Genomic DNA, 72,089 nt, shown 5'->3' on the forward strand with positions numbered 1-72,089 from the left:
TATTGCAAAAAGTAGCACCGAGTTTTAGGAGCTACTGCATATTTCAGCTTTTTTATTTCTGTTGGGCACGTAGAACAAAACAAACCCCCACAAACTGCTGTTGCAAACCCCAAAGGCAAAACAGGGAAACGTCACATCGCACGTAGTCTTGAGGTCCCTGTGCACCCGTCTGAATTTGAGGGGGTGAAGTTTTATTCAAAGATACCTCGGTGACAGCCAGCCGCCCGCACACTCTCCATATTCTACTGCTGTGACTCATTCACTTTCAACTGCCACCATTACAAAATGGCATCCTGCATAGTGTGCCTCTGCCCTGCTTCTCACTCACAAGTTTGTGAATCTTACAAACTTTTCTTAACTTGTTTTAAAGGCTATTAATCTCGCTCATAATGTGCTTTTTCCTCTCGCGTGAATTCTTAGTCAATATGAAAGCTTACCTCATTTTTACTTGCTTATTGCACATCTCTTGATCTTGTCGTGTCTCTTTTTATTATCAGCTTTCTAAAAGCAATAAAATACTTGACAGTTCACCCCGAACTGGAAACTGAACACGTAATTCCATCTTCTACAAAAGAGGTTGCACGTTTTGAAAAATGTTGGTAACAACAACATCCAATTGACTTCCGTTGTATGAACACAAAACCGCTGAAACATTTCTCAAAATATCTTCTTTTGGGTCTGAAGATTTAAGATTTTAAGCCACACAAATGATGACAGAATTTTTATTTTGGGGTGTACTATCCCTTTAAGGCTGATTATAATAGTTCAATTACTGTAACACAACTTTAACATATGGATATGTCATCTAGTTGCTGTAATTGTGTGTAACTTTAGAATTTGTCAGTATCCAGTGTCTGAGGTTTGTTGCATCACCCTTGAACATCATTTGGTACGAGTGTCACTGGTTTCGTGTCACATTCTGTACAGCCGTCCTCCGGGAGCAATCGTGTTTCAGATATATCATATCAAAAGTAATAAGCTATCTGCATACCCGAACTGGCACTTCATCTAACGCAGATAGAAATGAAGTGTCTCCTTACAGTCGAAGCTCTTCAGTACTAACTAAACAGACTAGTGGCATCTTTGGTTTACTTTTACATTCATTATCCTTAATAAAAGTGAATGGTTGTGTAGACAACCATTAGAAAACCAATGAAAGCCAGCAGACCTGCATTTTGTGACAAGCATGTCATTGGTATCATGGTCTGCAGTCTACAGTATAACTACACAATTCGCTACGGCTTTTATAGTACAGGTTTAATGAAACGATGGTCACAGCTGCAGCATAACATTATTCACAACAGACTGCATTTAGAAAATGTGTTATTTCCAAGTGAAACAGGATATTCGATGAGAAAAATGTAGGGAGGGACTTGATTTACATCCTTTGGGATGGTTGATAATACAAATTCTGTGACATCAGCCAAATAGGAAAGTTGCATCAGAGGAAAAGGAAATAATTGCATGTCGCTGAAACACCAACATTATTTTTTTGTCTTTGTAATGGCGTGCACACATATGTGTACAAATATTCTCTGAACATGTTGGTATACATTATGCTTTCACATACAGTAGTGGCCAAAATTGATGTGCAAAAGGCATATTTATGTGCAATATTTAATGTAATGCCCGCGCAGGTTTGATTAAACCATCAAAATGAGATGTACTGTATATGGTACAAAATTGAGTTTGGGAGAAAGTATATTTTTTTTAAATAGAGAAAATAGATGGTTTTAGTGGCAACAACATAAACAACAAACATTAGACCTCCGCAAAGAATCAAGTTGTAATTTAACTTAATACAATACAATAAAATATGATTTTAAATAAATATTAATACAAATTAAATATGATATAAATTGTGATTCCAGACCAAACACAGAGCAGTGTATGTCCAAAGAAACCGTCTAGGTTTTAGTTTAATAAATAAAAAAGCAAAGAAAAACAAAAGGCTTACAGGAGGTTTAAGCAAACATATACTACCATTTAATTAGTTATTAATATTTTCTTGATTCTCTCTTCTTTTGAGCGGTCACTCTTGGCTCTTGACTCGGTAAGCTTTGTTCAAGCTTTGTTCATCATTTTTGAGTTGAGCTTCAGTTTACACTCCAAGCACATCTACAAAACACACACACAACATCTCTAAGGCCTCTTTAATCGTACATTTGAAATATTTTCCAAAGTTGGAGATCAGTTTTGGCCACTACTGTAAAAAACTCCAAAACGTTGCTTTTACCCTGTGACATTTCATTATGTAACATGTTTTTCTCAGCAGGTCCTCTCATGTCCTGAGCGATGAGAAGTTCTTAACCTTTACTTATCACACAACACTGTGACTATCTGCTTGTTCTCCATACAGAAGAAAGTCTCTTCTCAGATACTGCTGGCTCTTCTACTCTGCAAGCAAAAGAAGGTTTTTAGTTATTAATAACTTGGAAGAAGTTGAGAGAAGGATTACATCTGCTAGTCACACAGTTAAAACAATGGGCCGCTTGTATGGGCACTGAAGGATTTGATTTCCTCTTTTTCATCTCACGTGGATTAACTTGTGCATTTGTTTGCTTCTTACCGTCACGTTTTTGCTTTAATTTATCATTACTGATCGAAAGATGAATTTATATAATGATAGAATAAAGAAAGTATCTTTAAACTGTTATCAGCATTAAAACATGTATTTTTCTGCATGTACTGTATGTCCATCAGCCCTGTGTTTCTGTAAGACTCTGATGGTCACGGCAGGGCGGTTTATGTAATGTGAATGTGTTATGCTGTAATGGGATTCAGAGATGGAGGGCGGGGGAAGCCTCGTCTCTCATCACCGCACCGGCTTGTGTGTTTACACTCTGCCATATGATGTTACATAATGTTGCCATGGCAACCACCAGACACCCACCCCTGCAAACTACGCTCCACCCAACACCACACGAAAGGGTCAACACACTCATATTAGAGGGATGTTCGTTCCATTACATGTTAAGATATTTTGACTTCTTATTTCATCTAATTTATATTTCACGGATGTATTTTTTAGTTATATTTCATTTCTACACATTAAGTGTTTATCTGGCATTGGTGAGCTTGTAGAAAATTACACTGTAAAACTTTAGTTTTTGCAGCAGGTTTGCCAGTAACTTACTGTAAATTTAATTACTACTCAATATACTTTCCAATTTGTACTGTTTTCAATGACTTTAATCAAAATTAAAACACTTTGACTTTTGAGATTCAAAGTGAGCAAGAAGAGACGGGCATTAGCACAGCAACACTGCAAAAAAAGACATTCTTCCTAAGCATTTTTCTCTTGTTTTCTGTAACAATATTGAAAACTTCTTAAATTACGATACATTTACATAACAAGAAAAGTGACCCAAGATATTTAGTCTTGTTTTATGAAAGAAAAATATATAAACTAGGTAAGTTTATGCTTAAAACAAAATTGTACAGTAAATCTACAGTAAGTTACTGGCAAACCTGCTGCGAAATTATAGCAAAGTTTTACAGTGTGCATAGTGTTTACAAGTACTGGGTTGTCGCACATTTGACAAATAAAACTCTCTTCGCTATTTACTATTATGGTGGTGTCTGAAAATAGGATTTTAAAATGGATCTTTTTTGGATAGTTCCAAAACGAATTCCCTCTGTTAAGATCTACTTACATTTCAGCAGGACAAGATATATATTCGTGCAAACATGCCTGTGAGATCAACAAATGATATTTCTGTATTTTGGAAAAGGTTCATAAGGAAAAGGATGACCACAGATAACCGAACATGGGCGGAGGCCTTTTTTTCTGGCACTCAAGTGCATGATATGCATGATATATGAGAAATCCTGTGAAATCCTTATCCCCGCCTCAAGGTCATTCACAAATCTTCTCTCATCACGTGTGTCTTAATGTCTCTGTGATCTGACCTGGCATCAGCAATAATTGCGTGCTTCTTGGATTCAATCAATTATGTTTTTTGCAGTCCCTTTTATTTTCTTGTTTCCCGAGGGCTTCACCTTTTCAGAAATGGCACGCGGTCATGTTTTTTCACGTCTTTTGAGTTTTATAGTGTTTTGCGCAGGTAGCTCACAGGTGATTCAGCCAATCACTCACGAGTCACTGAAGAGATGCTTGTGAGTTCAGGTCGGAACTGGTGCATTTCCTTATTTAAAATACCACTGGAATGTGCTTTTTCTTCCTCAGTTCTTTTATGAATTATCAACAGGGATGTAACAATATCAAAGTCTCACTGTACAATAATACAGTCCACTGTACAATGTTTATTGCTTGGAAACGTGCCATAAGCATCCTCGTTTCTTTGTCCTCTAATCATAACTGTTGCTTAGAGGTATATGAGATGGGGCAAATCCCTTTTATAAAATAAAAACATTGCACCAGATGGACCTTGACAAAGGTAACAGCTATTATTTTTTCTAACATTCTATATGTTAGGCCCGGAAGACCTATCGTTTCATACAGTCATGTGACCATGATAATATTGAGACAATTTTGCTTTTGCGATAACACGATGTCAATAAAATTGTTGCATCCCTAATTATTAACTCTCAAATGTTTCTCCTAAATTGCTTAATACAATGAAATGAAAAAAGAAACAAATGAGAGTGTAATTGTTGAAACACATGAAGAGTATGGAGGTGTGAAATGAATGTAGATTGTAGAGGTGAAATAATCTGGATTTGAGTCAATTTGATGAGAAATGTTTGAGTTGATATCGAGATCTTCACTAATATTGACTTTTGATGGCAGACTTGACAAATCTGAGCTCAGTTTGACACATTGTTGACATCTCTTCTCAAACTTTAATGACTTTAGAGACATTTGTGAGATTTTGTGTTCTTTTTCTCAGGAGAAACATCTGAGACGCAGGAGACTTTTGCATTAGCTTTCCTTATGTAATCTCATTGATGTCTAGAAAAAATAATTGAGATATAAAAAGATCTTCTCTTACTTTTGATTCAACATGAAGGTGACAGAACGTTGGATCGTGGACAATTTGATCTTAGGCGAAAACGAATCAAACTCCACGTTTCAGTTTGACTTCACCTCTCATACCCAACATTAATCTTTCATAGAAACCAATCGATAAAGGTTTGCTCACGTTGATCTGCAAGTTTCCAAAAGTTTCTCTGCTGAAAATGCATTGGAAGAAATGCAATGAATGTATATTGCTCTCCAAAGGCAATTTATTTGGAGACAGGCAGCTATGAGAAATGCACTATACTATAATATATGGGCCTGAGAGCATTCAAACGTATTCATAGAGCAGCCTGCCATGGATCCTGATGCACACGAAAACAGAGCCGCAGTCATAAAATGAAAACATTCATAAAACTGAAACTTTCATAAGAGAAACTATGTCAGACAGTTATATGATTGAAACGCATAAAACTGAAACTGTCTTAGGCTATGTTTTTCTAGAAATTAATTATAGGTCAAGTTGCAGGAAAACCCCCAGAAGTTTGATTTATCTTCGCTGTGCAAATAAGCATGCACACAGGTGGTGGTTGAGGAGAGACCCCCCTCATATGATTGTAAAGCGCTTTGGGTGTACAGCAATACACAGCAAAGCGCCATATAAATGCCTCATTCAAGCATTGATCTGCAAAAGCAAGGAGAATCTAAAAATAATAGTCTCTTGCAATTTACATACACTATGTATTGATAATGTAGAGAGCCCAGATTTGTCCTCTGACGCCCCCTGTGGGCCATAATGTAGACCCTCATGAAGCCCTGTTTCAGATGCTTCAAGTTTAGTGTTATGATGTAATGCGTGATTTTTTAATATACAACAAATTTCTCAAATTTAAATTTTATTTACCTTTTTACTCACACGTTACCTGCTTAGTATTTTAAATGAATAAAAATGTATAAATTTATTCATTTATTTTATATAATAGGCCTAGGACAAACCATAACTTTTAGATTTGTATATTTCAGTTCTTCCAATTGAATTCCTGCAGAAAATGGTGTTGATTTTCATAGATGGTTCAAAATTCATAAAAAAACAAGGAAAAAAACCTTACACCTCACAGAATGCACTGGAAAAGAATATGTGAAAATAACTAAAAACATATAATATTTTCATATATATTTCTTCATAAACATTGCTGACTATTTTCAAGACTCGTGGTTTCAAAATACAACCAGAAAACTTTGCATAGATGTCAAGGTTAAGGTCAATTTGACATGAGGGTTATCATTATACAGCTCTATATGTGCTGTATTTAAATCAAAGCAGTAAATAACTTGTATACATCAGCTACACACTGTCTGGTTTTTTGTATTTTATTAAACTGATGTTTTATTGTATTTTAATGCACTGCGAGGTTTAAAGCCATACCTGAAATAAATCAAACGGTAATTCATGCAAACTTTCCCTAAGAGTAGAACTTGATTCTCTTTGTGTTTGTAACTGATGGGGTTCGAGATTTATTTTTTATGAAGACCCGCACGGACGAAGAGAACCGAAGAGATTTGAAAAGTGCAGAGCAGAAGGTGTAATGATGGTTTTCAAAGTTTTCGCTTGATTTAATTCAGAGTTGATGAATCAAACATGGCAGTCTCTGCCGCCCACTGTTGCAGTTAGATAATAACAGAGAGAGAGAGAGTATTTTTACTAAGACGGGTGGATATGTTGTGATGACTCACACCCTTTCACTTTGCTTTTACCCCCTCGATGCAGTGAAGAACGGGGCTTTGAGGTGTTGGTTCAGGCTTTTCCAGTGAATCTATTTTTAGTCGAGTGATTCCATTTTATATTCAACATACTGACAGCCTCTGTCTTTCTAATCCACCTCACTGCACCTCGTATGATGTTATGTAAGGCACATCTTTTCTTGCCCTTTTTGTGTTTGCTTTTATTAAGGTTAAGCATTTAAACAGACACCTAAACCTGAAACTCTAACAACAAGCGAGTTAAGCTATGTGGTTTCATGAAGACCATTTAAAGTCCCAGTGAAATTAAAAATGACAATTCTTATTTTTTCATGAAATATTGAAGCGTTTATAGTAGCATATGTAATTTTCTTTTTATAATGCATGTACCCTCATAATCTTCAGTTAAAATCTGAAAATGCACATCCGCCCTGAAATGACTATCCATCTAATGATGTAAACTAGACGGCTTGGCCGGAGTCTGCTGCAAGTTTCATTTCAAAATGCAACGGCTGTTTTTAAACATCCAATCAATTCGCAGGGAAAACGCAAGCCATTAATTTTCTATTCAGAATTATCTATTAATTTTCTAATTTTCACTCAGAATACGGAAGTAAAAACGATCGCAACTTCCGGTTCACGGGGACTTTAACATCCCCAGAACCTTCTGTTGTATCAAAAGGTTCTTTGTGGTGGAAATGGGTTGTACCAGCTATTAAATTAAAGAAATCTTTTAAGAACCTTCGAGGGGAAACAAAAATGTTTTTTTCTCTATGCAAAGAACCCCTTTTAGCATCCATGTTTAAAAGTGTACACAAACCTATTGCATTCTTGTGTTCTGCAATAGGCCTACGTGAAAAAGAGAGAAAAATCACGAATCCAATTGATCATCTCTATTTTTTTCCCAGATATCAAATAGAACAAATGGAGATAAAATAGAAACTTTCACTCAAGTCTCATCTGTCTTTTAGATATTTCTCCTAAAAATCATCTTTATCAGAGTTACAGAAGAGATCTCGATCATTTCTCGAATTGAGCTCAAATTTGTGAAGTGTACTATTAAAAGTCAATATTATCTCAATATGAACTCAAACATTCCTCATCAAATTTAGCACAAGAGCAACACCCACATCCGTCTAGTGTGACAGCAGCGAAAGCAAAAATAGCATTCTTATCAGAAATTGTAAAAATCCAAAACCTGACATTTCACAGACTATTTCTGACCTTCACATCAAAGCGAAGCAGATCTGGAAAATCTATGTTATATAATCTCAGTTGTCCTCATCCATTCTTCCGCGAGAAGAAACGTAGGCTTTTCCATCAGTTCAGCAATGGAAAGGTCAGTGGAACTTCTGGGAATGTCAGGACTAAAAACAGCATTGTGCCATGGACGAGGGGTGACGGGGAAACTCAAACCTGAGGAGAAATGTTGCTGACGGCTCGTTAGCTCAGTCTGAATGCTTAATCTAAATGTCAAGCTGGGGTCAAACAGGAAGGTGGGATTCACGAGAAAACATCTGGAAGGACCTGATAGAGCAGAGGCCATTGTGAGGATCGAGGACCCGAACGCTGCAAAATCTTTCCGTGGCCCGACACATTTCTGGCATTACGCACGCTCGCTGGAAACTGAAAGATTGCATAAGTGTTGCAGGGAATCATGGGTAAAGTCAGAGCCGATCGGTGATTTAAGAATTGATGAGGCTATGGAGTTCACGAATGGACTCCTTTGAGACAGAAATGGCGCATTATTTCTCAAAAATGTAATTTTCTGGTAAGTCGCTTTGGTACGAAAACACATGCCAGTCAAATAGATGCAAATAACATTCTCCTCAAGTTGAAACACATTGTAAACTTCTATTCGACAGAATCAGAGGAATTTAATTATTAGCTGGAGACATGACATTGCCATAATGATGATTGAATCTGGCTCGCACCCTCCGTCTCTTACCACCAATCATTTGAAATCCTAATAAAAATAATTACACAACACTTTGTTTTGAGTAAAGTGGATTGTCTGTTTTGACAATTTTCCGAAGTGAAATGCAAACTTTGACATTCATATGTCCATTTTATTTGCAAACCTCCCATTCAAAATAAATTGCAGTACGAGGAATTGAAACACAATGAGTATAATGGAATCCTGCTTCCATATATATTATGATGCATACAGATTTATAATTCACCTTATTGCCGTCAGACACGTGGGGTGTTTTTCCTTGAGTTTATAGAGAGAAAACGCCCCCTTGTGGAAATGTTTGGGTACTATTTCAACATCAATTATATAGGAATGTCATGCATTAGAACAGGGGTTCCCAAACTTTTCAGCCCGCGACCCCCAAAATAACAGCGCCAGTGACTCGAGACCCCCACTATCCTCGGAGGTGGTTAAAGTATACAAACGTTGCGCGCAAATGCACCTTTTCTACCCAAACGCGCATATATGACAACACAAAAGAGCTTAGAGTCTTAGAAGACAAAACCTCAAACCAAGTGCAATTTATTTCAAAGAAAAAAAATAACGTAAGGATACATAAGACTACTTTTCAAGCAAAACGTTTTACAAAGAGAGTTTGTTAGAAATTAGAATAAAAATGAATGTAAAACGTTTTAATTGGCAAATGTTAGTAGTTATGTTCACAAGTAATGGGGAAGGGAACACGTGGTTACTCTTCTAGGAGTTAATCTGAGGGAACATTGTGCATCTTAAATTGTTTGAAACCTAAAATGTACAACTAAAAATCACTTTTACACCATATGGTTAAAAGTAACCACGAATATGGCTTGGAAAAGTACAGTTAGTTAAAGAAAGGCTCTCCTATCATTGTCCAAAAGAAAAAATACTGTAGTGTACTTTAGTATTTACTATAGTAAACTGTAGGAAAATTCCCAGATACTAAAGTGTTTCTGAAACTTATACCATATTCAAATAGGCCTACTATAGTGTTTATTACAGTTTTTTTAATTCACTATGCAGAATACAGTATTAGTGATTACTGCACTGCAATGTACTGCAGTTTACTATAGTAAATACTACATACAGTGTTTTTTCATGTAGGATGCTTTTTGGATTTCACTTTACTTATTTTATTATCAAAAATTCATACATGCTAATCTGATCAAATACATTTTGAGCCATCGTTCACCTGTCCACACATACATGTAGCATCGTCCATGCAGACACAAACCCCAACATCTATTTGTGTTTGTTTGTTTGTTTAAAAGGAGATTATCTTAGTGTTCAAGTCAAAGGAAGTGATTTGACTTCATAGACTCATGACACACACACACATGCACACATCCTCCCCAAAGCCTCTTCCTCTGTGACACGTGTCCAGGGATCTTCTGTCGGGGGTCGGTGCCTGGCGCCCGGACAGCAGGTGACAGCTGCCCTGTCATCGCACGCGGCCTCCCACGGTTGTCCCGCCACAACTCTCCAACATTCACTTCCCCGGAGAGATGGACACAAAGGACAGGCACCTCGTTCGGCGCCTGTCGAGGGGCGAGGATACACTATTGTTTGTATCAGGCCGCTGAGGGCGGCGAGAGCACTCTATAAAACAATAGAGCCAACAGCGAGTGCATTTTTGAAACGCTGCTAAAAATAGTTTGATGAACTGAGCATCATATATCTGCAGTGCATTGTGGGATTGGAAGGGGGTGATATAGGACAGATATGTAGCATACCTCTGTGTCTCGAGTCTTTCAGGGTGGGATTGACCATTGAAGATCATTTTATGGGTTGAAGGGTCAGATCTGGTTTCATCCTTTTTTCCCCCTCCGAGTCCAAGTATGCAGGAAGTTCTGCTGACTGAATGTCTTCTAGACACGACAACACGTCTTGCGAATGTTCATACCAAGTGTGCAAGGCAACCTGAAGTGCAAGTACGTTTAAACTTCAGGGTAAAATGACAACATGCATTGGTTTTATTCATATTAAAGGAAAATAGAAAAAAGTATCTCCCTTAGGGAAATAAAACAAGTGTTTTACTATAGTAAAACTATACCCAGTTGAAAAAACCAGCATAGGTATGTTTTGATGCTGGTTTAAGATGGTCACATGTTTGTTTAAAATGGTCATGTGCTGGTTTAAGATGTTCATGATCTTAAACCAGCACATGACCATCTTAAACCAGCACAAACCAGCATCAATGATGGATATTATACCTATTTTACAAGGTGACTCATTCGTGTGAATTCCTATTTCCTACAATCTCATTCGTATGTTTTGTTATGATTTGATTTTGCCCCTGTGACGTTAGGTTTAGGGGCGGGGTTAGGGTAGCCATTTATCGTTGTTTTGCCACCAGCAAAATGAGACTTTGCAGCTGTGATTTTAGGGTTTGGGTGCGGTAAGGTGTTGGTTAGCCACCATCTAAAATACGTACGACTTCTTTTGATATCAGGTTATTAATATATAAATGAACACACACGCGGTCTGTGTATTAAAGTTTGTGCTGAGTGACATGAAAAAAGGGGGCTATTCGTGTCCGTGCACACAAATCAATGGTAACTATTGTAAAAATATGGTTAATTTACATATACATTTAAGCATTTGGCAGACGCTTTTATCCAAAGCGACTTACATTGCATTATACTATACTATACAATTTGTGGGTACTATGGTTTTACTCCAGATAAAACAAAAACAAACTGGTTACTTATAGTAAAGCCAGGGGACTGTCAAACCGCTAATGAATAAAGACTGGGTTTGAGAGGCTTCTCTTCTTCTTTGAGAGGGTTATTTTGTCTTTAACAAAACTAAAATAAAGCCTAAATATATTAGCCTAAGAGTTTTTATTGAATAAAAAAGAAACATTGCAATATTTTAATAAATTATCCTTTACGTGCTGTGTAAATTCACCATATTAAAAGTTACTAAAACTAAAGTCCTATTCGCACAGGATCAGTATTATCTGGGGACCTCTGGTCATTTGTAATAATCGCAGAGATTGTCTGTGATCTTAATCCCGTGCGAAACGGCCATGTCTGTAATTTGTCAAGTAAAAATTCCCCCACAAATTAACTACCATTTTGACGAACACCGAGGTCCTGTGATAATATTAGTCCAGTGCGAATCGCTGCGATTTGAAATTTTGAACAAGATTTGGCGGGATCGTATCTCATTTTTTCAAGGTTTCTGTGCGCCTTTTCAGTCATCTTTCGCAAAGAATGGAAGCTGCGTTGGAGTGTTTTCACAGTATTTTGGGTGCTGGGTTATGTCGCTACATAACAATAATATTGGCAGAGAGAAAATATTCACTGTAAAAAAAACATGACAGGATCAGAAGAGCGAAACAAAAAAGAAGGAATATATGGAGATGGATGACATGCATGGCAGCATGCGGTAAGGAACATTCTTCTGTTTACATACAACTACACCTACAACGACAAGACTTTCACGTAGGGTTGTCAACGGTAACGCGTTAACGCGTGCGATTAATTATTTCAAATTAACGCGTTAAAAATATTTAACGCAATTAACGCAGCATCAGTTTGTTTTGACATCCTTTGTCTAGCGTTACATTATGTAATCACGCTCTTTTTCGCGCGATTTGAAACTTTGCTTTGACATGTTCAATGAAGATAGACAGCTTCTAAACTGTGGGACGCGGCAAAACGCAACGCGAGGTCCAGCCTGGTGTGTACAGTAACGGGCTAAAGGCTGCGTCGGTGAATCTCTGTCAGACAGCGCATCCGAGTTAAGCTCTCTTTCGTGCCATGTTTAGAAAGAGGGAACGTCATTTCCGGGAGATAAGTCAGTAAATTCGAGTAAAATCACTGAGTTCACTTATCCAGTGCAAATGCGCAACATGATCACAGACAATCTCTGCAATTATTACAAATGACCAGAGGTCTCCAGATAATACTAATCCGCGTGCGAACAGGGCTTAAGACTAAATAATATTTCACACAATAGTTTTTTACTGGCCTCAGCCTTGCATCAGCCAATGAGACATGAAAACAGGCTCCTAAATATTTCAAATGTACTAATATAATCTTCCTTTTACAGTTTTTTTATTTTAAAACCAGAAGAACAACTATAAAAAATATGTATTAGATAGAAAAGAAACAAACAGACAGATAGGAAAGTGCTAAATTTGTATTACCTCAAAGTCACACGTACATTTATACAGCACATAGTTTCTTTTGAAACGTTTCTCTATTAATGTGACTAACAACACAATAACCAAAATGAAAACAATGCAAAAGCTGAACTGGTTTAAACTGGTTGAAGTAAAATGTTCCCCGTGCTCTACAGGCACATTGTGTGGCGTGACAAAGCCCAAAACACTAGTTCAGCACTGATCTGAGTGTTATGTTTTGTTTGTATTTTGATATGAAATCATCGCCTGTGCTGTTGTTTCTCGATAATAAAGCTGTTTTTCTGACCCGCTGTTCAATTCTTTACATTCCAGAGCTAAACTCTTTTCTCTTAAGTGGATCACATTACAGTCATTTCCGGCTCTGTTCCCAACATTTCCAGGTCAAACGCATTCGACAATAAAGACAGACTGGCGTTTGTGGCGGGGAGAGGGGAATATATCTGTGAACTGCGGGGACAAAACAGGAAAGAGATGCCAAACTGCTTTCCTAAGTCACAGAAGAATAATACGTGAGACAAATGAACTCAAGAGTTCACTTCTTGGCAAACACTAAAGAAATCATTTTAAAGTGACAGTTAGGCCAGAAATGAAAATTCTTTCATCGTTTACTCAACCTCATGTCATTTCAAACCTGTATGACGTTCTTTCTTCTGCAGAACACAAAAGAAGATATTTTGAAGAATGTAGATAACCAAACAACATTAAACTCCATTGTATGAACACAAAACCACTGAGACATTTCTCAAAATATCTTCTTTTGTGTTCCACAGTCATACGGGTATTTCTATGGTCTTTAAGTCGCCCCTTTGCTGAAAAACATTATAAACACATTCTGAATAGTTGAAGGCATGCTGCAGAAACAACTTGCGCTACACAAAAGCCAATTGGAATGCAGCGGCGTTTGAGAGCACAATGTACGCCGATATCCTGGAATAAAACAACAAAATAACACAATAACAGAACGGAGCGATAACCAGCAGGGAACTTTGCTGATTAAATTCCTCTGCTGTGACTCTATTGTACATCTCGCTGGGCTTCCGCAGCTCCGCTGTTAAACTCACGGGCATTGTGCTCGCTTAAAATGTCCTCAGAGGTCCAAGCATCCAAACGCTTCAACACAGGATACTTTGACTGGGGGCCGTTTGTAGATGAGGTTCATGTTGAGGGGCTTTGATGTGCTCGTACAGCCAAAATAGTGCCTGGGAGTGACTTGGCTGATGTTGGGCTTTAAGATGAAGTTTTGTTATGTGTTTAAGGGTTGGAATGTGTCTGGGAATGACTCCAATTGTTAAACGTCAGGAAACTCCTTATTAAAGCGTGTTTTAATGCATTAGAAGATCAGCAAGGGCTGTACCACAGACAGCAGAATATTACTTCCTTTGAGAAGACCTCATTTGTTCATGCATTGAGCAGAATCCAAGAGTTTTAAAGAAGTAACGTTGATTAAAAATATACTAAGTATAGATGTGGTAAAGCTTGGGGGACACAAAAAATCTTGTCATTGAAATATCATATGACTTATAAAACTAATGACTATTATAATAAGATAAAAAAACTAGTTTTCCCAATATTTGTGTGTGCTGTCTTAAAAATGCTCATTAGAAGAATCAAATTTTACTTACGGTTTTTCATTTTGTCTGTTGTTGGGAGTTGCTGCAAATAAATCGAAATTGCTTGGCTTATTTGGATGAGTTAAAGTCATGCAAAAACATTTACAATTTAAAAATTTTATCGTCCCTGAAATTTGAAGCAGCAAAAACAAAACACTTTTACAGTCAACTTAAAAATATAAGGCAGCAACTTTTAAAGCACTAAACTTTTAAAGTTGTACTTTGTCTTGTGAAAGTTTTGCATAACTCTTTGTATATATTGTCGCCTTTGAATTATAAGATTCTATGTCTCGTCTATATCTCTTACTGGCAGAAGTTTGCCAGTAACTTACTTTAGATGTAAATTTGTGTAATTTACTGGCAACAGCTTGTTCAAAGATAAATTAACATTAAACATTAACAAGTCTTTATCTTTACAGAAAAATAACGATGACAGCCTCATGCCAAGCATTCTGGAAACCAGAAATCAGAAGAAAAAAAACATGAAAGAGAAGGTGGAGGAGGATTTCTGATTCCCAGAATGCTTTGCATGAGGCTATTATTTGATAGTAAGACTGTAATTTCTACAGAAATATTTAACAGTCTGCATTTTGAGCAGTTATGTGATAGGGGCTACTGAGCTTCAAAGTTTTGCATTCCATTTGACTTTGTCGATAAAACCTTTTTGGTTTCTATGTTTATGTAAAAAATAAGAATATATAAATAACTACAGTATATATGTACATTTTGACAAAAATGTCAGCTAGGACCTTATAATTTCAAGTTGACAATCTTGGAGTCCACACTTCAAACAAATGTTGCTGCCTTTAGTCATTTTAACTTACAGTTACTAAGTTTCTTCAGCTTATAAAAGTAACAATTGCTTATTATGATGAGTTTAGGTGACGTAAAAACACATGTTACCTTGACTTCTTGATTACATCATTTTTACAGTGCAATTCATTAAGACAACCAATGTTGTTTCAGCGTTCATCTGATCCCATGCAACGAGCCAATGAACCTTCTATTCACCGTACAATTGTGAACTGTGCTATTCTTCTCATTTGGAATCATTTTAAAAGCTTTATTTTTACAGTTGAAAGAGGATTTGAAACTGGGATGGAGTCAGGTCGTATGGCGCAACCGCACATTCTGTGTGCTTTACCAAACCCATCTTTAATGATTTTGACCATATTTAGTGCTCAGGCTCCAAAAATAGTTCCCTGACCCCCTCCGAGTGGCACCACGTTTGCAGGTGGTACGAGTGCATCGGTTCTGCACGTCCACTCCGGTGCTCCCCGGGGAGGGAACGTGTCGAGGAAATGAGATGGCAGACTCTGTAGAGACTAAATGACCCATGCAGAAATGAACTGACTTCTGGACGAATTAGATTTCTATAACCACTGACTTATAAAAAGAAACTGAGTCGGTCCGACCTTAATTGCGATTTCAATGAGGTTATACAATTTGAGACATTCAAGCATTTACATTGTATTTAGCAAATGGAGACAAAAATAAGAATGGCAGGCGAGATCACATTAAAATCAGACTCCAGACACTGAGGCCAGACTAGACGTCTTTACAAAGTCAAAACGGGAATTGCCTTTAAATATTTAATGGATACACCTTGTTAAAGACATTACTTCAGTTCTCAAAACATTCTCTCAACGTACTAAACACTTTTATTAGGTACAGAGCAAAACTTTATGATAGATGAAAAGTATATATGCTTTTGGTGTTGTTTTTCAACTTTTCAAACATAACTTTTGATTTGATTCTTTGTAACGTCATCTTAAGTAATTCACTAAAATGTTTATTATTTATATTATTTGTATTTATTCATGTACCGTTTATTCTTTAAATAACAACTTAGAAATATTTTCATTTCAGTGACAAAAGACCACAAGGTTACTTTTACTGCAAAACGTTTTTATTTCAACTGACTGCAGGTGTTTGTTTTTACAGAGGAACATTTGTACAGAAATAGATGTGCTGAAAAGCACAGATGTCTGCAGATAAAAAATTAAAAAAGAACATATACACAATTTACACAAGCCACTTCCAGTGGAGCAGCGGTTGAGTAGGATTGTCAGAAATCCATTCGCAAAAACTCCAAAGTCCGAGCGAGAAGCCAGACTTTGTGAAATCATTGTATGCCAACAAGGACACACAAGTGTGAGTCTGGGATGTGTTCAGTATCATGTCTCTCTATGTATTGCAATATTCTCAATATTCTCCGTCTCAAGTATTTCCCGAGATCTGAAACCATTATAAACAGGAAACTGATCGAATCCTCCAATCCTCAACACCACCATTCATGGCACATTACAGTTTAAAATAAAACTACTTTTCTTAAGGAACGTTTTTAAGGAATCACAGCAGATGTGAATTTGATTTGATGGCCGTCCAAACTCAGAGCCGCTGGCCCTTAAAAATGTGCAAACCAACAAAAGCCAATCTTTCCATTTCTTCAACAACATAAAATAATAAGAGATCGAAAGGCAGCAGTAATAAAAGTACTTAAAAACATCTTTATAAGTTTCAAAAATAAATGGCATTCGAACCTTATCAAATAAGCCAAACCATCAAATCTTAAAAGTGAAACATTTGAACATTTGATGAGAGTTAAAGCTCAAACACAACAACATACACACAACCAAACAACACTGACGGCATGCTGTAACACGACTCTAACATGTATCTACATAGCTTCATTCATGTACACAAACCTTATATTTATAACAAAACAAGAAGCCTAAAGCTTGGGTTTCTTCATGAGAAACTCATTCATTCAAACACAGCAAACACACATGATAGGGTCATGCTGTATATACGTTTCATTCTCCATTTCTGTTTTATTTTCATTTCAATTTGAACTTTTATTGAAATTAAATATGAAGTGTATTTTTTATATTGATATGTGTTGTTGTTAATCTGATGTTATTGTGGTCTCGGCAACTTCACTAATTAACAAGGTGCTTGAAAAGAGCAAATATACAAACAAACAAACAAACAAAAGTTGTTGAAGAAAGAAACTCTATATATACACAACCACCTGTGTGCCGAAATGTTTTCTCCCTTTAACAAATCATGCTGGATTTACTCCTACCTTGAAAGTCAACAAAAATATTAGCCTATTAAAGGAAAAAACTATTTACAACCGTAATATAAGTGCAAAAAGACGTTGAAAAGTGTGTGGCTACATTTTGGATTAAATATAAATGTATCATTTACTGAACAATATTAATTGTATACTGTCAATTAATTTTGTATATGAAAAATGTCAAATCAAGAATTTTAATATAAATAAACAAAATAATGACTCTCAACATGACTCAATAAAATAATTTCATAATAATAAAGTGTGCACACCAAAACTACAATCGTTTCTTCTGCAATAAACGCTCATTCACAGTACACTGGCGCCCTCTGCTGGGCTCATCTCAAATTGACGCTTAACTACTAGTTGCATCTGAAAGAAATTACCATCCCATGTCCTCATAAATACCTTAAATTACTACATATGATCTGAAAATCTTTCACAGTATCAACAAAAGGAGAAACCGCCTCAAGCTTGCTTCTGTGGGTCTTAAAACAGATTCACGGATCAGTGCTAAGAAGTTTGCAAAATGCAAAAGTCAAATGATTGTGTAAAAAACAATATTCAATAAAAAGTACTAAAGCTGAAGAGATAAAGAATACTTTGGCTTAAACAAAGAACAGAGAAATCCTGTGCGTATCTGTGACATCAGACATCACTTCTTTCATACCATACAATGTGTTGAAGCGACCCGCAGATGTTATGTGCTTTGACACAATGATTACGAAAGGAATAACTATTAATAGACATTTAAAATATATGAAAATATAAAGCATTTTCGTATAAAATAAGATCTATATGAATAATTAATGCGTTTTTTGTACTGCTTTGTACAAAAAGAAAGAATTTGGCATCAGTTTGAAGAGGTTTTGTAACACCATTTGAAAATGCAGGTAATCTTTTAAAATACTTTAAAAGTAATACTTGACAACATAATAATGCAGTTGCAAATGGTTTTGAAATCAACTTTTCAACATAATGAAAAAAAATGACAGATTAGGTCTGTAAATATGTTAATTGTATATACTGTATAAGACTTGTATGTAAAAACTAAAAGACCTCATAGAAAGTGCTACCAGAAATAAAACATGTCTTAAATAAAATAAATATAAAATACACTTTTTTCCCCAATGATTAAAAGAATAGTTCACCCCAAAATGATCCCCATTGACTTGACCGAGTCATTTTCATTCCTACTATGGAAAGTCACTGGGGACCATTTTTGGGGTGAACCATTCCTGAACCAAGTTCAGAATCTCAAATGGTCTTTCACATCGCTTCATTACAGCATAAAATTCATCAAACGTAAAATAAGCAAACTTAAACATAATTTGTCGTGAATATGCCAGTGGCAAACGTGAGGTAAAACACATTTCACATTGTTCAACCAATATCTTCAAAATGGCCTTGACAGATCAGCTGCATATTCTGGGAATCTTATGGAAGGCAAACTACAGTATGACAAGTGCAATCTGCAGTTTTCACACATCCGATCATCAGCCAAAAATCCATTTGTTTCCTCGTGGCCTCAGTAGAACTTCTGCATTCGACCTTTCAAGCACAATACATTTAGGGACCCTAACATCACCGTGTTTTTAATGCAGCCGTGTGGCGTGCGGCAGGGAAACCCGAGGGACAGAGGATCGCCTCATGATTCAACTCCACAAAAGTCTTTCAAAGTGTGTTGAATCAGTTCAGGACGTATTCTCACATACACTCGACACACGAGAGCCGTGCGTCTCGTCTTTTAAGGCCTAAGGTTTAAAGTCTCCATATATGCGCTGGGATAGTATTGCCACAGTAATGCTGGATAAAGTGGATTATACATAAAGACAAGAGTATAGATTTCAACATGTACAGGGCGAACGTACCCATGATATAATCCAAACCGACGGATAACATCGAACTATCAATCAATACTTAACAGAAATCGAAATATCAGTGTTAATCGTTTCCGTTTTAAAAAGGATTTGTTCCATTATGGATAAGTTCTTTGAATCTTTGAATGCATGTCCATGTCGTTTAGCGTTCGCACACTTTTAGAGCATTGAAGCACCTTCCAACAACATGTAAAATGTGCAAAGTGGAAGAAATGGTGAAGTGATAACACAGAGAGAAAATCTTTACATACAACAGGAATGTTTCCGACCGCTCAGCTCGTGTGGGAGAGTGAGAAAGAAAAGAGAACAAGAAAGAGAGACAGGTTATGGCGTGATCATGGTCGCAGTTTGTTTCCACTTTACTACATCACGGCCGACATAAAGCTGCAGCGATCCGTGTGCAAAAACAACACGTTCATGACGTGTGAAGAGTCATCGTAATTCACCGTCAAGGCAAATGGCACTTTGATTGAGTTCTGACAAAGGCTTGTGCACAGCTCTTACGCTGATTTCACATCCAGGCGGTCTGAACCGATCGACGCCTTTCCAAAGGGTTTCATTCAGCGGCTCATCCGTCTCACCGTACCAAAGGCCACTCACCTGGGCCACACCCACTTTCTCCTCCTCTGTGAGCTGATTGGCTGTATCCGTGAGCCAGTCTGTCCGTTCAGAGCGTGGCCAATATCCGTGAGAATGAAATGATGACGGTGAACGCCGTCTGGCCCACGCCAAACACCAGAGCTTCTAATGGAGTCATGCCTTTCCCCGCCACACGATACACACCTGCCACGGCCGCACCTGAGAGACGACATCACAAACAATGACATCACACACCTGCATCTTTTTAAATAACATGCACTGATGAATCGCAACATAACTCCCAGAGTTTAGAAAGTAAAGAGGTCAATTCATGTTGATATCGATCTGATTTATGTACACATCAGAGAGATAAGAAATGTTCTAAGAGCCATTTGTGAATTTTTGGGGACGTTTTTTTTTGTCCTGATGTAACAGATGCACCCGGATTTTCAAAGATGCTCTTGTTCTTTAATATCTCATCTCTCACAAACACGAGCAGAGCGACACAGTTGTCGTCTTGAAGCACATGCTCCAAAAGAATGATATTAACGAAGCCATATTTAAAGACTATATTGACGTAGCCTTGGTTACATCAGCAGATAAAGTTGAAATGTGCACAGTCAATAACACCAAGGACATGTTAAGAAACATGCAGAATGACTAGTGTTCCGAAACCTGAGTATGCAAAAACACTATCCGTTTAGATACCCAGATGCTCTGCTTCTGCTGAGCTGTTCTGTCCCATAAATCTACAGTAGCTACAAAGTCACCAAATTGAAAACATTCATACTTGGAAAGAGCCACCCAGTTCTCAGTTTTACAGTGTTTGTAATATATTAGAGACACAAAGAAGTATACTTCTTTAAGCATACTTGTTTAAATTATTTTGTTGGTTGTTGATAGTACATCATAGGTTAACCCTTACGAAACAAAAATATATGGGAATATATGTGAAAATATAAAGCAATATATTAAGTAACACATTTCCATTTGTTGGAACCAAGTACTTCAATATATGAAAAGCGTCATTTTATTATGTTTTATTCAATATACTGTAAAATTGTAAAATATTAACAATGTATTATTACAAACCTTGCATCTTCATATTTTGTTATTTTTGCCATAAATCATTGTTATTAGTCACCGGTGTTGGGTAAGTTACTCTGAAAAAGTAATTAATTACTAGTTACTAATGACATTAAGTTATCACATTAATCTAATGACATGTTTACTGAGAGAGGAAAAAGTATTTAGTTACTAATTACTTTCTATATCCTACATCAACCTTGATTAGAAAAAATAAGAGTAATCCCTTACTTTACTTTTTCAAGGGAAAAGTAATTAAATTACAGTAACTAATTACTTAGTAACTAGTTACACCCAACACTGTTAGTCACGCTTTATGTTTGTCACTGTGTTCTGCAAATGTCTAACCAATAAAAAGTATTAAAAAGTGCTTGTCAACTTTGACAACACAGAATAGTACAGCGTTCTTATACTTCCTGAAAAACAACAAATTTGGATGATACATTAAATGATTTAATATACTGACATTTAATAAATAGGAACATTTATATTAATTTGATGTAGTATGTGATTTCAGATGCAAGTAAAGTAAAAGCGGTGAGTTTGGCTCAGGGTTAATAGGCAGATATTATTGTTGACTGACTGGTGATGACTCCTCCAGTGAGCGATGCGAGGAAACCCACGCTGATGAGGACCACCGTGATGAAGCGGCCTCTCTTATGACGCTGCAGCGTCACGCACATGAGCAGACCCACAGCGCCGTGGACGAAGACAGATGAGAAGAGACACCAGAGAAACACACAGTACCACATTTCTGCAGGGAAAAACAAAGACGAGAGAGAGCGGTCAGAGCGTCGGCTGTTTTAAAGAGAACACGACACAACAGTAAGCTTTATGTTCATGATGAACACGTTCTTCTTTTTTTTGAGAAGTTCTGTTTTTTAAATCAAAGAGGAACAGATTTGTGAGGAACGTCTCCTGAAAAAAACATAAACAAACTTCGCACAGAAAATTACTATTTCATTTGTTAGTTGTTAACCAAATAATGTCTTTTAAATATCCCAACAATTTTGGTAATAATTTCACAAGGAATCAGCTCAAGACGGTTCTAGAAGATTCCAGACTATTGCAGAGCCTCTTGGGAAACCGCTTATCAAACTGCTGTTGTCATGAACTTTGTAAAATGCATCCGCATGCAAACGATAAATGCTTAAGAAATCATGTGCTCATGAGGGGAAATCTGCTGACAACTGCAATTTTACAAGTTAAAAGGCTTGTATCAAATAACCAACTGCATACTTGCACATACTGTACAGTGCTGATGAAAGCGCTTCCCCTTTAATGTGAAAAGAAAGACATTATATCGGAAACATGCAAGCATGTGATACCCGTACAAAACATGACAGAAAAGATAATACGAATAACGAAGGTCTGCTCAAGTAGTTTAATGCATTGCTTCTGTGTAAATTAGTCTGAGGACACACAAACACAAACAAACACACAATGTATTGATTAAACCATAAGCTGCCACTCACATGCTAAGTGAGACGTAATGTCCAGACACAAAGGCTTTTGTGCTGGAAGTCTGTAAACAGCACACGCACGCACACAAATATGTGATTGTGAAGGGTGAACAGCCGAGAGAAAGAGAGACATCCATCCATCAAACTGTGTTATCAGTACACTGAGCCCAACAACACAAAAGCCCCTGACAGCAGAGCCACGCTGTGCCAGGAGCACCACTGTAGTTCTTATGACTGAATCTATTGCCTCAGCCAAAACATGCAAGACTTAACACAGGCACACTGTAGCACAGAGATAAAGTAACTGTGAGAAACTTCAGTACGGAGATAATACAGAACAGGGACAGAGTAACTCAGAGACACTTCAGCACAGAGAGAGAGAGAGAGAGACTGTAGTACAAAGAGACAGTAACAGAGACACTTCAAGACAGAGATACTGTAACAGTAAGAGAGAGACAATGTAGCACAGATATGCATATAGAGAAAAACATTTCAGCAGAGAAAAGAGGAAGACATAAACATTTCAGCACAGAGATAGTGGACGAGAGTCACAATAACAAAGACATCGAGTAAGGGAGACAGAGACAAATATAGAAAAAGAGACAGAGGAGCACATAGATGCATTAGCAAAGAGATACTGAGACAGTAAACGCAGAGATACATAAAGACCTTTCAGCACAGAGAGTCAGTAACAGAGACTTGAGCACAGGCAGAAGTGAGAGAACTTTAGTTTCTCTTCCTGTTTCTCTGGATCTAGAAAAACAGCGACTGAAACACAGAGTTCCAAAGAACACAAATACACTGAAGCACAAGGATCCAAGAGTGACAAAGTCAAAAGTGACAAAAATAATCACAAAAATACAAAGTAGTGACCACACAACAGCAAACGCGCGACAGACTATCCAGGTCTCATGCGAGGTTTGCGTGTACATTGTGTGTAAAGTGAAAACAGAAGGGGGGCTTAATGTAAAGAGTCGTGCTTGTGAAAGGCCTCTTCAAACATCACATGTTAACACGGCAGTTTCCGAGGTTACGAAAAGCCTCTTTTGTGTGGCTGTCGAGTATCGACACATTCACAAAGACCAAAACTGACACGACACGCACACTATTCAAGAACTGAAAGCATATACCATCAAAAACTGTAGTACAATTTAACATTATTTAAGCTAATCTCTATGTTAAAACCAGTCTACCAAAATTTCACTAACACACAAGTAAAATTTTATTGTAGTCTTGCAAGTGAGAAAAAAAACAGACTAGAAGCTTTTCTATGACTGATAGTATTTTAATGGGGCTTCAATTCACTCATGATTAAACTCGCTTTACACGTATTTGGCGGCTGTATTATTGACATGTAAAAGCTTAGACCCTAAATATATGATGACCCCATTTTTTAAGAAAAAGTAAAACATTATATTCAGAACAATATGGTCATTTCAAAGCTGAATCAAAAATGTATGATAATTAAATGTCAAAGCCCTAAAACAGACTATTAATCATCATAATCGTCAAAACCCACAAACAGACAATTAATCATCATAATCGCAATGATTTATTAGTCAATTAATCGTGACAGCCCTAATAGCCATCAGCAAAACAAACACAGAAGAAATGTTTATGTGGTCTGTAGTGCCTGTGAAAGAGTTGTTTTTTCTCCACAGGAAGCTCCACCACAGCGTACAGAGATAACTGCAGCTTCATCTGTATCTACACTGAACGAGCCGTTTCTGTGATGGGTTATAAAGCACACATCTCATTTATATTTATTCATTTATACTATATACAAGTATATAGCAAGTATACTAATATCAATGTACAAGTAGTATACTTGAAAGCGTACTATAGCAGTGCTACTTGTGTCTAAATTGGCCCAATTTTTAGTTTATAAAAGTATACTTTAAGGATACAGTCATAAACTTTGAGTAAGCAACTAAATTACAACTATGCTTTTCGTTTGTACTGCAACTATACTACAAGTATACTCATAGAAATGCAGTTTAAAACTCGGAGCCTATTTTAGGTTATGGGAGTACACTTTGAAATATATTGAAATACATAAAATATTAGTTTATTAATTTAAAAAGTAAATCTTTGCAAGAATATTTGTAAGTTATACGATACAGGAATACTTCATTATACTTTCAAGTGTTTTATATCAAGTGTGTGTTGACTTTAAGATTCTGTAGGACCTCCACGTCACGATTATGAAATTTTGATTAATTGCCTATTAAATAATTGTGATTATGGTGATTCATTGTCTGCTTAAAGGCTTTGCAATTATGATGATTAATTACAATTATTTTATTCAATGAATCAAATAAAGATACATCAAGAAATGTGAAAATTTTGTAAATAACTAGTAACATTCACTATTGAATTACCTTAACAGAAAAGACTGTTTTAACAGAGAAAACTGAGATATGAGGATGATGTCGTCTTGCTGTGTAGAAGCAGCAAACCTGGAATCACTTTAATAAAACTCATAAACACAAAAAATACAAATCTGATATTTACATTTAGTCATTTAGCAGACGCTTTTATCCAAATTTGATATAACTCAAATGATGAAGAACTGTCATTAAAACGTAACAAGGATGGCGGATGTAAAATGGCTAAGATCACCCCTGTTTTCTAAGGATTAACAATAATTGTTATTATGTCAAATAATTGCGATTATAGCCAAATAATTGCGATTGTAGTCGAATGGTTGCAGTTAAAGCCGAATCGTTGCGATTAAAGCCGGCTGGTTGCGGTTTAAAGCCGAATCGTTGCGACTGAAGCCGAATTGTTTCGCTTAAAGCCGAATAGTTAGGTTTGAAGCCGAATGCCTGTGGTTATAGCCGTCTGGCTGCGATTATAGCCGAATAATTGCGGTTATAGTCGAATGGCTGTGATTGTAGCCAAATGATTGCGATTATAGCCAAATAGTTGCGGTTATAGCCAAATAATTGTGATTATAGTCTAATAATTGCGATGGGGCGATTATTAATTGTGAAAGCCCTACGTCCACGGTTTAATATCTACATGCTTTTATGTGTACTGTAATTCCTCTCGCTCAATTCCACCACAGACATGAATGATCTTTAATCACGCAACATGCTCGCTACAGTTTCTATTATTATTTTAACCAATTAAGCATTTCAATATTTCAGGCCCTATACATATGTAAAATCTTCCACTTGCATCTCCACAACACTAAAGTTTCTAGATAACACCGTTGAATCTTAAACTTTCTTCGCTGGCACAAATTCACGGCAGAGGGAAATGAAATGATTACATAGGTTAGTTTCACTGACCAAAACAGGAAATGACAAAACGACCAATGAACTCTCAACCCACGTGTCATGTGCTCTCTGTGCACCTGCAGCTTTAATTCAGCACAGACAGAGAGAACACAGCTGTTTCTTTCACTGACTGAAGCTTCTGAAGTGATGGATTTTCTCTTCCATAGGCAGAGGAGGTCAACATCAGCCCTCTTGTCAGTTTTTGAAGGAATCAAATTTAACATTTTCTGTGGAAACGAATGTGTTGTGTGATCTATTCAAGTCTTCGGAAGCCTCAATAGGTTTGTGTGGAAAACAGAAAACAATTGAAAAAATCGTCAGTCGCATCAAACCAGGCGTAACGTGGCAATACACCATTTCAGTGCATATTGTCGTGGATTTAGTTCGGTTTTCCACACAATAGCTTTTGAACACTTTGAATATAACACATTCAGTCTAAAGTCCATAGATTTTCCAGTTTGAACTTACTAGAATTCCTATCTTATTTTGAATGAATGAACCTACAAAGTAAAAATCTATGATCAATAGAAAAATCAATAATGAAGCCCCTGAACCAAACCATCACTGCCCCAAACCAGATTGTAGTAAGACCTACAAATGAGATTATATAAATTTATACAAATGACCCACCTTGTAAAACAGTTATGAATAGACACGAGATTGTGTTAAGATTTTAGAGTGTTTTTTTGTGGTCAGTATGTATTTGTGAGAAAAAATTGCATTAAAAATTCAGACTGCTCTCCTTTGTTGTGTTTTACAGAAAAACGAACAGCCTACACGCTTGGAATGACACAGTGATAAATTAACGATGACAGATTTTGTATGTTTGTGTGAATAATTCCTCTAACAGTTCTCACATCGCTACCACGATTCTCTCACAAATTCTGGCACAACAATGCTCTCCACATTGCTTTATGTGTTTATGTGCAAGATGTCCGTGAGAATAGATCAATTATCTAGCAAAATCTCTTAAGGGAAAGATGCGCGTGTGGCATGTCTAACACCAGCCTCTTCTGTGGGAACATTACGTTTCATTCTGTCTTCAAGGAACATCCACTGACCTGCTTGTCCAGTAGTTATCAATCAAATCAAATCAAACGTTAATAATCGAAACTAGACTTTGTTAGACATGGGACAGTTTTTCTAAAGGGAATCGATGGTTGACACACAGAGCTCATGTTGAGGTTTAACTCAAGTTAAGAGAGCAAGCGCATAGGTGCCAAGCAGTGTTGGGTAAGTTACTCTGAAAAAGTAATTAATTACTAGTTACTAATGACATATTCAATAGTGTAATTAGATTACTGTACAAATGACTCTCTCCAAAAAGTATTTAGTTACTAATGACTTTCTATATCCTACATCAGCCTTGATGAGTTAAGTGATTCAAGGATAGGCATGAAAGGGCTCTTTTAATTCATTCAAATAAATAATATTAAACTACATAAAGTACTCTTATTAACTGACCAAAGTATTACAAATGTGAGAATTATACATTAAAGCACAGATTTTAAAGTTAGACTTTGAATTTTGATGTCAATTCCACCATTGCACACACATACATTACACAAAGTATTTAGTTTAATTACATCAAAAGTAACTGTAATTAAATTACAGCAAAATAAGAGTAATCCCTTACTTTACTTTTTCAAGGGAAAAGTAATTAAATTACAGTAACTAATTACTTAGTAACTAGTTACACCCAACACTGGTGCCAAGTGCCAAAAGTGTAAAATGCGCAAGAGAAGATGCACACAACAGCATCATGTGGAGAGCAATGTGCCACCTGTAAGAAGGGCCTACTGCACAAGTCAGCAGAGAGGATGCTGGGACTCAAGATTAACCAAAGATTAATAAATGACACGCTGCTTAAAGTTTCACACCAGGTGTAAATGTATTAATGCACTACAGCCAATAACCTTGATTTCAAAGCATACAAGTTCCGCAGAGTCATCTGTACATGTCAGCATCATTTGTTCAACCACAAAAACCTTGGATTAGCTTTTGGATAAGCAGATGTGGAGATCTATTGGTAAAGGTAACGCTTTACGTTACAGTCCTGGCAGATAAAATCCATATTGTGTTATAGCGATAACTGTACCGTGATATTTACAACTTTCAAACACTACCATCAAGTAGGCTACTGACATATCATGGTATTATCATGTCATTTAATCACCACACCATGTTAAAATCTCTTTGTCTCTGGACATGCACCGTGATCATACTACACAACCATGATGGTAATATCATGGAAAATAAATTCATCATTTACAAGCATATATCAAAGCACAATGGCATTGAAATCTGACCATCACTCTACCATAATAGCTCACTGATAAAACATACATATGGGTCGTAAATAATCCGCGTACAATAATGTAAATTGTGACCTTGTTCACATCGGATGCGCACAGCGGCGCGCGTGTCCGCCGGTACAATAGCTGACCGGTTTGGGGAGGCGTGCGTGCGCGGACACACATGAAGCCTCTCGGACCCGATCTCGTGTGCACGTACCTGTGAAGTCCTTTAAGGTCGGTACCGTGCCCTGGACCAAGAGACTGAGGACCCGCTGCACGGACAGATTGATGGAGTAATCCTTATTCATGCTGGCACCGGGCTGGCGGAGCGCAGCCCTTCTGCTCAGATATCTGACCGACGATGATGGAGATGATGAGGGACACATGGAGCCTCTTCACCGGTGCCGGTGTCTGACGGGCTGGGTCCGTCTGATCGGTCTGACCAGCTGCTGCTCAGAGGCCATGATGGGTACGGCTGACACGCGCACGCACACACACAAACACTCTCACCGGCGCTTCTGCATGGCTCTTAAAGGCGCAGTGCTCTTAAAGGGAGGTGAACGGGTACATTTGAATTACGACCAACAATGTAGTTTATGAATGAAAATATAAAATAAAGGAGGATATTTATGATATATAGACCTCGTCGGATGACCTAAACAACGCTCCAAAAGAACGTCCTGTTTCAGCTACACAAACAGAATAATTATAACCTTTTCAAAATGTTAAACAAATATCTTTAAGATTTAATTACATATGTGAGATTAAAATAATGATAATAAATAAAAATGAAAACCGGAAGTTTATCTGTTTACATCATGCAAAGTGGTCCATGTTTATTTGATATAGTTTTAATGTATACGGGTTATATATTTTTTTTGAGGTTTTATTTTACGTTTTGTAAATATAATACAATATTATATATAATATAAATATATTTATTCCTATTATGTATTTTTTATATAATTTCATATTTAAATATTAATTAATATACAAATAATACAACACAATATATAACAAGACATAATTATGACTTTTTGACTGCAGAATATATACGTATATACAGTGGCAAGAAAAAGTATGTGAACCTTTTGGAATTTCATGGTTTTCTAAATAAATTTGTCATAAAATGTGATCTGATCTTCATCTAAGTCAAGGGTATTGACAAACATAATGCGTCTAAAAATAATAACACAGAAAATTCTGATTGTTGAACACACTCATTCACCATTCAAAATGGCAGTGTAAAAAGTAAGTGAACCCTCAGAATGAATAACTGGTTGACCCCCCTTGGCAGCAATGACCTCAACCAGGCGCTTCCTGTAGCTGTGGATCAGACCTGCACATCCTTGAGGAGGAATTTTAGCCCATTCTTCCTGGCAGAACTGCTTTAGCTCGGTCATATTCTCTGGACGTCTCATGTGTATGGCCCTCTTCAAGTCAATCCATAGCATCTCTATTGGGTTGAGGTCTGGGCTCGGACTTGGCCACTCCAAATGAGGATTTTATTTTTCCGAAGCCATTCTGTTGTGGACTTGCTCTGGTGTTTTGGGTCGTTGTCCTGCTGCATCACCCACCTTCTACACATCCTGAAGAATTGTCTGATATACTTGGGAATTCATCTTCCGCTCAATGATTCCAAGCTGGCCAGGCCCTGATGCAGCAAAGCCGGCCCAAATCCTGATGTTTCCTCCACCATACTTTACAGTTGGGATGATGTTTTCATGATGATGTGCCGTGCCCTTTCTACGCCAGATGTAGTGCTGTGTTTTCCAAATAGTTCAATCTTGGCTTCATCAGTCCACAAAACATTTTGCCAATACCGCTGTGGAGTGTCAATGTGCTCTTTTGCAGACTTCAGGCGTGCAGCAATGTTCTTTTTAGTAAGCAGTGGCTTCCTTCGTGGTGTCCTGCCGTGGATACCCTGCTTGTTCAGTGTTTTGCGTATCGTAGACTCATGATGTGAGCAAGTTCCAATGATGCCTTCAAATCTTCGGCTGTCATTCAGGGTTGTTTCTTTAACTCATTGATGAGTCTTCGTTGTGCTCTTGGTGTCATTTTGACTGGGCGCCCACTTCTTGGTAGAGTAGCAACAGTCCCAAAGTGTCTCCATTTGTAGCTTGTTTGCCGAACTGTAGACTGGTGAATTTCTAAAGTCTTTGAAATAACTTTGTAACCCTTACCAGCTTTATGTAAATCAACAATTCTTGATCGTAGACCCTCTGAAAGCTCTTTTTGGCGAGGCATGGCTCACATAAGCATGCTCTTCTTGTGCAGAGCAAACTCCAAAAGTTTGAGGGGTTTTTATCAGTCAAAGTAGCTGTAGTCCACACCTCCACACTTATTATCTTAACGAGACATCATGTGTGCTAAAACCTGACTCAAATGAGCTTTTCTGAGGTCATTAACTCAAGGGTTCACACAAGCACTAGGAGGTTTTTTGGTTGTTCTCAATAAAGACATGAAAGATCAAAAAAATGTTGTGTTATTATTTTAGACACATTATGTTTGTCAATACCCTTGACTTTGATGAAGATCAGATCACATTTTATGCCAAATTTATTCAGAAAACCATGAAATTCCAAAAGGTTCACATACTTTTTCTTGCCACTGTATATATATATCATCAAATTACACACAAATTAAATGTATTAAAATATATAAAGCTAAAGATCTGTACCCAATAAGAAAATATCCCACTTCATGCAAAAAAATGATAAACTCTCATATTCATGAACACATGTCTTTGTTTGCAGGCTAATGCAGCCTTTTGATTTTTGAACAATGAAGTTGGTTTCAGAATCACAGAACAGGTTTACTGGACGTAATGGCAAGTTCAATAGAACACTGACACGCACCCTTATCATTTTACACTATTTACCGGTCTGATATTTGAGTCTACGCTTGTATTATCTTACAAACCTCAAAGCTTCTGTACTCTCTTTGTTAACAGTCTATTGTTGCATGTATCAAATAATCCCCAAATCACAGGTCACGTGAGGAGAACGTCACACCAAAAGACAGAATGAAATAACTGGAAGAAAAAGCTGACATTTGATCGGAGATGACGGAAGCCCCTGTGCAGTGACGTTTGAATCATTTTGTGAAGAAAAACCTCAGCTCTTCTAAAGGGCAAAGGGGTTTTTTTCCCTAAAGGCAGATTTTAATTCCCAGAGCATTAAAATATCAATGGTTGCGTGGAGACGATCCATCTTTAAAGAAAAGCAATAAAAAGTTTAAAATCAGCAAATTTTAGTTGTTATGTCGGTAAGGAACAAAAAGAGCGTATCAAACAGGCAAAATAAAGCTGGTTTGAGCAGATACCTCTCATTACTGCTATAATGTATTCACCCGTGTGCTTTAATAGCACAGACTGTGATTTGGTTGGTCAAGGTGGAGCTTCAAATCACCATAAGAAACAACCGTATGATTTGCATTTCACAAACACATCTCCTGTGAGGTTTCTCTAGCCTTGATTTTAACGAGGTTTGATAGAATACATAAAGATCACACTTTATGGCGATAAACAAATGTGTCTGCTCTGACAGAGGGAAACTGGTTGTGGAAAATTCCACGTAGAACAAAAAAATGTTATTTTGCACATTGGCCACAAGATGGTGGTGTAAGCTTACATTGTAGTAAATGAGCAAGTATTTTCCCAATGACTTTCTTTCTTTCTTTCTCTCTCTCTCTCTCTTTCTCTCTCTCTCTCTCTCGCTCTCTCTCTCTCTCAATTTTTCAACTTCAAGGTACTTTATTGGCATGATTGCGTGTTTTTACAATGTTGCCAAAGCATTGAACATATAACAAAACACATACAAACAAACATTAGAGTGAAATTAAAATAAGGTGCTGTGTAAGGCATAAATATAGAATGAAATATAAAATAAAGTATATGTAAACAAACGATACAATACCTTTAACATCCGAAGAAGCTTTCTGTTTCAAAAAAGGTTCTTTGTGGTGAAAAAGGATCTTTAGAGTATAAAAAGGTATAAGAGATGCTTCTTTAAAGAACCTTTGACTGAATAGTTCTTTGTGGAACTAAAAATGGTTCTTCTATGGCATCGCTGTGAAGAACCTCTTATAGGCCGTTTACAATTTTAGATGTTGATATATTTGCAGATTTTTTGCAGTTTTTAGGTTTCCCATGAGAAATTTGAGAACTGCTCTCATAATAGAAAGATATTTTTCTCACAGTTGGTCAGATAAGCACATCCGATCCTGTCATCAGAATCGCTCCCGGTGCGAATCTGAAAGTTGGATTCTGAATCAGAATGCATGCGTCACTTGTTTATACTGTGAAACCCAATCCGAAGGGAGTTCTCGTTCTATTCATACTTGTTTCTGGATTCATTATCTTCTACTCTCTCTCTTTCTCTCCTCTGTCCCTTCAGGTCAGAGTGACCCGACTCTACGGCCCGATCGCATCGCAGCCTGAGTCACAACCACAAAGGCAACACGACACCCGGGTCTATTCATCACTCCAAACCTCCTCTTTCATTTCTCTGTGGTCTGATGGTTTGTTGTCACACACTTCACTTAAAACAAATGGAGTGAAGACCGGCAGCCATGCACGTGAGACTTCAAAGCCCATGCTTTTTAATACACACAGCGGTGGTCTGACAAAGACGACGATGGGAAAGATCGACCGTGGAAAAAGTTCAAACAGAAAAGGTCTTTGTGGCTTTGAGGCAGATTTCACCTGTTCAACTTTCCTGAGTTTGTTTCGAACAAATAACAGGTTGTACAAGCTACTGATGTGGGACTTTAAAGGTTTAACCTTGTTTAACCTGAACGCTAATCGGTTGTAAGATCACTGCCATAAAATAAAACTGGTCCTGGTTCAGACACCTGTGGGAGACCTGTCTGTACCTGCATGAACTAAAACATACCCTAGAGCTACGGAAACCAAACCCGGGGATTTTAAGACCTTCGGGATTTTTATGGATTACTCTTTTGCACTCAAAAACACATCTGATCGTAAAAAAGAGACTTTAGGAGACGTGTGGGGTTAAAATGCCTTATGATCACAGTTGTCAAAGGAAGTTGTGTATTCAAATTTCTATCTCTTTTATTTCTCCGTTTTCAGATATATATTTTTCAATACGATTATATGGAGAGCAAATGGAATTGTTTGTTTAACTCAGATATTTCTCCTGAGAAAAGAGTCCGTCTTTGTCAAAGTCTCTGTCATTAGAGTTTCAGAAGAGATCTCAACAATGTCTCAAATTCAATTTTTTGAGTTTTAGAAGTTCTTGGTTTAAGTAAGCAGAACTTTCAGATTTTGATTACTGTTAAATTAAAGTTCTTAAGTCTTAGTAAGTGTGACGCAAATATTTCATTCATCCTTCTCATCATCATATTTTAAAATGTACTCTCGTAATGCAGGCTGACGCAAAGCACGCTGTGGGAATAGGATATCCATCTCGACCAACTGTGTTGAATTAACATATTTAAATTGAGTAAATTGAACATGGAGCAAATTATTTTTTTTAAGTTTTAGCCAAACTTCCAGTTAATCAAAAATAATCATTATACTTTACTCAAAAGTAAAAATGTGTTCCAGGAACTTAACATTTTTAAGTAAGTAGAACTTTTTCATAAAATGAAGTTTGCATTACTTAATCCGTTTGATTATTTTGAGCATTTGGGTTTACAGTGTTCATTTCAACAATTACACTCTCATTTTTATTTCTCATAAGCAACTATAGGAGGAACATCCGAGACCTAAATGAAACACAGAGAATCTCCTGAGCTATGAGAAAGCAATGACATTTTCCTCTGTGTGTTAACAGTTAACAGCATTGTTTGCGTTGAAGGATGTACTAGTCGTATCACAACCCTGTCTTAAATCTAGTTCTCTGTTATAGAATCTCATAATTACGTTCATCATAAAGACAACTGAATCATTTAAATTATAGTCTGTGTTTCCTCACCAATGATCTGGGTGAGAGAGGGCTCCTCCAGTCAATCTCAAACATGCTCCAGGCAACCCAGTGTTAAAAAAGGAGGCGGGACGTTGTGATTTTTTGTGAAGTTCTGGGAATGGCTCATTCATTAGAATGACACTTGAGGTTTAAGCAATGCCTATCATGTTCTTGTTACAACCTGAAGGTGTTGGTCCTCATCGCTTTAACCACAGGCCCTGAGGGAGTAGATCTCCTAACACAGAATTCCCCTTCATGACTAAAGCCTGCAGACGTTTACGTTGGAAGACGTGATGCAGACATCCTCTTTTACTTTAAATCATAATGATGTTTGATCTCGCCTTTTGCCAGTTTTCACTTAGTTCTCATAATTGCAGGGCAGGTAAGACACATCACAAGACACAAGACACATACATTTAAAACCAGACTTTTATTTTCAAAAGAATAGATGGATCGCTACACAGGTCACGCCCGACTGAAATATTGGTTCCTCTCATCTCTGATGGGATTACAAAGGCAGGTTTCGAATGCAGTTCATCTGATTCTGTCGACTGGAGGGTGAAATTGGGACGTATTTATTTCGTACAGGCAGAAAATAACCCGTTGTTTATCTGATGAAAGTCTTTCATGCAGAACAAAGACGGATGTCCCGAAAGTGGAACATGCGTGTTGGGTTCATGAGATCAGAAAAAGGTCATGCTATATCACACATAAGAAAGATTTTTATAGTTTATTAAGTTTTAAGTTACGATGTTTTATGTTTTGGTTGGTTTTAAACGTTTAATTACAGATTATGATGTTAGACATTGCAGAGAACATTGTGAGAACATTGAGATGCAGAAGATTATGAAAAAGTCTTGGTTCTACATGTCATCTCAATGATCTCAAAGAAAAAACCTAATTTGTGTTTTTTTCATATGTACGGGCACTTCTGAACATAGATAAACAATCTCTTTCCTCTCTCAGTGATGATATGAGTTAAGTGGGTAAAACACACATTGCAGAAGAGGTTTTGTTGTGTCTGTGGTACCCGTCTTCTGATGGACGTTTTGCCTGGTTAGGATCAGGAGACCAGTCAAGGTCATTGAGATGCTTTCGTGTGGCTTTGATCCCAAGTCTCACTTCCCCTGAAACCAAGCAAGAGAGGTTTACAGGACTCTTACCAGACTGTACACGTCTCACATGTGCCTGCACACAAAATATTATCACCTCAAACACTGACATGATCTTAAAATCACATTTGAGTCTCATGACAAAATCATCTGTTTATTATGAGTCACAAATTATTTCATACCATCACGTTTGCATTGTTTTGAACCATGACCAGAACGAAACTGATGAAACTTCTCCAAGAAATGATTATGAACAAATCAACTGTATTTCTCTAGAAATGGTTTTGTTTATTATAACACACAATGTTCTATATTTACATTCATTCATTTTGCAGATGCTTTTTTTCTGAAGTGATTAACAAAAGAGCCACTGGCACCTCAAATCTGTATATAACTCTTTCTTCTGAGGAACACAACGTTTTGAGAAATGCGTCTTAGTGGTTATGTGTCCATACAGTAGACGTCAACGTTGTTTGGTTATGTTCTTGTAAATATCTTTTTTTGTGTTCTGCAGAAGAAAGAAAGTCATACAGGTTTGAAAAGATGTTTTTTATGTCTGTGAAGAACAGCACTTATCAGCTTCTGTCTGTCGCTCCTGCTGTGCTTAAGACCTGATGGCTTCCTCACAGCTCTTTCCTAGACAAGACAATAACCACTCGAGTGTTTTATATCAGATAGATTCTTATCACAGCCGGCCGCGTCCTGCAATAACCCAACGGCTGAGAAATGTCCTCTGTCTGCCGGGCCGTGTGAGTGTAGTCTACCTGTACTTGAATCTGTGTAGCACCATGACATCAAGTGTTTTCTGAATCATTAGTCATATGTTTGTCTTACGGAACACATGATGTCAGGATGAGTAAACATCACACACTAGTGTATATCTCAACAAACAAACAAAACAAACACACGCACAGCACACACACGCACGCACGCACGCACGCACGCACACACACACACTCACACAATAACAGGCTAGTGACAGCGCACAATGAACTCTTTCGCCTCATTAGACCACATGAAGATCTGGCATGTTTTTGTGTATGTACAGTATCTGTGGTGTGTGTAGGACAGTATCTGTAGTGTGTGCTCAGCATGTGTCTATGTGTCTTTATCTGTGTATATGTGCATGTGTGTGTGTGTGTTTATTCAGCATGTGTGTGTGTGTGTGTTTATTCAGCATGTGTGTGTGTGTGTGTTTATTCAGCATGTGTGTGTGCAGGGCTGGGAAGAAATATCAGCCCTGGCTTTTTTGGCCCACATTGGCCCTCCACCATATCTGTCGACGGGGGTGGGGGGGTGCATGGTCGGGTCTGTCGACCGGGGGGGGTGCCATGCATACGTGTCTTCTGCATTCGCATTGTGTGCATTTGCATTTATAATATGTCTGTCTGAGCGGCCAAAGCGTCCGTTCCGGCCCCATACGTTAGCGGCCCACCAGGGAAAAGTCCCGGAACGCCAGATGACCAGTCCGCCCCAGTGTGTGTATTCGTTCAGTGCGTGTGCGTTTGAGTGTGTATTCGTTCAGCGTGTGTGCGTTTGTGTGTGTGTTCGTTCAGCATGTGTGTGTGTGTGCGTGTTTGTGTGTACATGATCGGTTTATGTGTGCACGTACAGTATCTGTTTGTGTGTGTACAGCATGTGTGCATGTGTGTGTGTGTGTGTTTGTTTGTGTTAGCCTCTAAAGGTCATTTGGTTATTTAACATCTCATCCACAGCTAATGTAACAATCCATCTGTGCCACATGCTAAATGTTCCGGTAAACACAATTAGTGCACATCCGTGAAAACAAGCCTCAGTCTGGACTCACAATGACGTCACCAGAGTTTCAGTGTCTGCATGGCAGAAAATTACAGAGCACTGCAGCTTTCTAAATGAAGCTCTTTTGTGGCACGGGTTGGCATGATGGATAAGTTTCCACTTTTCATTGTGCTCCAAATGTGCAGCCAGGAATGAAACTTTATTCCAAACCTTCACCATAGACACGCACAGACGCGGTCTATGTTAACTGGCTCAGTCTTGTTTTTTCGGTCACGGTAGGTAACTCAAACTTTCTCAAAATGGTGTTGCTTTCCTTCATCTTAAAACCACTCTAATGATGTGTCGATGTAGTTTCACAATAAACGCCTTCATGCAGTCCAGTCAGACAATGTATAAGTAATGAAGACAAGCGTCATTATTCATTCTGTTCATTAGAAACTTGTAAAATAAAGAATGAACCTGGATGATCTGGAACCCGGTCTTTACTTTTGTGTTTTTAAATGACACTCTCCTCACCTGAACGCTTCTTTCGACCTCGTCTCTGCACCCCGAGAAGCCTACAATGTTCTCTTTCCTCTCAGAACCGGGTCCAACCTGAAGATAAAAATAAACACAGACTCTCACATCTTTAGCAGGGAGCGTCCCAGGGGTCCGGAATCACTGTTCTGTCAAATGTTCCCCCTCTCTCTCTACTTGTCTGTCTCACCCTGAAGAAACAGAAAAAACTGAATGACTTGCAAAAAATACTGGAGGACTCGATGCATGATCATTATTGTTGAACACAATTGTACATTTACACATTGACATCCACATAAAAATGTATACTTTATTTACTATAGTAAACCGTAGTAAAATTCCTAGATACTATAGTACAGAATTATCTATTCACTATAGTGAATACTACAGAATACAGTACTTTACATCACCAAAGTGTAGTGATTACAATAATTTACAGTTTACTATAGTAAACAGTATATAATATAGTAAAAATGTAACACGCAGGGTGTTTAAACCTGCAATGGGTTTAAGAAACGATTGTGGAAAAACACAGCACTGTGTGTGTGTGCTTTGGAACAGTAGCTCAAGCCAATATTAAAGTTCTGCTCTTTTTCTCTCATTGGTGCTGATGGATTTAACAGCGGCCCTCGGCCCCAAACCGCACTGTATGCTGTATGTGTGTGCATCTAGAGACAGATTCAAGGTGGGATAGCTGACCCAAAAATGAAACCGCCGTTAAACTTGGCACAGAGTGTTATTGTCTTTACACATACAGTAAAAACACAAATGAGACTATTACAAGCATTGTTCGTCTTCAGCAGACCTGAAATAAAACATATGAGTCATGTATGGACTATTTTAATAAAACTTTTACAGCATCTGTGCCCTTCATATTCATTGTATGGAAAAAGCAGCATTTTTGGGTCAACTAATCATTTGAGATGTTTTGGCATTAGACTGCAGATGTTATAAAACTGTCAGCGATCTAACAGCGTGTTACACAGTCGGGTGTGTGGATTCAATGGTACGAGCCTGTGTTTACCGGCAGATCTCTGACACGGTCAGTGAAATATGAAAGACGTTTAACAGTCACCACAGAGAGATCTATTTACAGTGAGCTATGTGACATTATTTCTTTTGAAAAACGGGCTTTAAGTCTATACGGTATTTAGTCATCTGATAAAAATGAAAGTGTGTTTCCATGTCATTATTATCCGCTGCAAAATTTTTATATAATTATTTTCCATTCTTTTAGATGAAAGACGTTGAATGCCCACTGTATAAAAAATTGTTTACTTTTGTTTACTTAGTGCATTTTTTCAGTTGCTATAAGGTTCATGGGTTTTAATGTACAATGTCTACACAGCACAAAATAAACTTATTTCACTTTTTTTTTACAAAAAAAAGTGACCTAAGATATTGAATCTTGTTTTCCAAGAGAAATATAACATTTGAGTGAGTGCATGCTTAAAACAAGCAAAAAAAACCCCGTTCATATCTTAGGTCACTTTCCATGTCAAGTGTACTTTGTTTTAAGAATTTATTTGTACAGCAAGACAAAAATACTAAGAAATTCATTTTTGTAAAAAAAATACAAGAACACACCTCTCTATCAAGCCACACTTCACTTGGGTCCAAAAATGCGAAAACACACAAATAGTCATTTATAACCAAGAACATTTCAAGAAAATATACCGATTCAAGAAAAAAGAACATAAAAACCTATTTGTGGCCTTTTACAAGCCAACTTTGCATTTAGTTGTTCCGGAACAACCCGTGTGGTGAGAAACAGCCGGGCGAATGAACCCTGCGTAAAGCCGAATCTGGATGTTGGGATCCAACCAAATCGTTTCAAGTGGAGTTCCTTGGTTTCCGGAGGCTGGCCAGAGGTCCAAATGTGCGTCTTTCAAGCGCCCGTGAAAAATAAACTCTGACATCCCGACAACCCCAGACAGGTTTTAGATCTGATTCTGATATCAAATCTAAATGTATCTGTGGCTGTCAGCGCCGCTGGGCTCAGCTACTGATCTTCAGAATCTAATCTGATGATCTGTTTTATGTTTTCATGGCTTGACCGAGGAGGATAAGATGATCGATTTGTTGTTTTAACACAAGGGACCAAAGGAACAGCTCTTTCATTAACAGCTGGTCACATTTCTCTTACAAAAATAAGTACGCTTAAGAAAATAAAAGTATATTTTAAGTAGTATGTACTAGTACTTGAGAGGTTAATTAGACTCTCAAAGAGGAAGGGAAGGAGAGAAGACTTTAATCCTCTAAGCAGTTGATAACCCTCCATGGGTGGTCTGTGTAATTTGCATAATGTTAATTAGATTCATTTGTTTTCAAGCTTTAGCTGTTGGTGGTTCTTCTCATTAAGTCTCCTGGTCATTTTGTACAATAAAACTGCTGTAAATCTTTTACAAAGACAGTAAGAGAGCTCTCAGGAGAGGAGATCTGTTGTTTGTGTGTCTAAAGAGCTTTTAAATGATAAGTTTTGGTGATAAAGTGTAACGTCTGCAAACACTTGTATTGTCGTCTATAGCCTTTAGTGATCATTTTATGTTTCACTTCAAAGCTCATAACATCTCTAAAGTGAACAGCAGAGCATAAAATGAGACATCTAAATTGATGATCCATCCAAGCTTGATGTTAAAACAAAATTTGCAGGTTTGTCTTATCTGTCTTTTATCTAATTCTCATTGAAAAACTTCTAGTCATCAGATTAAAATTATTATAGTTTTACTGTGTTACACACTCAGGAAAAACAATGGTCGTATTTAACATTAGCATTTCAGAGCTGCTGAACGAGAGAAACCGCAAAGTTTCCAACTAAAGGAAAAAAGAAAATTGAAGGACATCTGCTGCAGTTATTACATTTTCTTCATTTCTTCCAAAGAATGAAAACGGAAATCTGGATGTACCACTCGCATTTGTCACAGTTGCGATGCACCTGCAGCGACAGAACTTCACAGCATCATAAATCCTCCACACACTCATGTCTGATCTGCCCTTGAGTTACTGAAGAGTACACAAACATTTCCAGAGAGCCGTGGACAGACTGTCACTATGCAGGGAAAGGGTTCTTCAGGCTGGTCTAGAGGAAGATTCAAACAGAAGAAAGACTTCTTGTGTGCGTGTTTGTACTGCAGGACAGCAGGACGGAGGATGACATTCTGCACTGCAGTGTGACTATCACAGAGTGACATCACATACGTGTCTAGACTGAGTTTACAAATCCTCACATGCACATACATGCAAGCATCACACCTTGTTAAAAACATTCTGCATTTTTTAAGTTTCAGTTTACAAAAACATTCATGTTAAGAAAACCACAGATAAAAATAATTTTAAAGATGCTAATATGTTTAAATTGAAATAAAAATGTAATAGGCAATACAAATATTGTGTTTTAAATTAATTAAAATAAGTGTCCTGAGCTGCAATGCGTAACTTTTTTGGTCAAAGAACGAGACAAAAAAAGGTACTGCATGAACAGAAAAGAAAGAAAAAAAAACAGATTGTGTAGCATCGTGTTCAGCATGTTAATAAAATATTTTGACATCGAGGAACTTTCCTGTGCCATCTCTAGATTTATAATATAAAGCCGATAAAGGTTGAGTATTTTAATAGAATATTGTGTAGTATAATGTCTAAAAATAGGACGAGAAAACAGTATGCATTATGTAACAGCAAACAGTACACAATACACACCTCCCATAAATCATGTCTGCGTTGTTTATGAGAACTGAGAATGTTTCTAAATGACTGTGAATGAATTACATGCGGTGCTCGACTGCACATGCTGCCTGCAATATGTCAGATTAATAAATCATATTCTTAAACATATTTATGAGAAACGAATACATTAAAACATTACTATATACATTAAAAAATGTTACATTAATAAACCTGCCAACACAAAAAGTAAAAAAGTACAATGCCATTACCATCTAAAACGCAGAGTTGTTGAGAGGATTCAGTTTTAAAGATTTTAAGGACCATTTTACAAAAAGTTAAACCTAAGCGTTTAAAACCATGTATGGTTTAGAGTAAGTGCACCTTCATAAAGACAAAAAAATCAAGATTTCATTTTACATGTTTAAAATAAAACCACCAAGACCCGATTTCACAGACATGGCTTATAGCTAAAGCCAGGGCTAGGAGGATATTTAAGTAGCTTTTATAAAAACACCTTAGTAAAAACTGTGCTAGTGTGAATCTCGAGACAAAACAATAGCACTGACATGTTTTAGGATCTGTCTTTGAAAGTTATTTTCAGTTGAGACAGTTCAAACAGAGTCTGGGACTCTTAAGCCTTGTTTGTGAAACCAGGCATACGTGTTTTTGTCTGGTTGTAACCGAAGGTTTTCTCAAACTCTAAATCAGTGTTACAGTACAGTCTGTAGACAAAACCTGCTTTTCGGCCGGTGTGTGTAACGGTGACAAACAGCAGCTGGCATGAGTCGTGTTGCTCATTTTGATTATCAGCAGGAAGTCTTGTAGTAAAACACAATAGAGTGTTTTGTTACTCTTAACTTGTATGTCTCCCTTTCCTCTTTTTATTCCAAACAAAGTTAAAATCAGGCTTATTCACCACCTGTGTGTGTTAAAGTCTTTAAAACAGAAAACGGTGCATATTCTTGCAGGTCAGACGTCAGTATCAGTTCACAGACCGGTTCAACATGCTTTTGGGTTGAAGTTAAACACAGTTTTACATGAATGTGAAATTTCACCCGTCTATCAGTTTGCAGTCATACTGCCTAAAAAAACTCTGAGAGATTGTCAGCTTCAGATGGAAAACTACATTTTATACCCAGAAGGCTAAAAGAAGGCTAAATCTGGGGCTATGAAGATCACATCAGTCCACGTTGGTTATGTGCTACGTTATGCCCGGTTTCACAGACAAGTTTGAGCTGTTTTAACTTAAAATAAATTGCCCTGCCATATCGTTAAATATGTCATTGCCATTGTGTTGTCTCAAGATGCACACCATTAATGTTCATTAAAAGCAACTTAAATATCCTAATTTAACAAATGCATAGTCCTATCTTAAGCTAAACTTTGTCTGCGAAACCAGGCCTTAGAATCCTAATCTTGCAACATTTCAGTCATAACATGTGACATTTGTTTATACCAAACAACTCACAGGTGTTGCCTAAATAACCCACGGTGAGAGATGAAGACAGAATTTCAGATGCAGTGACATCAGACGTAAGGCTGGGATCATGCCGCCACATCCGAAAGCCAGAGGGCACTCTCGCGCAGAAACTCCAAATATGGGCCACAGAAGAAGTGCCATGTTCTTCAAACCTTTTCAGGTATTTTCATGACAATAAAGTATATTTGTAATGATTATAAATTTCATATGCACGTTATAAACGACTCAATCACGTAGTGGTTTTAGTTCGAGCTTTAGAAAGAGATTCCTACCGATCAAAGAGCCATGGTTCACTGAATCGAAGCCTTTGCGATTTCAGAATCGCCCTAGACAGGTATAGTTAGTGTGAATCGCGATGTATCGTCCCAGCCCTGACGTCGCCTTCAACACCTCGCAATCCCATAACCTCAGCCTGGTTTAGCACTTCTGAATTCACAGGTCAATTAAATAAAATACAACAACTACAACACATAGTATTCAACATGAAAACAAACTAACCCAATTTACTCAACTACTGACATAAAACAAGAGCATAAAGCTATTAAATGTGTGCGACACAGCTCAGACGCCTGTTTCTAAAAGAATTTGGTGAGAAATCTCTGTGTTCATATTGAGAAGTCTGACTTTCGATTGCAAACTTTCCCATTAGAAAAACAACAGAACTTTTTAATATTTCAGCTGTTTCTCCTGGACAGCAACGAGATTAAATGGAGAATCAACTGAAACGTGCTTACGTGTCTAGTTAAAAAGAGAATTAAGAGAGATCATTAGCGTTTTTCTTTATAATGGCTTTCTGTACAGCTCTTATAAAAACCAGTTACATTTTGTGATACTTCAATCATCCCACATACACGATTTCTTTTTTGCTTGGCCACATTTGAAACCACTGAAAGTGAATACGCCGTCACGAAATTCCTACAGAGTTTGTCCTTCTCCCCACAACGCAAAATATGTTTGACCAACAGCCATCAACTATATATGGAGGGTTTGTGGAGGGTAAAATATTCCCAAACTCAAGATCCCGGGGTTTGGCGATGGAGGCATCCTGCTGAACGAAACCAAACAGCATAAAACAGCGGTCGTGAAATAGGAAATCGGTGACATCTGATACAGTATGTGTTCTTAAACCAAAGTTCTTCTATGCTCTTTAAATTCACAGAGTTTTTCCGAACAGCCCCAGACGGAACAGACTCAAAGAGCGTCGGTCACCAGGGAGACCGCAGATCCGATGGAACTCACGCTGAGAGGTGAAGGCTGTCTGACCCAGTTTTTACCTTCCTTACAGACAGACAGATTCTGCTTTCATACATGAAATGAGCGGAGCAGATACAGACACGGGGCAGCTTGACACACATGTTTTATCCATGATGAAACCTCTGCAGGCTCGGAAGATTATCTCAACAATCATCTATGGGTTATAAACACACACAGCACGCATGCTTCCTGTGTAATACAGGAAGTTAAGAAGTGATCTTTGTTCATGTTGTGGCCTCATTTCAGGGTGTTTCTGTGAGTTCGTGCAGGTCAAGGGTCAGTCTGATATGGCATTGATACTACACAATGGATATTGCATGACAGAGTTGCACCATCAAATACATCGTGTCATAGTTGTTTCTCTTAAAAAAAAAGAATCTCACAAATGTCTCGGTCATTAGTTTCTGAAGAGATCTCAACAATGTTTCAAACAGAGCTCAGATTTGTCAAGTCTGCAATCAAACGTCAATAATATTGAAGATCTCAAAACATCTCAAACATTTCCAGATTATTTAACCTCTACAATCTACATTCAATTGTACGCCTTCATACTCTTCATGCGTTTCAACAATTACACTCTCATTTGTTTCTGTTTTTAGTTGATAGATAAATGAAACACAGCTGAGAACCCCATCAAATTAAAACATCAACATCGCACAAAGGAACTGCATTTAGGCACTAAATATTGGGTAAATCAGAAAGTATTTGGTGTCTGTGGTTTTGTTAATGCACTGCTGGGTTTATCTGCATAATAATCTGCATATCCTGCATAACAATTGGATTAGTTCTGCTCTGTCTCTTTAAATCTGCACGAATGTTAATGAGATATTGTCGTGATCCAGACACCTTTCCCCATGATACATTATAAGTGACCGTTTTGCTTTGTTTGATGAATCCAGGTGCCGGTGTGTGTGTACACGACCTAATTCTGTGAACTCAAGAGAGAAAACATTCATTACAGTTTCATCACACAAAGCAAAACACAGTACATCATTTATCATCTCAGTCAATTTATATTAGCACTGATTCAACCTAAAAGAAAGATGTTTAAATTATATTTTGTACAAATGTGATTAGTTCACTCTCAAAGTGTGGATTATACAGTATATACACCGTGAGAGTAAATGTTTCCGATTTATTATAACACTGGCGATTTTGCTGTGTTAGAATAGAACTTATATGATAAAAATGCAATTATAAATATGCGTAATAAATATAAGAAATATTTTTGTCTTAAAAGTTAACTTAACTTTGTTGCACGATTGTTATTGTCATTAATTAAAGAGTTAATTTGCAAAAACAGATAACTCTTGTTTTAAAAAAATTAATATGTTTTTTTTATTGGGCATTCCAAGTAATATCAATCAAACTGAAGTTGGTTTGTTTTGATTAAAGGAGTAGTTAGCTTCAGAATTTGAACCCATTGACATTACTTTGGAAAATACTACTTAAAGTAATAATACCTGAAAAAAAAAACAACACATTAAAACACCATTAAAACAAAACGCATTTAAAAACATGATTTTTATCTGTTATTGCAAAGAAACTCTTTAAATATACAAGTATGCGATCAATTGTACACACACTCATACATACTATACAGTATGACCTTTAGATGACCTCTCAGTCTGGACTCTCTCACTAGAGTTGCATAAAAATGTTTCAGCCCCAGATGAGCTCTTTTGTTCTGCTCTTGCCATCAAATAATGACCCGACTGCCTCCAACAACACAAAGGAAACACTGTAAACAAACAGGGCTGGAATCATAAAAAAAAACTAAACCAGGTCCCGCAAGAGCGAATACGGATGAGCTTCTATATCTCACCCTCGGCAGGCAGGACTGAACAATGAGAAGTGGTTTAAAAACCCAGAGTGTTCCTCAGAGGACTCTCATCTGCTTCAGGCGAGTAACATATACTGATGTGAGATTCAGGTGTGTTGGTTTGAGGGTTATAGTTGAATACACAAATGGATTAATAAATCTACATATCGACTGGTAAATCGGGCATCCTCGCAGGCAGGTGAAAGGGGCACTGGGACACAGAAGCTGAAAGCAGAGAGGATTCTGGGAGTTTGTATTTGTGGTACGAATATAGGTCAGATCTCACAGTTAGGCTCCAAACCTCTATGAGCGGTACTGATGGAAAACCTTTCTTTAAAGTACAAAATAATAATGTAAAATGTGTTTCATTTCCTTTTTTTTTCCCCAGAATTTGCTGTTTGTATCTTCAAATAAAACAAAATATATAATTAAACACATAACATGTTGGACACCAGCTGCTGTTACAGTTCACATTAGTTGTGCTGCTTAGTCACCATTTTGTCAAAATTGAATTTTTTAGCCTTTAGTATGGATATATAAGCCTTAATGATATCTAAAGTGTGCTTTCTGGTTATGAAAGGGTTTATGTGCGTCTACCCAGATAATACAAACACAATACGTTACATATTGTGATTGAAGCATGAAAATCACTGCTCTGCAGACTATCTGGATTTGGCACAATGTTCTAATGTGGTGATAGTGGCACAAATGTTAATCAAAAACAAACAGATGGGAAACATACAGCCGCCAAACCGAAACCACACAATCATACTTTGCGTTTCCTTACTGTCCAGATACGCTCTCAATAAAATGCTGGATCTGGCTGAAAACACACAGATCGGAATTCCAGAGATGATTATTTTTTCATCTGCGGAAACTTTTCTATGATCCTGCTCTCCTTTTGGCAATGCCGGGTTATGTTTTAGACAGGATCTTGTCTGGGAATGTGTTATTGTACTTATTTTACCCGTGGATCTCTATAAATGAACTGATGAGTGCAGGGGTGGAAGGGGAACAAGTTTTGGTTTTTATAGGCACGTGTAAGTCTGGAGAGCAGGTTGAGTAAGATCTGTTTGTTCAGACGGTCCGAGATGTCGCTCTGAGGAGGGGAACTATTGATTAGCAGGTGTGATCTGTCAGGTGGTCAGACTAAACCATACATGTACCCACAAACACAACATTTACTTTGAATGTTGGAATTCTGTGTTAGAGGTTAGTTAACCATCATGCCGTTTTAAACCCACGTTTGACCGACCTGCTTCTGTAGAACACAAAATTAAACTTTAACTCTACAAATAATGTTTGAGTCCTCATGGAGACATATCACAGCAAATCTGACAATCAGGGAGGCTTGACATAGGAAAATAAGGGCAAATTTTGAAGTGATTAACATCATTTAAACATTTTCAAGTAGTGCTGCTTCCAATCATCTTGGATCGCTTAAAACAGCAACATTTCAGATATTTTTGGTAAAAAAAGTCACATTAGAGAAAGAGACTGCAAATTCACAAAAGAAACATCTGTTTTGTTTTTACAGGATTTGTTTTCAAATATACGGTGTGTGAAAGTTAATCTCACCACTGGTACATTTCCTGCAGTCTTCAAAGAAGCCCGTATTACCGCACTACTGAAGAAACCCACTCTTAATCCTGCACTGTTAGATAACTACAAACCGGTATCTCTCCTCCCCTTCATTGCTAAAACTCTTGAGCGTGTTGTATGTAACCAGCTCTCCTCCTTTCTCACGCAGAACAACCTCCTGGACAGCAACCAGTCTGGTTTCAAGAGCGGTCCTTCCACTGAGACTGCGCTGCTCTCTGTCATTGAAGCCCTGAGACTGGCAAGAGCCGCCTCTAACTCATTTGTACTCATCCTACTGGATCTATCTGCCGCCTTTGAAACCGTTAACGACCACATACTCCTGTCGACCCTCAAGGCTATGGGTGTCTCTGGAGTGGTGCAGGTGGTTCAGGTCTTACCTCTCAGGTAAGTCATTTAGAGTATCCTGGAGAGGTGAGGTCTCTGAGTCCCAACATCTCGATACAGGGGTGCCTCAGGGCTCAGTGCTTGGGCCGTTGCTCTTTTCTGTATACATGACATCCCTTGGCTGTCATTCGGAAACATGGCTTTTCCTATCACTGCTATGCAGATGATACACAACTTCACCTGTCATTTCAGCCTGAAGATCCGACTGTTTCTGCACGCATTTCAGCATGCCTAGCCGACATCTCACTCTGGATGAACGACCATCACCAGCAGCTGTTTTAGCAGCTGAACCTTGCTAAAACAGAACTGCTTGTAATCCTGTCCGACCCTAAGATCCATCACAACTTCTCCATTCAACTGGGCTCATCAATCATCACATCTTCCAGATCGACCAGAAACCTGGGAGTGGTGATCGATGATCAGCTAAACTTCACAGATCAGGTTGCCAGCACCACCCGGACCTGTAGATTCATCCTCTACAATATCAGGAAAATTAGACCTTTCCTATCCGAGCATGCTACGCAGGTCCTAGTCCAGGCTCTTGTTCTGTCCAGACTGGACTATTGCAATGCGCTACTAGCTGGACTCCCAGCTTGCACAACCAAACCTCTACAGATGATCCAGAATGCAGCGGCAAGAGTGGTCTTCAATGAACCGAAGAGAGCACACGTCACCCCTCTCTTCACTAAGTTACATTGGCTCCCTATAGTCAAGACTCTGCTCCTGGCCTACAAGACCACCACTGGTTTGGCACCCCCCATCTTCATTCACTAATGCAGACATATGTACCAGCCAGATCTTTACGCTCCGCAAATGAACAACGTCTTGTGGTGCCATCCCAAAAAGGTAAAAAAACGAACCTTCTCTGGATCGGTTCCACATTTGTAGAATGATCAGCCTGCTGCTACAAGATCAGCAGATTCTGTAGCCATCTTTAAGAATCGGCTGAAAACACATCTCTTCCGTCAGCACCTGACCGATCATTTCTGACTTCTATATCTTTTCTACTCTATCTATATATATATAAAATAACTTAGCTCTGTACACTGTAGTGGGCTTTTTGAAGCATGTTTTATTGTACTTATGCTTTTTGTTTTCCAAATGTTGACCCAATTGCTTCCATTGTTTACCCAACTTGTAAGTCGTTTTGGATAAAAGCGTCTGCTAAATGACTAAATGTAAATGTGAAAGTTAATCAAGCAACAGTTCATTGCCAGATTTTATTTTGGGAAATTTGGGAATATTGTTTTTGTCCTGTTTCAGGACATGGTGTTCTTTGAAAAGACAAAATAGATTTAGTGCTATCATGTAACATCCTTCAGATTTCCAAAACACGCAAGCACTGACAGCAAATCCAACTTCTCATTAAAGCCTGGGAGCAAAAAGGTAAAGAAAGACAAAGATTTGAGTGTATTACTGATCTATCTGTGTGTGTGTGTGTGTGTGTATCTTGGGAGGTCAACAGTGAGTGGAAATGGTGAAGTCACCTGTTTGCTTCCCGAGTGTTGATCCAGCATTGTGCGTGTGTTTCCAGGCAGCAGGGAATGTCATCACAGAGTCCATCCCCATGACTGTTTTCAAACTTCTGCAATGAAAGAAAGTGTCTAAGATTTTAGCCGAGCACTAAACTTTGATGTTCTTAAAATACTCAGATATGTTTCCCACCATTAAATCGATAAGAAACAAATAACCCTGCATAGTCTTTTCTGTGTTAAAGAGTACATTCCTCAATATTTTTAAGGGCTTATTTTGGTTTATGGAGTGTCTGACAACAAGTTTATGTACATACATGATGTAAAAATACTATTATTTCGTAATAATAAGCAGTTTTTATTACCTTACTTCTTGACTGACTCTCAAATGATTCGTTCCGCGATTCATCTGTGTAATCTCCGCCTTTCCGCCAGCGTAGTCTGATCTGATTGGTCAGATAGTGTAGTCTGCTGTGATTGGTCAGATGGTCTAGTCTGCTGTGATTGGTCAAATGCGCTAGTCTGCTGTGATTGGTCAAACGCGTTCAGCATGTGTCGCAAATGGACCGCCTATCATTACTGCTGTATTACGGTTTGCAGGTGGTTGGATATTAACAGTGTATAGAGAGAGATGGCGTCGATTTTACCTTACCAGTTCGAGCCCGAGTCTGACGAATCATTCTTTAATCCTTATACAGATGCCAGTAAGAAAAAGGACTGTTTTAGACACTTCTCTTGTAACAGTTAGTTATCACGGCATACAGTGTACGGTGTTCGTATCTTCAGATGTTATTATAACTATAGTACACCACGCAGTTCTTGAAATAAAGACTTTGCGAGTTAATATGGTTGAACACTTACATTAGCGCAACGAGTTTATAGCTAACGTTAGGTAAACAAACAGTAACAACCCCAAAAATAACGGTAACGTTAGCTAAACACAGACATGAGATAACGTCACACAAATTTAATTTTAAGTAAAGACAAAAATAAAGAGTCACACTTACAGGTTGTGATTCGGTGGAGCTTACAGGTCCAAATAAAGTTGGTATTGCAACATCTTTTAAGGAAAGACGTTTAATGTATCCTGCAGTAAAGGCGACAAGATTGATGAAGCAATCTTCGGTAAAATGACGCGCGCAAAGTAAAACGTTCGGTTTATACTCCTTTGGTGTCGTTTGAAAAATAAATAATAACCATTTTTTCCTCAGAAGTTCTTCCTTTGGTAGTGAAAATAAGACTGACTTAGTTTCACTACATAGAACACAGCTTCTCTTAGACATGATGCACACGTCACGAACGAGCTAGTACAGTGTTTGGGGAGGAGAGAGTTAAGTTTTCGCAGTCAGTAGGCGGGGATTTTTCTAGTGACGTAGGTACATTGTGGTTAAAGATTCAGACAGGTCATGGCTTGTTCGCGTGATTCAGAGTCGATTACCTTTTTTATAAGCTAATAACTTTGTTATTCGTTCACCTTCGGATTTACAACTTGGCAGATTGCTTACATTCAAACACGGCAAAATTAAACACTTCATGAAATGTATTTTTTATGATCTCGAGGAATGTACTCTTTAATGTATGTTTTATTTCATCTTAAATCTTTTATCTTAAATCACTAAAACACCTAGCAACCACACATCGCAACACCCCGGCAACCATCTAAAAAAAAATTATTATTGGGTTATTATTTATATAAAAGTAATTGTTTACTGCCCAGAGGAAAATGTTATTGCTCATGTCTCAGTTGTGTTTATCAACTTGGTCTCATATGCCTCTTCTAAGAATAAATAAAAACAGAAACAAATGAGTCGTTTAAAGAATTGTTGAAATCCTAAACAGTATGGAGGTGTTAAATCAATGTAGATTGTAGAGGTAAAATAATCTGGATTTGGGTAAATTTGATGAGAAATGTTTAAATTCACACTGAGATCTTCAATAATATTGACTTTTGTTTGCAGACTTGACAAACGCTGGAAACTTAAGCAATCGTTTCAATTTGCTCTGCTTTTAATCTCATTGAGGTCTAGGAGAAATAACTGAGATATTGAAGAGGTTTCATATACAGTATAGTCATTTTACCACACTTTATATTTACATTGTTCAGGTATTTAGTCGAAGTAAAATAACAAACTTCAACATGCACAACTGAAAACGCTAACAGGATGTCAGATTTTTCAACCTTTTGTGCAAATCTGTTCTGCCCTGCAGGACTTTTCACGGTAGACATTGTGTTGCTGTTGTCCATTGAACATTAGGGATTTTGTTGAGTACACACTGTATTGAATATCTAGTACCCCAAAAATGGGTAATAACTTTCATGTACACAGCTGGTGCCAAAGAGCCAAAATTAGGTCATTGAACAAGCCACAACACAACTGTATGAGTCTTTAGATAATGTGGGGGACTTAGAAAAGAAAAAGGTTTTCAATAGAATTGTGATGTGTGTATGGCACACATCCAGAAACATTACAAGTATTTAATAGCACCTTGTTCCGACATATATGGAATGGGTCAAGGCATGTCAAACCGTACAGTGTCAAATTGCTATCTTCACACACACATACCCAGAATGCACTGCAGCTCTTCTTCACAATGCCAAGAAGTCTACCACTGCCAGCTGACACAAAAGCTGGATGGATCATTTCCATAAATAACTAGCAGGAGACCGGACCAAAACCACACTTCTCCCTCCCCGGCCTCTTCTCCAGGATCCAACCCGTTCTAAACATCTCCCAGCCGCTGTCCTCCGCACGGACGGTTCAAACGAGGAAGCCAGAAGGGAACGGGAAATCTATGTGTTTGGTTTCTATTAAAGAGATCATATCATGAGGAATCAATGTTTCCTTGATCTTTGGGGAGGAAAGAGCTTGATGCACTGTGAAGACAAATCTATAGCTGTCAGAACTCAAAACGGTTCCTCTAGTCTAGTCCAAAACGACTCAATACTCATTTTGATGATTTCAGCTTGGGAAGAAGTAAAAAAAAGGACATAACCAGCTACAAATTGAAAAGGAATAAAGTATCAAATGCCAGCAAAGCGGTTTAAAAAATGATATAGAAAGAGAGAAAAAGACGGGCTTATTGTCGAAGAGAAAAGGGATGAAAGACCAGAGAGGAAGAAAGAGACAGAGAAGATGTGTGTGCGTGTAGTTCCAGACAGAGAGGGTGTCTTACACTGGAAATGGAACTGTCAACACCCCACCATGCATCATCACACACGCGCACGCACGCTCTCTCACACACACACACACACACACACACACACACACACACACACACACACGCACACATGCGCACACACACACGCACACACGCACGCACACACATTCTCATCCTTATTGCAATGCAATTGAAGAAACAGGGAGTAGGAGACAGAGAGAAACAGAGAGAGAGAGAGAGAGTTTTATGGTTTTATTGTGTCTAACCATCTATTGTTTTGTTTTGGGGTTTTTTTGAGGACAAAGAGAACATTAACTCTAATCTCGAAATGATTAGTCAACATGTTAAAGGTTATCTCTAAGTCACCATGAAACAGCACACACAATCCTTTTCAAGTTGACCTGTCATGTAACGGAAGGCATTTCAAAGTGAAACATGACCAATGAATTCAGTATTTCTGTTGCTCAATTGTTAGAACATTGCATTAGAAGAGCAAAGATTCCAGAGAACACACACTGATAAAAATATACACCAAGTCTCTGGATGAAACCTTCTTCCAAATGTGTAAATCTAAATGAATTGTAAACAATAAAATCAAGAATGTGTATTGGGAAAGTAAACAGGGTGTCAGGTAAATAAAGAGCATTTCACATGTCCACTGCAAGAACTGTTTCTTGTGATAAGAAGGTCTAAAGACTGCATCCCGACGTACTCTATAAAACACCTTTTGTTTTAAAATCAAGGTGGTCTCTTTGTAAGCATCTACCATTAGGAAAACACATAGCAACCTCCCAGAACACCATACCAACTGTTTAGCAATGCCCTAACATACATGTTTGTTACATACATACATATCCAACTCGCTAATGCCTTCACTTGCGTGCATTCGCGTTTATAATACGTCCTCCAGTCCGCCCCTGGTCACGGCCGTAGGCCATCGGTGGGACGGCCGTTCTAGTTTTTGCACAAAAACAATAACATGTAGTGTGAATAAAATCATTAATTTCAGTACTTATAAATGAATGTAAGTACTGTATCTAAAAATGTATAATATAACATATTGTAATGTATAAAATGTAATTTACAGCAGTAAACACAAATAACCTATTTTATGTCTTTGACTACTTTGATGCTTCTAATCTCATAAGTACATTATGTGACGGCCTGGATTTCTCAAACTGGGTCTCAAACGTCTCCAAGAAATAGTGAAATATATTTTTTTTAAAAACTCCACATACAGTATGTTAACAATTAATTTACGTATAAATATATGTGTGTGTTAATATGTATTACAGTACATCTGTAGATCTTCAAACCCAGAGTAGTTTATGTACCCCTGGAGTTTTTTCTGATGTGATTGAACTCCTCCAAAGCCCCTCCCCTCCACCTCCAAACAGAGAGTTTATGTAGTTCTTTCTTTCTCCGCCTTGCCTTTCATATGAACTGGATTCCAATGCATTTCTATGTAGCTACAGGGTCAACAGGGTCAGTGTGATTATAAAGGAGCCGGAGAGACAAACGGAGAAGAATGAGAGAGGCTGTCAGGACTTGCTGATTCCGCAGGAAGCTTTTCTGATTACTTCTGTTGATGGATTGGATGGGCGGATCCTTCTCAGTATCTGAAGGACCTGAGCTGCTAACACAATGGTTTCAGGTTCAATCTCAAGAAGGAAAGATCACCGTCCAGTTCTAGCTGTGCACTTGACCAAGCAGATGTTTCTCCTAATATTCCTGATGAGAAATTTAGTCAAAAAATTTGACAATTGTTGACGAGCAGAGAGATTTGATGTGAGCCAAGATTATTTGTTATTTGAAGATTTTGGTAAGAAATGTTTGAGGTCACACTGAAATCTCGTTGGTATCTTCTCCTCTAACATTCAAAATCTTCAATTATTGTCCATTTACATCTCATTAGTATCATTAATAGAAATAAGATGCTTAAAAAGCTTTTTTGTTTGTTTCATGTGGGTTCTTCAGAGCTTGTGAATCAAGACATTTCAAATCTGCCAGCATGAAACATGATTGCATTTCATCCAAACTTCCTGTATGGAATACAGACTCGCGCACACAATCTGTCGCGAAGGAGCATGCTTTCACGCTGCGGTGCACACACCGCTTTGTGATTGTTTCGCAGATTATTGCAAGACTGTCCAAAAAAAAACAAATTCCTCCTTTGTTTCAATTAAAAAAACATGTGCACATTTACAGACGAACTCAGAGCACAAATCTTTGGTGCTTAGAGTCAAAACAGCATGAACCCGTTGTGCTGAACCCTGCGTATTGAGAGTTTATTGGCTAGCTTAGCTCTTAAACAAAAATAGTTCAAGCATTACACACCAACAGCGTAGAACCTCCAGTACTACCCACAAATCTCTTGGCTTTGGCGATCATTGTTATGGCAACGGTTGGGTACAGAACATTGTGCGGCTCTCTTAACTCAAACCAGTAATGCTCTTCCCTCACCGTTCACGTTCTGACACAGCAAACAAAACTCTTTCGGTTATACAAGAGCTCTCAGTCTACGAAAAAAGGTTTATTTAGTACAAAAAAAGAGGGAAAGCATAAAACATTTTTTAAAACATTAAAAAAAAAAATTCAGATGACTTTCTTTGTCCTTGCTTAGCAATACTATTAAGGTTGCAATTCATAACTTTCGCTTCTCTTTCGCCATCTCCGCTGCAGCTTATTTTACGTACTTATCTTTGCGTTAGTCTAATGAAGTCCTCACCTGAAATCGTACCCAACAGCTCAAATTATATACTTGCTCAATATATGCCTTTTGTTCATTTTTAACAAAGACAATGTTACACATTGCAGCTTTAACAAATGGATGTTAACACTTTATGTTATGAGCATTAGTCAAACTTAGGCTTGTTTGGAAAGCTTAAGTCACAAAAAATGATAAACTGGCAAACATTCACGTTCAATCTTGTTAGTGCGAAAAATGAGGAAACTGTTACGGAGGATGTTTGTGAAGGAAACAGGTGCACAAAAACACAATCTCACGAAGCTTGTCAAGGAGAGCCCGCTCTCGTCCGTATGAGTCCCAGCTGCTTCTAACACATGACAAATGCTTGTTTTGAGATGCATGATTGGAGATAGCCCTGAAACAAAAGAGCAGAAATAAGAGTCTGCAGGAACTTACGAGCATGAGACCTGAGAAATGAGAAAGCTAGAAAAACAGAAGGGCTATGTGTGGAACAGGATATACAACAGAGCTTATGGTGTAGACAGCACAGCACTGTATCCCACAATGCACTGCACTTGATCTTGCAGTATGATGAATAAACCAGTCAACAATCATCATTTTGTCAACAATCATCATTTTAATTTCCTCTATGCACACATAAACCGGCAGTCACACCTCAGACGTCTGTTGACTGAGAGCATCCAGGGCGGTTTCTCTCACCTCTTTAACTGCACTGTAAAAACATCTTTCTACAGACTGATGCTGCACTACTGGTGAGTACACTTCTGCTAAATTATTGCTTTCATATGTAGATTAATCATGTGTAAATCATCTTTTCAATAGTTGACTTCAGATGCATACATAAAAAATTAGGGCTAAAGACAGTATCTGAATCACAACCAGCTATAAAGCAACATTCTTTTTTATTAATGGATTACTTTTAATAAAATCTGACATTGTAGGGGTTCTCTGACTTTAAACAACTGCAGAACCATAAATACAAACAGAATAAAATTGATATATAAACTGTATCAAGGTGGAAGGTTTATTAGGTAAATAAAGGTCTAAAAGGCAGCTATAAATAATCATTAAAGGGAAATGAAAATTCTATCATGAATTACTCACCCTTAAAGCCACAATATGGAATATTTGGACCGCTATGGCACACTTTCGAAACAACAACAAAACGCGAAGCTAAATGACGTTATGTAGGAGAGTGGAATTATGGGACATGTCGTTTTCACCATCCAGAGGCATATGGCGATCGCCCATCATGTTCACGGACGAGGTAATGAATGAATTTTATTTTATGTCATCGTAATAAATTAGCTTGCAAGAAACGTGGAATGTAATGCTACGTTAGCCCGCGACTGATATTGGACTTTGTCAATTGGTTTGGTAGCGTAATGCTACACAGTTTTACGTGTTTAAAACAGTCATACAGTCATCGTTTAAAAAGTAAATTGGAACGAACCCACAGCATTTACAAGTAACGTTATTGACTACATATTTTTGTGCGACATATACTGTGTTTCATAGGGTAACTGCATTCATAACTATTCAAATAATCTGTGCAGGAGTATTTCGTGTACTTGTACAATAACATTTTCTTTGCTTACCTGTCTATCAAAACACATGCGAGAGCCGAGTCTCTGTCGAGTCCAAGTTGGTCGCGAAGCTCTCTCCATTTAGAAAACGCCACGACGATATTAATCCTTGTTTTATTTCTTTGTTTGTCCATAAGCCTGCTTGCCTCATTTGGCCTACGTTTATGCTTTTTTGGGTTTCCTTTACTCGCCAAAGCGTAATCGCGATCCATAATAACAGAACAACAGATGCTGCGTCCCAGATGCTGTATAACCACTTCCGTATGCGTGCTGCCGTAGTTTCTACAACCGGAAACTGAGGGTAGTGCGGAGCAGGATATTAAGTCACTGATATGCGACAAATACAAGGGACGGGCCATTATTTTAAACAGGAATTTCTCTGGATTTGCACATTCTTGGGAACATTTGGGATAATTCAAGTACACAAATGCATGAAATATATCACACTGTGCAAGTGATTTTTGGATATTTCATAACAAAATTATTCCATATTGTGGCTTTAAGTTGTTCCGAACCTGTATACATTTCTTTGTTCGGTCGAACACAAAGAAAGATATTTGGAAGAATAAAAGTTTTGGGTGGAGTATCCCTTTAATGTTAATAACATTAATATTTCACTTACAGAAGGAAATATAGCTCTCATACACAAGGAAATGTTTTAGTGTAAGATGAAAATTGTTGAACTGTAGAGAGAAATGAAATAAGTTTATACGTTAATAAAATATATTGGTGACACTATCACTCACTCATGATCAACCTCACTGTGCATTTCATGACAGGAAACCACAATGAATGATAAACACATTAACAGTCCAACGCTTGAACCGTGTGGTATATTAATAAGTGGTTATAAGAAAACAAAATGTTCCTCAGAAAGAATTTAGTCCGGCTGAAGCGAAGAGCTAAATCACAGCTTGCCATGCTAGTATTTAAAATATATTATTCAATTTAAGAATTACTGTGGAAAGAAGTAATCAAAAAACCTTTTGCATTCATTCTGACCACATTAAACTACCAGCCTGTAGCTCAAGTACAACTACTCTCAATATTATAGTGCCAGCAACAACAAACAACCAAGTTCAAGTTGTTTGACATCAAAAGCTATAAGATCTTGACCAAAATCTAACTAAAATGGCTGTGCTGAACATAAAACAATGCCATGTCAGCGCAATGCTAAATGTCATATAGGCCTGAATATCAAATGTTCAACAGAGGTGGGTGACGTTACCAGATGAAGGCAAATAACTTACTTAAACAGAGTTATTACGGTCATGTCATGAAATACCTGTACGAATGCTAGCAGGCCAGAACAGTGAGCGCATTTTACTACATTTTTACTGTAACTATCGCTGACACCAGCGCTGAGTAATTTCCTAGAAACGCCACCGTCGCCATGTACGGCCTCACAAAAAAGCTTTTACCGCCGGGCGCCCCTTTGCAACGACGTCAGAGCGTTCGACGAGAGCAAGCCCCTCCGCCGCCAACCAATGAGCGAACCGTATGCAAATGACCTCCTGCAGGTTCGTCGCCGGAGCTCCTCCCGCTTGCGCTCATAGTTACTACGGATCCTCGAGCCCTCAGCGCTCATACCGTTATCCCTTCGATCCCGCGTCGATCAAAATGCGCGTTTAGCCTCGATAAAAGTTTCTTCTGACCTTAAATCGGATTTTCTTACTGGAGTTACTGGATAGCGGAACACCAGCAGCATGAAGTACAAAGTAAGTGACGCTTCATTCACGAGCGCGTTATTTCCGTAAACTCCATCAGTACGAGTTGAGTTTATTAGAGTAAAACACGTCAGAGTAGTAGAAGTGTTCATCACACCTAGGAGGTAATTCGTTCTAGTTTAGCTTGAACGTGCAATTGTATTATATGCTGAAAAAGACCATACAAAGTATCCGTTGTATGTTTTTGGATGTTATTCCAGTAGGATTTAATGACGTTACGTTACTGTTGGTTGTCATTCACCAGAAACATCCCACCAGCAGAACCCAACACATTACCAGTTGAGACCCACAAAGATCATCTTAATAATTTTCATTAAAACCAATACAATTCCCACTATAACCATTAAAGCCATTAGAATTTAGAATTATTGTAGTGTTTTCTATTGCATAGATAGATATAATGTGTTATATTGGGTATATTTTCCGTTTTGAGTGTATTGTACATTGTCTATAGTGTATACACTATAAATACTTCATTGTTGATGTATTATAGGCTTTTAATAGCAAAAGTTGTAAAAACTGTGAAAATGATTGAGAAATATATGCTGAAAGAGTTGGGTTTATGAAGGATCATCTGTGAATCTATGAAAGGGTCATCTATGTTTCTCTAGTTAAATACTCTTTAACTTCACAACCAACATACAATCCTTTGTATGTGTAACCGAGCATGCATGTATTGGATGACTGGTATGATCCAAAAGCGAGGTGTAAATCACATCATTTATTGCCGCCTCCATACAAAAGCACTCCTTAAGAGCTTTTGTGTGGAGTCATGTAATAAACGATGTGATTTACACTCTTGCATTTTAACTTGAGTTACTTAAAGCCACTTGAGGATATATGGGAGTCATTCATTACCCGGGCGTCCAACCCCTTTTCCAATTTGAGCCTCGCTGTGCTTGTGTAACATGATGGTTTGAAGCAAACAGCATGCATTTTGTTCGGAGTGTTAAACTCGGTGTTTCTAGCGGAGCAGGGAAATTAAAACACTCCAGGAGTTGATGTGCATGACAGGGTTTGATTTGTGTGTGGATCGCTCTTTAAACGGCAGGGTTTTCTAAAGAAGCTGGTCTGAAGACGTCACGTAGAAAATGATGAATAGACTTGATAATGACCTCTATATCTTTAAACAAGTTTTGCTTATAGCAGCGATTTTCAACCAGGGGTCTGTGTAGAGTGGATCCAGGGGCTTGACATTGCTTTGTTAAGCAGAAAGAGTAATAGATTCAAATGACTGTTGTTTGTACGTTAATGTTTTTCAATTCCTCCTTGAAGAAGGGTGACACAAAGCAGAATAGATATTGATCAGTGTATATCATTTTTTTTATTTATTTAGTTAATTACATGATTTTGTTGTTGACTTGAGTCTTACTAATGGGACCGCGATAGGGAAACACCAGTTTATACTGTGTAGTCTACCATTCAGAGTTATTTTTAACAATGTTTGGTCCAAAAGCCAATCCTCTTTAGAAACACACATAAAAAAACAAGACTTGACTTCAACTGCGAGTCTTTCAGAAGTTTGGGATACTCAAAAGTACACGTCTAAACTTCAGCCAAGCCTGTACATCCAATCCAAGTACACACAGCGTGGGGGCAGCTTTTCATTTAGAAGAAACTTGGCCCTTGTGTGCGATTGCTTCGCCATTTGCATAGTCTTTGAGGCTCGCGGCCCTTTGGGAAGATTTGCTTCCTACTTTGGTAGGAGATTGGATCTGATCTTCCTGAATGGAATGCTTTTGTCTGTTTCACACTATCTGGGGAATGTGGAGCACTTGGCAGGGCACGGACTTTATAGTGTATCAGACTGTTTAGATTCGTCTTCAGTAAGGCAATGAGCCTCATTGTTTCAGATCGGTGAATTAACAAATCAAAGGCGCTTTATTTCATTTGAATTCATTTCTATTTTTATTGGGACGCCTCTAGCCAAAATAAAAAGAGAAGTTAAAGAGATTTACACAAACATTGCATTAAAGATGAATCTGGCTTCATGTTATATAACACTTGCGTAAAAACAAACCACTATTTCAAACAAATATTAGTATCAGATAGTTCAGACTGCAAATTCTAAATGTATAAGCCACATTTACATCACTTTTTTATGTCTACATAACACACAAACCACACGTAAAAATGATTTACTTTATTAGGTATATCATACTCTCTACCGGTTAATTTATTTACTGCCGTAGTGACCGCTTTAACCTTAAGCTATATTTTTTAGAAATACATCTTTTTGTTTTGCTGTCTCTTTTACAAAGCTCATTGGCTCATTGTGGTTAACTATACAACAGGGATCTTGTGTCAGTATGTTTGAGGTCAGGGCCACAGGGGCGAACTGCTCACCCTAGTGTCGTTTCTGATTCAGGACGACTGATGTACAAGCTGTTCTAAACTCACGGGAACTGTCAAACCCTACAGACAGGATTTCTTTAACATAAAAACTGTAAGAAAACAATATAAAAACGTTTATTTGAATGATTTTTTAAAGAAATTAAATGATCAAATTAAAAATATATGTTTTTATATGTTGCTACATGTGGTTGATAACTGGTGTTAAGCATTCTTTGTTATGTTGCTAGGCAGTTGCTAAGATTTGCTTCTGGGTGGTTACTAGGGAATTGCCAAGGGGTTGCTACGCTGTTCTAAGGATGCTTTTATTATTATATTCTGATTGCGTAATTTGGTTTGGACCGTTGTTGAGGTCAATTATCTTTCTGCATGTTGTTTGCCGGGAAGATATCATACGTGATTGTTTAATAATTGCATTATTTGAAATACCAAACTTAAAATTTCGCATATTAGCTTTGAGATTATTGGCCTTGGCCAGAGAAACCACATCGACATCCTTCTCATGTGCAAGATGAACTTTTGACTTTCTGGGATGTTTAAAGTGGCAACAAAATTTGGCAATGGACACAAAACTGTTGCTATCTGTGATTTTCACAATCCTACCTCTGTGAGACTCAAAGTATCAAGAAAGTCATTCAGAGGGTCATAAGGTGAAGCAACGCTGTTAGTTAAATATTAAAGTCTCACCAGAGCTGTTTTTCCACCTTTGGAGCCGTGAAGATACAAAACAGACCTCAGCTTTCAGTTTGCACGGTCACGTGGGCCAAGTCTTGACGTCACTGATCATAAAGGTCAGCCAGAACCTCTGTCAACATCGCACTCGCAGGTGAGCAGGTGTGAGATGATATGCAGGACACAAATAATTCTGTAACATGCAGAAAGATTCGGTTGCACAGCCTCTGTTGTCTGTTGAACACTGAGAATAGAGACTATCCGAGACGAGCCGCCCGTCCTTCCAAACATGACACTTTCTGCGGGCTTATGTAACTCTGGCACAAAATTTCCTGACAGTGAAGTAAATGTTCAGGGTTTTTTTAGGTTCTCTATCCAGGCTCAGGTCCAAGGCTAGGGCTTTGATATTGTTCTCAAAACCTTCTGAGGGAAAAAACAGGGGTTGCCCCACTGAAATGGAAAGTACAAGCCAAGGTGGGTAAACGGTGTATCACGTGGTGTTTGTGTCTGAAAGAGAGAGATTCAATTCTAGTAAACATCAATAAGGATGCCAGTAAGAAACAAACCCACAACAGAGATTTCTGGAACATCTCAATTGTAGTCAACGAAATAATAATAGAGGACAAATCTCACAAGACCCCCGAGCAAAGAACGAAACGTTCCTCCCGAGGGGTGGGAATTTATTAAATGTCTTTGAGCTTTCTTCTATTGGAAAACATTGGAGTATGAAGACATGTGTGTGCCTATACGTGTTGGTTTGTGTGTGTAGGGGTGGTATTCGTGAATAAAGAACAGTTCTCAGCAGGCATTCCACATTCCCCAGGGTAAGAACAAGGGCTATTCACAGAGCAGGTCTCAACCAGAGCTCCACAACACAGTCCGACCGTGTTTGGAAGAGACAGACAAAGAGAGAAGACGATTCTGAAGGAGCCCGGAGCCCTCCTGCATATTTGAACATAGGGGGTTGCGAAGATGCACCAAACTGTGAACCTTTCACAAGAACGCCGGGCCGTAATCACCATTGAGAGAAACACATCCATCCATCCCCCAAATATAGTGCCTGATATGTGCTTCAATACATGAGACGGAGTAAAAAGTTCAGATAATGCTGTCTTTTTGCACTTGCCCTCACATTGTTTCAAAGCTAAATTGGTTTAAGAGGAATGGCAATGTGGTATATGAGTCATGCGTACTACGATACTTTTCATTTTTGAGAGCGACCCACATTTTAACCAGGGCGAGTTTATGACCGAATGTTCAGTTACTACAGTACATTTGCCCTCAATTGTGAATGTGTGGTTTCAAGAATGCTTAAACGTGTATTTCGTCAGATTGTCCTAAATGACTTCAGTATTTGTGTTTTGCACCATTCTCTTCTGGTTTAAAACCTACGGGTGGTTTCGAGTCGCAAATAGTGAACCATCACACAATACATTTATCCCATTGTCTCACATCAGCATCACGTTTGTTGACAGGAGGATGAGGACTGGGCCGAGTGGTTGATATCAGCCATTGAAAGGTGAAGAGTTGTAGATTGAGGCAGTTCAGGGAGGTGGAAGGTTCGATTACCGTTTGGAGATTATCTGGGGTCTGGGGTGTGATGGTAAACCGTGAGATAAGAGGAACTTTGACAGCTGTGGATGAGGGAAGCAAATAAGGGTGATAGTGGAGGACTGTTTTCCCTTGAACTCTGTGACTTCACTTGTAGTCATCACTATTTAAAGCATGACCTCATTTTTAACCACTGACACAATTGAAAGTGTGACGTATTTGTCATCCATTGTTTATTTTATCATGTCATCAGACCTTTTACATCATATGGGATTCTGAAAAAGGTTTGGTGAAATGCACCAATGTATATATTCTAGCCAAAATATAGCAGTGGAAAGAAATTAAGAGACTTACAAAATCACGTTTTATGATTTTTAAATGTACTACATTTACTATGCGTTTAGGTAAAATGATCGTTTTTGTTTTATTTTGTGAACTAAAGAGAACATTTCTCCCAAATCTCAAATAGAAATATTGTTTATATTTGCATTTATTTACAGAAAATGAAAACTGGAGAAACTCAAATACTGCAAAGAAAACAAGTTAATATTTGCTTTTAAGCAACACAACAGTAACACATCTACATGTATTTAAGAAAACAGTTTTCATGTGTTTTGTCATGCTGTCGGTCTTTCACATTGCTGTTGGATGACTTTATGTCACTCCTGAGGTTTTATTTTGTTGAAATTCAACAGATGGACTGGAATGATCTAGACATGCTGATTTAATGAAAATTTGGAATGGTCTCTTAATTTTTTCATGGCTGTATATATTTGAAACCTATATATATATATATAATATACATCACAAATAATATACAACAAATAAAGTTATAAAGTAAGTATATGAAAGTAAATTTATTTGTTTGCATTATTTATTTAAATATTTTAAATACATACACATTAGGGCTAGGCCGTCATTTTTAAACAAGCGGAAGATTTTAGGAAAAATATTAAGACATAGGTGTATAATATAGGCATAATAGGTAGAATATAAACATGTCTTATGGGTTTTCTAAATAAATGGTAAAGACACAAGTATTTATTTGATAATGTAAGATATTGTTTTCTTTCTACTCCATTAGGCTTGTTAGAGACAAATACGGTCGGCCTATTGACCCAAAATCCTTTAGCAAGTAATTTATAGCGAGCTCGCGTTGTGCTTATCAGCGGCGGAGCAGCACAGACTTTACAGAGCGGTGTGAAATTGAGCTGACATTAGGGGGTGAATTTCCCTCTCTTGAAGGCCCGCCCTGCTGTGACATCATAAATCTATCACACATCCAAACCGCTCGCTGGTTTTGGGGGGATTAGGTCTGGAACTATCTCCCAGAGGAAAAATGAACCCAGTTACCCCACACTCCATATAAACCATCCACAAAACCCCCCTTAGTACGTGCAGACCCGTTGGAGTTAAAAAAATAATACACATTAAGCAACCACGGCTTACAAATACAGCATTATGCGATTTTTGTGTGTGTGCGTGAACGGCGACGGTTAGGTACGATTTCTACAAGACACCCGATAAAGGCAGTGCCAGGTCAACATTGGGTGTTTGAAAATATGAAACTAGTGTTGTCGAGGGGTCACGATGTAAGATGAAGACTAGCTTCGGGCTAAAGGGTGGTGTGCCTTTCTTCACATGTTTCCAAGAGATAAGTAACAACAAAAAAGTCAACAAACAAGGCTGTGGTTGTTTTAATGAGCAGTTAAGATATTAAACCCATATTGGATGTGGGGTGAAATAACATCAAAACACCTACAACATTCTGGGCCAATCTCATGACAATTTTATGACAAGTTTTATGAGGGAAATTTGTGTAAATTGATTTTTTTGGGGACGATCTGCTTTTCTCTGTGTTTGTTAGGTTTAGGGATGGCGATTCACTCACACTTTTTTCTAGTAATTGTATGTTGTTGATTCACTTTGTACAAATTACAAATGACACTTTGTGAAAGTCACAAAATCTATTTTTGGGCATCATATGTACAGTTTTGTCCATGTCCACAGCAAATGCACAACTAGGCAAGCTTCTTCAAAACCCTGGAGAGGTTTGAAGAAATGCTCTCATGGTTTAGAGGTGTTGTCTGGTGAAGTCTTTGAGGTTGCCAAGTTGGCTGCGATCTGTTTGGGGTGTTTGTTTGTCGGTTGATGGGTGGGTGGGTTTTTTCCCTGATGTCGACGGAAGGCCGATCACTGATTCACAGCGCAGAGGAAACGGGAGGGACTGTTGACATCACACCAGCACTGAAATGAGACATTTCTTTCGGTTTTACACGCGGTGGTCAGAATGCAAGGTGGTACCAATGAAATGCAATAGCAAAAAGTGTGTGTTCTCGCATGGGAGTTTCCAGGAAGTTTGTGTACAAACCAGCAGATTATATCACGCAGATTTTGTCCTCATGTTAGTTCTGTCAGGCAGATGTCTGTCTCTCACGTCCATCATTTTGAGTGATGATCCTGCGATGATGCAACGTTTTAAACACAGAACTTCCACTATGTTTACTTTTTATGTCAAAGTTGCGTTCATCCTTTGTTTGACATTGAGTAAAACATGTCTGTCCCAAAGAGGATTCATTTCTTATAGTCGTAAAAAGTCATAGTTTCTTTAATTTTAGACTGAAATGTGACCAGGATGTGTATTCATGAGATAAACTTTGCCAAAGTAAATGGAGAACTGTTGTACCAAGCGCGTTTACTGTCCTAAACAAGTTTATTCAACCCTGTTTATTCTTGTTTTTGTCTTTAACTCCACACAACAGTTCGCTTGAGTCATCAGGTCTTCATTAGAGTCATTATCGTAATTATCTTCTATATTTACTCGAGTGAAATGAGGGTAAAAGAAGGTGCTGGTTCACCGGTCACACCCACTCGAGCTTCGCCCCCGGGGACGTTAAAGTGAGCTGGTCTTAATTTCCACACCACTTTATTTTGCTACAGGAACACACCACTTTTCCTAAGCCAGGGGTTTTGCTTATTGGGCGAAACCATTTAATGATGTTTGGTTGTGCTTTTTTATGCCCTTGGGGTGCTGTGTTGGTGACTTTGTGTTCTGGTGTGCTTATTTACTGACTAACTTAATCGTTGACTTTGCTTTTACTGGGGCAAAGCCAAAACCACCCAAGAAGGTGGGTCTCGCTTACGTTTAGGTTGCATAAGTGTTCTGGAGGTTTTTGGGCGACTGGCACGTATTTGACGTACAGGCAAACTAAAGGGTCGATTATACAAACACAAACCGTCTAGCCACAAAAACGTCTTTATTTAGAAACTGGATGAGTCATGAGATTCCCAAACGTCTCTGAGCAGGGAGGTGATGTAAAGGCAATGCGCTCCAGGTGTTGATGTGGAAAGCTACAATAAAGCCAGACTCGCAATGTAAATCTGTAGACGTTTTGCACCTCATCCGACTAAATCAAGTTTGTTGAGCAAACCTGGACACATCTGGTTTTGTCTACGTGTTAAGCCAAAACATGCTGGCATTTTATATAATAGCCAAAGCGTTGGCGAGAGCCAATAAAATTTCATCCATGGCTCTTTTAAAGATCGTTTACAGAAAGTAATTCACATTAATGCTTAAGAGGTCATCGGCTAATATTTAGCACTTGTGTTTACCGTCGTCTCGAATCATTTTATAATGATCAACATGTGTGTGTGATATCCGTACAGTCCAACATTATCATTAGCGTGACATAACGCACCTGCGTCTGATGCACATACGTGTGCTAAACCAAAGCTCAGTGTCTTAAATACTTAAAGGACTTACGTGCAGTCACAACGGCCCGTCTTATAACCGTTTATCTCTCTGTTTGTGTACGTCTGTTGCTATGCTGTGAGATTAGAGATTGACTTACGACAGTCATAGGTCACTGTTATTTCTCCACAGGTATCACAATTTGATACAGTACATCAGTGGTTTGTTTTAACGTGTTACTTCTTCAAACAAAAAGTGTTGCATTGTAGCGTATGTGAATTTCTTCTTTTTTCACGGAAGCATTTGCACAAAAGGAAATGTGGTATGAGAAGCTGTCAGTTCTGCTTAATTATATAGATGATTTAGATAAAGTAGGTGATAAAACTTATTTTGGAAATATCCCACACACTTGGGGACGGGTTCTTTTGACTTGGACCAATAGGTAACCGCTAATTTTACTTAGCAAAGCCCTTAGCAACTACACAGAAAGAAAAACTTTTACACGTTAGCTTTAACGTTTTGTTCACTTTTAGAACCAGCATCACTTTTACTTTCTGCAAAACATAAAAGCAACTTTTATTGATTATGCACGTAGTTGGCAAAGTTTGTTAATGCGAGTTTCTAGTTTTGTATGTTTTTGTTGTTGTAATATTTCCAAGCAAACAAGCCTGTCTGAAATGGAAGAAACGGGTACAAACAGCCTTTTAGACCACTGTGACCCTAAAGGTCATGTTTTAAAGCAAACTGTATTAGCGTGCCGTAGTTCCCTCGGCAGGGGTTGTTGTCATGCCCTAATGCGGGTGACAGAGGCCACGAATGTGAGACAATAGCCATGCGACCAGACGCCCAATCAGAGATAATGATGCCGCTCGAACAGGAAGGTTCACGTGGGAACCGGATTACTTAGCATTGTGGGAAAGCAAATGAAGGCACACACAATCTTGCTAACACACAACTCGAAGAAAATCTAATAGACGCCCCGCTTGGAGTGCATGTGGGGTGTTCGTTTTAGATCAATACATTGTCAGGCCAGTAACTCGACATTTACATTTATTCATTAAGCAGACACTTTTATTCTAAGAAAAGGATTAGAATAGGTATAATTAAATTAATTTACATCGAATTTGAATTGAATGTGGATTTAGTTGAATTGCATTAAACACGCTTAAGAATCTAGTTAGCTCCTGACCTTCCTCTGTTTTCGATTCTCATCAGAAATTCACTAAAGCACACAGCTCAAACACACCTGTCGAATAGTTTTAAAAAAGGACTTTAATCCCTGATCTGATTTAAGACGAGTGTTGCTGGAAGATTGGATCTGAAACAATGGGGTTCTGTGGACTGGCACAAGCTGACCTAAATTCTGCCAGTGCCGTTTGTGTGCTTTTGTCTCCAAGCGGTTTTCAGTGACGGACAGAAAAATGGTTTTCCAGCAAAGTCCTGAGAGACGTGTTTTGGCTAGAGAGGAGTCGGGCAGTTTTTATGATTATTTTCCTAGTGTGATCTGGGACGACACGAGCGTTCGAAAACACAGGTTATTACGGAGGCATTTGAACATGGAGTCAGCTCCCAGCGGGCCTCTTAAATGGGGTTTCTGGGATGTTTTTCATCCATCAAATTGTGATATTACAAACACTTTTTCAGTCTTTCAAAGACCAAGAACCCACAAAATATGTCTAAAATCACTATTTGTAGGTGTATGATCCAAGATCATACGTCACTGTCTGCGATACCAATGAATGGCTAACAATCTCTGCTGTTGTTTCTTCTATGTCCTTGCAAACCATCATTCCTAATAATAACAAATTAAAAATGATTGTTCCTTCTTTCTAGAACCTGATGGCCAAGGCGTTGTACGACAACGTCCCGGAATCCCCAGAAGAGCTGGCATTCCGTAAGGGCGACATTCTGACGGTCATCGAGCAGAACACAGGGGGCCTCGAGGGATGGTGGTTGTGTTCGCTCCACGGTCGTCAAGGCATCGCTCCCGGCAACCGCCTTAAACTGCTCATCGGCCCGATGTTTGAAGGACATACGCCTGGCTCGCCCTCTCCACCTCAGAGTCACGCCCTACAGCAGAGACCTCTTACCCCTCAGGACGTGTACCAGGTGCCCCCCTCTCACCAGAGCCCACAGGGACCGGGCATCTATCAGATCCCACCATCAATGGGCGTGTACCAGGTTCCACAAAGAAGTGCGCTGGCTGTGGATGGGACACCTAGCAAGGTAACAACTTAATAATAGTTCATCTCCCAGTTATATTCTTGCTAATGCAAATTTGACGATTTAAAACGTATTTAGGAAATATTTGATATTTACACTGGCTTGTTGGCCCGTAAGTCTGATATCATGATCCCAGCACCCTGTTTGTTTATAGTCCAGATTAAAAGAGTCTCTATGTCCAGCCAAAAGTTGTTCTGGAACCGAGATGCGAGTACACCCTGCCCTGCCCACTACCGCAGTGCTGTGGCTTTGTTTAGCTGTTTTATAATGTCCCGTCCATGGGTCGGACTTCATTGGCGCTCCCTGAACAGGAAAGCCACAGCGGGGATAGAAAAATAAATCAGGAGATCAGGCTACCGAACACGCTGACATAGTCGACGCTGCGTGTGAGAAGGGAATTTTTAGGTGTCATTCTTAAAAACTTCTTACTTTCTTACATTTCCTGAAACAGTCATAGGTGTTAATTTAAACAGAGTTATTTACTAACGGTGTCACATACCGACCACATCCATGGTAGCTCTCGACCCACTTTCTGTATACAGACACAGAGGAGAGATGCACTATATAGCGCTTTAATGCCTGCATCTTATTTTTTGTATTCAGTTTTATTTATATATTATGTAGACAAATAACAAATAAAATAAATAAATATTTATATTGTAAATGCCAGTTATTAAAATAGCTTAATAAAAACAAATGCAATTGGCATGTAACAGTAAATAATGCAAGTATGGACGCTTTTGTTGAGTTATAGTATAACTATTTATTTTATATTTAATTTAAATAAATATATCAATTGTATTGCTACAGATTCTTTGTGGAGGTCTGGCGGAAGTTTGGGCCACATAACGTTTGTTTATGTTGTTGACGCTGAAACGTATACATCTTTACAGCAGTAATATAAGATAAACTTTTATGAAGTTTTGCAGACTATATTCGATGGCATATTAGTAGTTGTTTTCATTTTCATATTTATAGTTGTGAATCATTAGTATTGATTTTTGACTATTAAAATAGTAAAGTTGGTATTGTATTCAGAATCGGTTTTAAAAGCTTTAGATTTGTGTGTTTATCAGCAAAAGAAAAAACTGAACACATCGAACATAAAACTCGTAACACATTTGAGGTCAATTTGAGAGATTGACACGGTCAGTGGTTATGGCTTGTCAACCACAAATAATCTTGACATGAAACGTGTGTGAAGACGTTTGCCTTTGAATGAGGGCTTAACTTGGGCTCATTGAGGATTGGCTGGTTGTGTTGTTTTCTGTTTCAGAATAATGGCAACCCTTGTTTGTTGTTTTTACAGCAGTTGGCACAACAGTCGGGCAGCTCTGAGCATGAGGTCAGAGGGTGTGCCCACATCTGTACATGTAATGTTGGGCTGACGCTCCTCTGACATGAGTGAAGTGCTTACAGAAGGTGTGCAATAGAACCGTTTCCTTCCTGATCTCACTTCCGGCGCTGACAAATAATAACGATCCCCGTTTGAGATCAAGTCAAAACTTGGTATGATTTCTTGTTTTTTAGTATTTAACATGAACGTACAGAAGGTGTGTCATTGTGTTGACTTCTGGATGATGTGTTTGATGCTGGCACAGGGCAGGATTTGGTCACATAATGACACACTGTTAGATTTTGGTTGAGCAGGGCGGTGCTGTCCCGGCCTGACCTGAAGGGTACAGTGATCCAGAGCTGCCCTACTCATGCCAGGCAGAGATCGACCCGGGCGAGAGCGATCTCAAAGGTTGACACAACCACACAGATCAGATCTTTGTCTCATTGAGTCTGGTTGAGTCATTTAAAGGGACAGTTCACTAAAAATGAAAATTCTGCCATTCGCTCACACTGATGTTTTTACAAACCCGGATGATTATCAGAATGCGAGTAGGGGCTGTCAAACTGCCCTAAACACAAACACAAATCCGATTTTCACTAAAGTGAGATTTTTTCAGCAACCCCAGTCACCATTTACATTCATTACATGGAAAACATCTTTTGTGGTCCACAGGAGAAAGCCAGTCATGCAGGTTTGGAATGACTTTGAGGGTAAGAATTGATGTTTGTATTCTCTGGGCCTCTGGGTTTGGTTTAGGTGTTTGTTTGGAATAACGCGTCTTCATGAGTCAGATCATAAATCATAACACTCTGCCCACTCTATGGGTTTGGTTGTCCGTTATCACACTGACCGGCTTTTGTTCTACTAACGTCCCATCTGACGCATCCAACCCAGACTTTTGTTTGTACATTTCTGTTTCCAGGAGATGGCGTAAAGATTTGTCGGAAGCGTTGGCTGGTCATAAGTCAGCGCTTACTTCTAAAGAAATCTTAAATAGCCATTATAAAGTCAAGCATTAGTTCAATGACTCAGAGATGAGAGACTTAAAATCTGTTAAATAAGTATATACACAATATACTGTATTAAAGAAATAGTTAACCCAAACATTTATAATGTTGCTCACCCTCCAGTTGTCCCAAACCTGTATACATTTCTTTGTTGTGCTGAACACAAATGAAGATATTTTAATGAAAGTTTGTAACTAAGCCGTTTTGGGTCACCATTGACTCCCAGACTACTTTTTGGGTGAACCATTCCTTTAATATATGAAGGAATTTTCCATATTACATTTTTAGAGGCGTTTCACCTGAAAGGTGAAAATCCTTCTTTGGTGTTTTTCAAACAGAAGTATTTTTAACAGGTTCCCCCAAATCATCCAGTTGTCTCGTTGTTAACATCCTCATGACATTTGCCACTTCTGTTTATAATGTTTTAGCATGGATGTACTGATCTGACCCTGAAAAGATGCTATAAGCCCTTTAACAGATTCATGGCCGTTTTCTCTCTGACAGGCATACCTCGAAATACCCAGTGGGAGGTAATGCACATGCTTGGAATATCCCAAAATCTCTTGTTTACCTCCTCGTCTTCCGTATTTCCTGCTGGAATCTTTGCTTTTTTGTATTTAATATTAATTAAAGGCAAACCATTGAAACCGGGGTCATTGCATAATTTATGCATCTCTCAATATATCGCCCCTCTCGCATCATCTCAGTGCCGATGTGTAAATCACCCGCTGAGCTTCAACGCTTCCATGTGACGTAAAATTCATTACGGTTTCACGCATTCGGGTTAATGGTCGTGAATTAGCAAGGATTCTCAGCGCTCTTCAGTTTTGTGTTTGAGACGTGGAAGATCCCCAAGGGTTTGACATTTAATTGCCTGCGTTGATGAGTTCGACTTATTAATAGGACGAAGCTCTTTTTCTGGCGCAGATTGAAAAGGACGAGAGTCAGACAACAGGTCGAGACGGAAGATTCCAGAAGCTTCCACACCAAAAAACACCTTTTGTTGTTTATTAATAAGAATAAGACCAAAATATAG

General features: G+C 38.1%; 2 protein-coding genes across 2 annotated transcripts in view; one reads left to right on the forward strand and one right to left on the reverse strand.

Annotated features, from left to right (window-relative positions):
- Positions 1–16,277: 16,277 nt before the first annotated feature.
- On the reverse strand, positions 16,278–28,578 carry tmem170b (transmembrane protein 170B). Its single transcript, XM_057355484.1, has 3 exons — positions 28,261–28,578; positions 21,583–21,753; positions 16,278–20,132 (listed from the first exon to the last, which is right to left on the reverse strand). The coding sequence occupies exons 1-3, from the start codon at positions 28,427–28,429 to the stop codon at positions 20,002–20,004; spliced, it is 471 nt and encodes a 156-aa protein (XP_057211467.1). The 5' UTR covers positions 28,430–28,578; the 3' UTR covers positions 16,278–20,001.
- Positions 28,579–58,067: 29,489 nt separating this feature from the next.
- nedd9 (neural precursor cell expressed, developmentally down-regulated 9) overlaps positions 58,068–72,089 on the forward strand; it is a 23,720-nt gene continuing 9,698 nt past the window's right edge. Inside the window, exons 1-2 of the mRNA XM_057355309.1 lie at positions 58,068–58,209; positions 68,318–68,710. Of these exons, the coding sequence (XP_057211292.1) occupies positions 58,198–58,209; positions 68,318–68,710 (405 nt within the window). The 5' untranslated portion in view covers positions 58,068–58,197. The remainder of the gene's footprint in view (positions 58,210–68,317; positions 68,711–72,089) is intronic.

Source organism: Triplophysa rosa, linkage group LG16 (genome assembly GCF_024868665.1).
Source record: "Triplophysa rosa linkage group LG16, Trosa_1v2, whole genome shotgun sequence".
NCBI classification, from domain to species: domain Eukaryota; kingdom Metazoa; phylum Chordata; class Actinopteri; order Cypriniformes; family Nemacheilidae; genus Triplophysa; species Triplophysa rosa.

Excerpts from the sequence above, each read along its gene's own strand:
- tmem170b (XM_057355484.1), bottom strand. The coding sequence starts at position 28,429 with ATGTGTCCCTCATCATCTCCATCATCGTCGGTCAGATATCTGAGCAGA. Across the intron at positions 21,754-28,260 it reads GACCTTAAAGGACTTCACAG|AAATGTGGTACTGTGTGTTT; the intron begins GTACGTGCACAC and ends TTTTCCCTGCAG. Across the intron at positions 20,133-21,582 it reads CACTGGAGGAGTCATCACCA|GTGCGGCCGTGGCAGGTGTG; the intron begins GTCAGTCAACAA and ends GTCGTCTCTCAG.